At 44.7% G+C, this 59,717-nt stretch overlaps 1 protein-coding gene across 1 annotated transcript; it reads left to right on the top strand.

Moving 5' to 3' along the window:
• Nucleotides 1–18,217: 18,217 nt before the first annotated feature.
• DNASE1 (deoxyribonuclease 1) lies at nucleotides 18,218–57,790 on the top strand. The gene is made up of 9 exons (XM_029577446.1): nucleotides 18,218–18,393; nucleotides 27,432–27,579; nucleotides 30,793–30,881; nucleotides 41,195–41,278; nucleotides 45,447–45,562; nucleotides 46,707–46,819; nucleotides 51,377–51,531; nucleotides 52,355–52,451; nucleotides 55,833–57,790. Exons 2-9 carry the CDS (start codon nucleotides 27,442–27,444, stop codon nucleotides 55,884–55,886), a joined length of 846 nt encoding a protein of 281 aa, XP_029433306.1. The 5' UTR covers nucleotides 18,218–18,393; nucleotides 27,432–27,441; the 3' UTR covers nucleotides 55,887–57,790.
• Nucleotides 57,791–59,717: the final 1,927 nt, after the last annotated feature.

Genomic DNA, 59,717 nt, shown 5'->3' with positions numbered 1-59,717 from the left:
CCAAGGTTACAGACCTACCTGGAAATCACAATCTGCATTCCATCAACTGTTGCAAAACATGGGAGTGTTCAGAGAAGAAAATCTTGCAAAGTACAAAGTTTCTGTCTTATTCATATTCAGAACCAGTTTATACTTGAACATTCAGTCCTTCAAAATATGTAAACAAGTGAAGCTCTTATCCAATGCCTCACCAATTGTGTGTGCATGGGTACAAAAAAATGGATGTCATCAGCATAAACCCAAAAACCAACATTCAGACTATTTGTTGTGTTTTCTCAATAGACATGCATTGATGGTGCATAGGTAGTGTTGCGCTCGGGGGTGGACCCTTGACCTGGAGCAGTGGAGAATGGCTCCCTGGTAGGGACCAGGAAGCATCTGCCCCCAGGGGGTGGAACACTGGAGGAGACGGAGGCTAGGATGAGCTTCACCACTGGAAGCCTGAGGTCCCCCAGGGAGGAGCCCGAAGGGACCCGGGCTGCTTGGACTTAGGTGGGTCTCGCAGGGTCTCCGGGAGAGATGAGAGTCAGGTGTGCTCACAGTCAGAAGGGAGCGTGGTCAGGTTCGAGACTGGAGGTCAAGTGGAGCAAGGAGGGCCAGAACAGCGTAGGTGATGACAAGGCTAGGAACAGAGTCAGAATCTTGAGATGTGATCAAGCACGTAGAGGTCAGAATCCAGAGGTCAGTCCAAGGAGTGGTCAGCAAAGCAGGGGTCAGGTTCCGGAGGTCAGACGAGGTCACAGGCAGGCTGAGGTCAAAAGGCAGGCAGCAGGCAGGCAGGTCGAGGAACAGACTGGAGGCAGGAGGCAGGCAGCAGGCAGACAGGTCGAGAAGCAGACCTAGGTCAGTACCAGAGAGACAGTCCGAGCGTACTACCTGGGTAGACGAACAGACAAACAGGAACAGGAGGAAGCTGGAGAACTAGGATGCAGGAACAAGGCAGGAACAGAACTGGAACAGAAGGATCCTGGCACGAGACTTGGAACAAGACTGGAACAAGGTACAGATGCAGTGACAATCTAGCAAGACACTAACCCGATTGCCAAGGCAAGGAAGTACAAGCAGGGACTTCCTTATATCAGGGAATCAATCAGGGCGCGCCATGGAGCTAGGACCCACCCTTGGCCCTACAAGAGGCCGGGCGGTCTGCACACGCGCACGTAGGGGCATGGCCAACGCCAACGAGGACGCCAAGCTCCAGCGTGAGGCGCGATGCATAGTGGAAGGCCCGGCGACCACCGCCTGGGGACGCCGAGGCCTGGAAGAGCTCGCAGCTGCCGCTAGGGAGGCCGATCCGGGACCTGCCATGGAACCAGGGAGGTGAGCAGGCCTGTGTGCGGGCCAGGCACAGACGGGGTGCGTAACAGGTAGGGCTATTGAATTCTTGGTGTTATTGTTGGTATGGCATGACAGGTATTTTACATGTGCTAAGTTTATTTTTCAGGTTTTGTATTATTTTATAATGTGCCTGGCAGAAGAGGAAGTTTGTGTTGATGTTACTGAGTTGACACCAGAATCAGAATATCTTTTTCTGTATGGCGAGTTGTACAGGGAAATGTCCTAGTTCTACTCATTGCTGGGAGTCAGGGGGTTCCTGTGGATGCAGAGTATGTGTTTATATTTAGCCCTGTGACAGTCATGTGTTCAGAGTGTGACACGTGAGCATCATCTGTCAGGTGTGTCCCGACATAAAAGAGGTTGAAAACTCTAATGGACTGTGCCTGTAAGGGTGTGGCTGTCTGAGCTGCTCATATATGCAACAACTAATTGCCATGTATACTTATCCATATTGTCATATCCTTCATTCTTTAACACTAACTTTGACCTGAGAATAAGGTAAAGATGCAGTTCAAAGGTCTCAGGAAATAACAGCCTGTATGCAAAGCCTTTGATACTATTTCCTATCATTTCTTCTGCACAGGTCTAAGACCTTTTAACCCGAATCACATCAAGAGAATCTATCTAGGTATGCTAAGTTGCACGCAGATATCAAGCATTGTGATGAGCATGCCTCAGGAAGCAGGAATATAGAACCAAGAAAGAACAGGAAGTTATACCATATAAGGACAAGGAGGGAATATTGGTGTGAGATTAACAGACCTCAATATAAATTTATAAAAATGTATGTAATATAAATAGTTTTGTAGTCTTTTTACTCTAAACTGTAATATATATGAATTGTCAGGAATCCTTGTAGGAATATAGGAACATAAGAACTTAAGATGTGCTATGCTGAGGCAGTCCAAACATCTATTAAGCCAGCACTCTGGTGGCAAGATGGCCGACATATGAGAAGCAACTAAAGAGCTCTCTCTATGCTTGTGCCTTGAATTATATAATACCTTGATTATATTACCTCTTTTGAAACCAAAATGCCTCACTCGAAGCGCAAGGCTCGATTGAAAGAAAATTTAAATACTACTAAAGAAGAATCTGGACAGCAGGCAAAGATTGAGAGCTTTTTTGATCCTACCCCAAAAACACCGGGAGCGAGGACCACTGGGGGAGAGACTCAGGAGCTCGAGTCGATCCCCATGGTAGAAGAGATCTCGCTCAGCCCGGGGGCTCCTGAAACGCCGCCGCTGCCGGGAGGTCAGCATAGAACGGAGGGGGAGAAAATATCGTGAGACTCGCAGGAAGAGAGGAGCGAGCAAGCCCCCCTCAATCGGCCCGATGGAGACAGCGAGGAGATGGCGTTTAGAGGAGTTGGAGGAGCATTGGAGAGTTTGGCTACCTCCACTCCATTACCCCAGAGAACTAAGCCGGCGCAGGACAACCCAGGAGATACAGCACTTCAAGACCTGGTAACGTTACAAGCAAAACCTGTATTTTCTTTACAAAAGCCTCCCGTGATCACACTAGATACGTTATGGAAAGCTATGGTATCGATTGAATCAGCGGTCACTACGTTAACACAGACCTTTTCAGAATCAAATAAAAGAGGTATGAACACTGAGAAAATAATGAAGGTTCAGCAGGAAAAAGTGGTGAAACTGGAGGAAAAAATTATTAAGATGGAAAAGATACAAGGAACTTTAATAAAAGCCGAAGTAAATGCTGAAAGAAAATTTGAAAATATAGAAAATTCACTTCGCTACTTAAATCTTTGTTTAGTGAACTTTCCAGTGCTGAAGAGATTAAATCCTGTGGAGATGTTAAGAGAATATATGGTAGAATCTTTGAAGATACCTAAAGATATCATACCTGTTGTCACAAAAGCATTTTTTGTTTCAAAGAAAAATATGCCTGTCTCGGGAGGAGGAGAGGAAGTACAGCAATCTCTGAATACCTCGGAGTTGATTGAGGTATCTATAAATACTGAGATTAAAACAAGAGACACTCTACTGGTAACTTTTGCCTTTGAACAAGATAGGAATCTTGTTTTAAAGGCTTTCTTAGGAATAGAACTGTTCAATATTATGGTCAACTCGTGTGGATTTATCCAGATATAGTCCGCTCTACGCAAGAGAGAAGGAGAAAGCTTTTGTCAATGAGAACAGAAGCGCAAAGTTGTGGAGCTAATTTAGTGTTGAGATACCCTTGTAAATGTCTCTTAAAATATCAGGAAAATAAATATATTTTCTATGAACCAGATCAACTAAGGGGGTTTCTAGATGGTAAGAGTAGTAGTGCTGAGCTTTAAATGAGAATATAAAGGGTAGTGCTTCCCTATATCGGTATATTCCTATATTGATGTATTGTATAAGTATTTAGAGCTTCGTTTTTGCTTAAGAGTTACATCTTGCCCCCAGGATTTCCTTAGTTTAAGAGACCAGAATTTAAAGTGTATTACTTTGTTAAATTTTTCTTAGTTTATATATTGATGGATCTCTTATTACCTTGTTGAGATTTGATGTAATATATATCTGAAATGCAAAAAAAAAAAAAAGCCAGCACTCTTTCTCTGACAGTGGTCAATCTGGGTCACGAATACCCAGTAGACCCCAATGAGTAGAAGCATTTCTTATGGCTCATTCTCAAGGATAAGCAGTGGCTTTTCCAAGTCTACCTGGCTAATTATGGTTTATGGGTATTTCCTCCAGGAACATGTCCAACTCCCTTTTAAACCCAGTTATGCTACATGCCTTGACCACATCCGCCAGCAAGGAATCTCACAACTTGATTGTGCGTTGTGAAAAAAATATTTTCTCCAGTTTGTTTTAAATTTGCTACCCATTAGTTTCATGAAGTGTCCCCTAGTCTTAGTATGATTTGAATGGGTAAATAACCTTTCTCTATTTACCTGTATCACCCCATTCGTGATTTCATAAACCTCTATCATATTCCCTCTGTCACCTCTTTTCCAATCTCAAGAGCCCTAACCGGTTTAAACTTTGCTCAGAAGGGAACCTTTTCCTTCCCCTTTATTATTTTTGTTGCTTTTCTCCTTATTGCTTTATATTTTTTGAGATACAATGACTAGAAATGCACACAATACTCAAGGTGCAGTTGCACATGGATTGATACAGAGGCATTACAATATCTCAGTTTTATTCTTCACTCCTTTCTGAATTATTCCTAACATTCTGCTTGCTTTATTGACCACCGCCATACACACTGAGCTGAGGATTTCAACATATTTTAGACTCCAGGATACATTTCCTGAATGGTGACTCCTAATATGGAGCCCAGCATTGAATATTTATGTGGTCCAGGCCCTAAACCAGGTCCCATGCCACTAATAATGTCTCCATTTTGCCTTATTCTGTCATATAACCTTTGCTTTTTGCTATGTTGTGATTTCTCCATTACAAAGGAATATGGCATGGGTTTTTTACTATCTGGGAGTGTTGAATCTTTTACTTGAGTACAAAGAGATTACATATATGATTCAGCAGAAATTCATGGTGAGTCTGCTGGTTAACGCATCCCAACAAGGTCATTCCATCCAACAAGGCCATTCCATGGTAGAAGCAAGAATACCATCACTAGGCTGCTAGGTAGTGCCCAATGGCATCTATTCTAGGGGAACCTATGAAAGGATGTGAGTACTGATAAAAATTTGCTTGAAGAATGACTAAGACACTTAAAATGTTTGCTGAAAAAAGAGAAAATGTTATTTTACTTTTGCTGTGCTGTGCAGCTGATCCCTGCTGTGAAATCCTGTGATTTATCCTTTTGTTGATTTGTATTATTGTCTATTGACTATTGGTAAACCCATGTCAGGTTTCAGGGAGTGAGCCCTTAGAACCGCTGTCAGATTAGCGCAAGCACGCCAGGGCAAGCCTAGACAAGGTTCTGACAGGCGGCAGCTGATTCGTCATGGGCAGAGCCAAGGCACAAGTAGAAGCCAAAGCAGGCAGAGGTCAAGCAGAGTCATGCAGCAGGCAAAGGTCAGAGCTGGCGGAGATCAAGCAGAGTCATGGAGCAGGCAAAAGTCAGGAGCAGGGAGACTACCGAAGGAAGAGGAGAAGCAGGTCAGGCAGGGCAAGTAGGAACACAGCAGAAACGGACAAGGATTGACAGGGCAAGGTTAAGCGCAGAAAAGCAACTTGCTCCAGCCCATATTAGTGATGACAGAAGGAACTAGATCTGTTCTGCAGTGGCAGCAGAGGGAGCACATTCCACTGCCACCTCAGAAACTTGAAGTTGGACATGCACGCGGCAGTAGGTCAGAGCAGCATGGGCGGGGCATGCCAGTGCAAGGCTACCACTGGTATTGGTGCTGCTTGTGAAAGGAAAGTCTCTTGAGCCAAAGACAGGGAGAAAGGCTGCAGTTCAGCCATAAGGAGTTTTCAGGGGAAGGGTGGTGCAGGCCACGCCGAGGAAGGCATTAGTGGTACTTAGCCATGGGTTCCTCGAGGCTACTAGGGAAAGCCAAGTAATGATGGTGGTTCCTGGAGCCCCCAATCACGCTGCCATCTTTTTAGAGCTATGATGGGGGGGGGGGGGGGGGCGCGGGATGTGTACATCCTTCTCTAAGGATGCAGGCTTTGGAGGTACAGAGTGCAGAAATGATGGTAATTGTGCAAATGATGGTACTAAATAATATTGACTATTGTAACTCACTTCTACAGTTGTTACAAAATTCTGCGGCCAGTGTACCTTGTGGAGTGGGAAGGTATGAACATATAATGCCTGTACTTAAGGATATTCATTGGTTGCCAGAAGTTTTTAGAATCCGTTTTAAAGTGTTAGCAATAATACATAAGGTACTCTATCTACCCCCTCACATAAGGCAGGGCACATACTTGATTTATTAATATGTCCAAAGCATGATATACAGGCAATTAGTGACTTAAGCACAGAAGAACAATTATGATCAGACCATTTTCTAATTACTTTTATTATTGAGTGCCATAAAAAGCTTGATAAGAAAAGTTATTTTGTAAGGAAATTAGTGCGCCCCATGGTCTATGCACCAGAATTTGTTGAAAGGTGGGGTGAGATGATCCAGGATCCCGACTGGAGCATAGCTCCTGTTAATGGTTCAGTAAAATTTTGGAATACAGACTTCACTGAATTTTATGATTGTGTTGCCCCAGCATTTGAAAAGAAAGTTAGGACCAGAAGCAATTCTGCTCCTTGGTTTAAGAGCACTCTGTTTATGCAAAGACGTGCTGTGTGTAGAGCAGAAAAACATGAAGGAAATGTGCAAACGATCAGACTAAACAGGAATATGGTCTACTTTTAAGAGAGTATCATTGTGCATGCCAGACTGCTAAGTGGCATTTTTATTTTGGCATGCTAGAGAAGTCAGTGAGTCGACAGCTAGAGTTATTTGCCACTGATAAGAAATTGACAATACAAATATCTATTAACCAGGATTTTCCAAATTGCAAGGCTTTGGCGCAACATTTTTATGAAAAAATTTATGATGTCCAAAGTCAAGTTTCAGGATTGATATCTGTTGATAATACTGATTTACATATTGATCAAGCAGAGGTATGGAGTCAATTTAGACCATTAACACTAAAGGAAGTTAACTCTATAGTATTATGTTTGAAATCTACTTCTTCAAGGTTGGACCCATGGCCTTTCATACAGGCTGATACAGAAAAACCCGCGGGAGAGCCGGCGAGCACCTGCTCTCCCGACGCGCACCCAGGCCACTCTCCTGGGCACACGATTCAGTAAAAAAAAATATGTAAATGAGGACCTGCGGTAAAAGGAGGCGCTAAGGACACTAGCGCGTCCCTAGCACCTCCTTTTTGACAGAAGCGGCGGCTGTCAGCGGGTTTGACAGCATAAAGCCTGTGAGGGAGTCAGTTCGACCGTTAGGTGATCGAGGGGTTAAAGGAGCAATTAGAGAAGATAAGGCCATCGCGGAAAGATTAAATGATTTCTTTCCTTTGGTGTTTACTGAAGAGGATGTTGGGGAGGTACCCGTACTGGAGAAGGTTTTCATGGGTAATGATTCAGATGAACTGAACCAAATCACAGTGAACCTAGAAGATGTGGTAGACCTGATTGACAAACTGAAGAGTAGTAAATCACTTGGACCGGATGGTATACACCCCAGAGTTTTGAAGGAACTAAAAAATGAAATTTCAGACCTATTAGTAAAGATTTGTATCCTATCATTAAAATCATCCATTGTACCTGAAGACTGGAGGATAGCTAATGTAACCCCAATATTTAAAAAGGGCTCCAGGGGCGATCCGGGAAACTACAGTCCGGTTAGCCTGACTTCAGTGCCAGGAAAAATAGTGGAAAGTGTTCTAAACATCAAAATCACAGAACATATAGAAAGACATGGTTTAATGGAACAAAGTCAGCATGGCTTTACCCAAGGCAAGTCTTGCCTCACAAATCTGCTTCACTGTTTTGAAGGAGTTAATAAACATCTGGATAAAGGTGAACCGGTAGATGTAGTGTACTTGGATTTTCAGAAGGGGTTTGACAAAGTTCCTCATGAGAGGCTTCTAGGAAAAGTAAAAAGTCATGGGATAGGTGGCGATGTCATTTTGTGGATTACAAACTGGCTAAAAGACAGGAAACAGAGAGTAGGATTAAATGGACAATTTTCTCAGTGGAAGGGAGTGGGCAGTGGAGTGCCTCAGGGATCTGTATTGGGACCCTTACTTTTCAATATATTTATAAATGATCTGGAAAGAAATACGACGAGTGAGGTAATCAAATTTGCAGATGATACAAAATTGTTCAGAGTAGTTAAATCACAAGAAAATTGTGATAAATTGCAGGAAGACCTTGTGAGGCTGGAAAATTGGGCATCAAAATGGCAGATGAAATTTAATGTGGACAAGTGCAAGGTGATGCATATAGGGAAAAATAACCCATGCTATGGTTACACAATGTTAGGTTCCATATTAGGTGCTACTACCCAAGAAAGAGATCTAGGCGTCATAGTGGATAACACATTTAAATCGTCGGTTCAGTGTGCTGTGGCAGTCAAAAAAGCAAACAGAATGTTGGGAATTATTAGAAAGGGAATGGTGAATAAAACGGAAAATGTCATAATGCCTCTGTATCGCTCCATGGTGAGACCGCACCTTGAATACTGTGTACAATTCTGGTCGCCGCATCTCAGAAAAGATATAATTGCGATGGAGAAGGTACAGAGAAGGGCTACCAAAATGATAAGGGGAATGGAACAGCTCCCCTATGAGGAAAGACTAAAGAGGTTAGGACTTTTCAGCTTGGAGAAGAGACGGCTGAGGGGGGATATGATAGAGGTGTTTAAAATCATGAGAGGTCTAGAACGGGTAATTGTGAATCAGTTATTTACGCTTTCGGATAATAGAAAGACTAGGGGGCACTCCATGAAGTTAGCATGTGGCACATTTAAAACTAATCAGAGAAAGTTCTTTTTCACTTAACGCACAATTAAACTCTGGAATTTGTTGCCAGAGGATATGATTAGAGCAGTTAGTATAGCTGTGTTTAAAAAAGGATTGGACAAGTTCTTGGAGGAGAAGTCCATTACCTGCTATTAATTAAGTTGACTTAGAAATTAGCCACTGCTATTACTAGCAACGGTAACATGGAATAGACTTAGTTTTTGGGTAATTGCCAGGTTCTTATGGCCTGGATTGGCCACTGTTGGAAACAGGATGCTGGGCTTGATGGACCCTTGGTCTGACCCAGTATGGCATGTTCTTATGTTCTGAAGGAATCCACCTATGGGGTAATAAGATCTATTCTGAATCAATAATTGAGTGAAGGAGTTGTTCCTGAGTCTTTAAAAACTGCAGTTGTTAGTCCGATTTTAAAGGACAAGAATAAACCCAGTGGAGGACCTGATCAACCTCCAATTTGTCAACTTTGGCAAAAATAATAGAGAAAGGTTCATAATACAATTAGATGAATATGTGGAAAAGAAGAACCTTCTTGATGATAATCAATATGGTTTCCGTAGAGGACACAAAAATGAATTGTTGCTGCCCGTGATGGATACCCTATTGGAGCAGCTGGATCAGGGTAAGGTGAGTATCCTGGTACAACTTGGTGTGTCAGCTGCCTTTGACACAGTCAACCATACAATTTTGTTGTCTAGTTTGGAGGCCTTTGGGCTTTCGGGACAGGTTTTTAATTGGTTCAGATCTTTTTTATCTGGGAGAATGCAAAGGGTACAATTGGGTGAATTTAGTTCTAGCTGGTATAAAATGGATCTAGGAGTCCCACAGGGCTCTGCACTACCCTCCACTTTATTTTATCTTTACCTTGCCCCTTTGGGAACATTGTTAAAAGCGCTGGGGTACATTTTAAAACATAGCACGCACGCGAACAAAAGTACGTCGGATTTTATAAGATACACGCCTACTCGCGCGTATCTTATAAAATCCGGGGTCGGCGCGCACAAGGGGGTGCACATTTGTGCAACTTGTGTGTGCCGAGCCCTGTGCGCGCTGCCCGTTCCCTCCGAGGCCACTCCGATTTCGGAGTGGCCACAGAGGGAACTTTCCTTCCACCTCCCCCCACCTTCCCCTCCCTTCCCCTACCTAACCCACCCCCCCAGCCCTATCTAAACCCCCCCCAGCTTTGTCGCACAAGTTATGCCTGCTCGAAGCAGGCGTAACTTTGCATGCGCCAGGCCGGCTGCCTCGCGCCATGTTCCAGTCTAGGGGCAGGTCCGGAGGCCTCGGCTATGCCCGCGGAATGCCCCCGGGCCGAAAGCACCGCCTTCGGCACCGCCCCCGGATGACACGCCAACCCCGTCAAGCCCCCCGACACACCCCCCGATGAAACGCCGACCGCCTCACGCCCCCCGACACGCCCACCCCAAGAAAGCCCCGGGACTTACGCGTGTCCTGGGGCTTTGCGCGCACTGGAAGCCTATGCAATATAGGCTCGGCGTGTGCAGGGGTGTTTTAAAAGGGTTACATAAGAACATAAGAAAATGCCATACTGGGTCAGACCAAGGGTCCATCAAGCCCAGCATCCTGCTTCCAACAGTGGCCAATCCAGGCCACAAGAACCTGGCAAGTACCCAAAAACTAAATCTATTCCATGTTTCCATTGCTAATGGCAGTGGCTATTCTCTAGGTGAACTTAATAGCAGGTAATGGACTTCTCCTCCAAGAACTTATCCAATCCTTTTTTAAACACAGCTATACTAACTGCACTAACCACATCCTCTGGCAACAAATTCCAGAGTTTAATTATGCGTTGAGTAAAAAAGAACTTTCTCCGATTAGTTTTAAATGTGCCCCATGCTAACTTCATGGAGTGCCCCCTGGTCTTTCTACTATCCGAAAGAGTAAATAACCGATTCACATCTACCCGTTCTAGACCTCTCATGATTTTAAACACCTCTATCATATCCCCCCTCAGTCGTCTCTTCTCCAAGCTGAAAAGTCCTAACCTCTTTAGTCTTTCCTCATAGGGGAGTTTTTCCATTCCCCTTATCATTTTGGTAGCCCTTCTCTGTACCTTCTCCATCGCAATTATATCTTTTTTGAGATGTGGCGACCAGAATTGTACACAGTATTCAAGGTTCGGTCTCACCATGGAGCGATACAGAGGCATTATGACATTTTCCGTTTTATTCACCATTCCCTTTCTAATAATTCCCAACATTCTGTTTGCTTTTTTGACTGCCGCAGCACACTGAAGCGACGATTTCAATGTGTTATCCACTATGACACCTAGATCTCTTTCTTGGGTTGTAGCACCTAATATGGAACCCAACATTGTGTAATTATAGCATGGGTTATTTTTCCCTATATGCATCACCTTGCACTTATAGACATTAAATTTCATCTGCCATTTGGATGCCCAATTTTCCAGCGTACCTTATGCGCGTAACCCTTTTAAAATCCGGCCCATTAGGTTTAACATACTCTATCTATGCAGATGATGTGCAGTTCTACATTCCATGCGACAGAGTTGGCAAGTTCTCTGTACCATTCCTTAAAGATTGTCTTGTAAGGGTAAAAAACTGGTTGGCAAGAAATGGATTAGTCCTGAATCTGGAAAAAAACAAATTGTTATGGGTGGGCCCTCTGGCCTTGGTTTTCACCATGCCTTCTATTAAAGTCGATTGTATTGTATTGTCAGTATTAACAGAGATAAAAAATTTAATCTTTATTCTGGATTCTCAGCTTAGTTTTCATTTGCAAGTTTGACATGTGGCTCAGATTTCCTTTTTTAGGTTGAAACTGGTTAAGCCATTAAAAAAGATATTTCCAAGTTTTGGTTTTGAGGGCTTGCCCAAGAAATTATCATATGTATTGCAGCTGGTGCAAAATGCTGCAGCTCGTGTGTTGTCGGGGTTGCGACGAAGAGACCACCTTCAGCCCACATTGAAAGAACTGCATTGGTTACCAGTTTAGTTAAGATCAAAATTCAAGCTCCTTACCCTTGTTCACAAGCTTATGTTCTCTGATAGTAGATGTACTCTACGAAAAAAATTGGAATGGTATTAACCAAATCGCAGTTTGTGGTCAATAAATAAAGCATTGTCAAAGATTCCACGGAATAATGTAGCTCGTTTACAGAGAACAAGGGAGAGGGCTTTTTCATATGTGACCTCTGTCTTGTGCAGCTCTCTCCCTGATCAAATGAGAACTCTAACTGATGTAAAGGACTTCAGAAGGGAGCTAAATTCGGTCCTGTTCTGTGAGACCTTTGAGTGATGGCCATGATTGTATTGATTATTTTATGCATTGATATTTTTTTATATTTTTATTGTAATTTTAATATTGATTGTTTTAACACACACTGAACACTCTTTGAGTGAAAGGTGTAGAATATAAGCTTTTGTATAAATAAAACAAATTAATAAATATAAACATGGAAAATGGATGATTGGGATCCAGATTACAGGGGTATGTGCCGCAAAGAGAAATACGATCTGTGAATAAAGGTCTTTTAGCGACTGCCTCAGTGAAGCAAACTTGCTTGAACATGGTGCATGAACGAGCGAACAAGGAATGAACTTCACAATCTGGGTAAACAAATAAGCATGGGGGTAGCTTGTTTATTACGGTGGTTACTACCCTAAACCAATTAAGCCTGATACATCACTTTGAATGCATAAACAGCGTTGCTCTCTGCTTCAACGGCAGGAGGAAATGTGGAAAAGAGGATTTACATTAAGACAACATCCAAAAAGGCATTGATCTGTACAGTCTGGATAAACAAGCATCGGGGTAACTTGCTTGATGCGGTGGTTACTACTCTTAACCATTAAGCCTTATGCTCACCTTTGATGTAACTCCAACATTACTCTCTGCATCAATAACAGGGGGTGGCAGGAAATTCGAACCAAACAGTTACCAACAAGGGCCCTGAACTTGGTGGTTGGTGAAACAGATAAGTATGGGAAAATAAGTGTGGGAGCTTGCTGGGCAGACTGGATGGGCCGATTGGTCTTTTTCTGCCGTCATTTCCATGTTTCTATATTACAGTGGCAGGACCAGTACTCTGGAATTCAATGCTGAAGGAGTTACGGCCAATGAGAGAGCATAAGCTATTCAGGAACGTACTAAAAACCTGGCTTTTTAAGGAGCCTTATAAAGATATCTAAAGGTAAAGAGATAGGGCTGAATAGTTAAGCAGCAAAAAGATTTAGAGGGGAAGGTCAAGATTCATTTATTCATGTTATATGTTTTATATTATTTTGTACTGGTATTGTCTCTCATTTATTTTACAATTTTACTTATGTGAAAAATTTGTAAACCACCTAGATTGACGATAGGTGGTATAGAAAAAAAAAAGAGAAAATAGATAGATAGATAAATTCTCATAATATTATAACCCAGATGCCAAGTTTGTGTCTCTCCCTGGATTAGGATCATCAGAGGGGATTGATTTGCCCGTGCCACAAATCTGGCATGTTGCAAGGGATGGGGAGTGAGAGGAGGGAAAAAGTGAGAAGGGGATGAGAGAAAGGGATGAGAAAGTGGAAGGAAATGAAGAAGGAGTAAGAGCACGTGGAGTGATGTGAGTGAGAAAGAGCGCACCACACTTACAAACACTCCATCTCGCCATCCATCCATCCGCCCTCCCCTAGTGTCTTAGGCGGGCAGATATTGGGGATAGGCAGGTAGGGGGCCAAGGTTGCCGGGGGCGTGGTGGAGTTACCAACTAGAATTATTATTACTGCCACTACCTGCCACACCCCTGGGAATCCTGTCCCCTGTCTTCCCCCTTCCCCAGCAATTCAAAACAACAAAAGAGCCAGACATGGTCTCCCCCACCAAACCCTTCTCAGGAAACACCTCCAAGGGAGACTCTCCCTCCTCTCCTCCTCCCAGCTCAGCACACTTTGAGAAGGATCACCTCCCCAGCCCCCTCAATGATTTCAAATGTCCTATGTGGTCGTTCGGTTTAAAAGATTTGGGACCCTTGCTCTAGACAGGACAGGATGAACCAGCCCCTGAATGCTTCTGAATGTGCTGAAGAGCACAAAAAAATCAATTAAAAAAAAAAATGTACAGGGCACTACTTTTCAGGCTTAAGAGGCAGAGCAGCCGGGGTGTTCTGATCCAGCCCCCTCCCCTCCAGGCAGCCTTGCGGGGAAGAGAAAAAGAGGGCCTGAGCCTGGAGCACACAGAGAAGGGAACATCATTTCTGCTCCCTAATCCAGCCCCTCCCTTCCTTTCCCTTCTTCCCCCACCTCCTCTCCCCACCATACACTCACACCCCCCTCTCCTCCTGTATGGCAGGGAACAGATGGGGAAGGAGGGATACTGAAGCAGGCACTGCAGAGAAAAGAACAGAGACAAATAAGGATTTGAGTTAGCACAAGTTTGAAACTTGTGAGCAGTGGTGCCAATTGTGAAGGCTTCAACCCCGGCCTTGATGAATGGCACCTACTGCTCACAGCTTTCAAACTTGTGTTCATTCAACCCCTTTTTGTGTCCATTACCGAGGGCTTAATTTCTGGCAGAACAACCAGGAAGGGCATTCTGCCACCTTTTTTCTGGGATCCAAGAAGGCGGAGGAAAGCTGGCAGTGTACATCAGTTCTGGCTTCTCTGAGGAAACAAAATGGAGCCAGTTGCATGGATTATTTATGCCCCCCTCAGCCCTTGGAGGAAGCGGAGAAGAACAGAGAGTGTTGGAGCAGCTTGCCCTGAGACAAGGGCAGTCACGTGGCTTTGATTTTTGTGCAATTTCCCAGCACCCTTTAGGAGGCTGTCAGGGACAACAGCCAAGGTATAGAACAGATGCGGGGTGAATGCCTGTCAGCCCCACTGTTTCTGCCACTCCTGCGTGGGTTGGCTTCCTGCTTATCTCACCGTCATCCCAGGCCCTGCCGCCTCTGCTGCTGGTGGCCACATTGGTGAGGAAGAAAAGGGCCAAGAGAGTGAATGAGGAGATGTCAGGGAGGGAGGGAAGTGAGCGATGGGATCTAAGAGAGGAGAAGGAGGATGAGTGTTGGGATGTGGGAAGGTAAACGACCGAGTGAAGGGCTTGGAGAGGCTATAGGTTATGTGGGGGAGAGGGGGAAAGAGTGAGAGAGTAGACTGGAGGGATTACGAGATGTGAGTGAGAGGATCCGAGTGGGGAGGCAGTGCACACCAATCTTGTCTGTCCCGCCCCCCCAAAGCAGAGGCGAGCCAGCTGATTCTGACTTGAAGAGGAGGCCTGTACTATACTGGGAGTTACTGGAGAGGGCGATTTTCCAGGGAAAGCAGGAACTCAAAGATCACCAGAGACAGGGGGCTTTAGGACCACTGGGGACTTTATGGGGGGGGGGGGGGAGGGGCTGGAGATGGAGGATCAGGATCTCCAGGGCAGAGAGGAGGAAGGGGTTAGAGAGGGCCCCATCCTCTCTATCTGCCGCCTTCTCCTCCTTAGACCAGTGATCCTGCATCCCCCAACCTCCAGCCTTCCTTTGTCTACCAGTGTTCATCAAGCAGGTTAAGAGTGTGAAGAACGTGTCAGGGTATGTGTGAGAGAGAGAGTTGCACCCAGCTCTGGTCCCACCATCTCACTGCCCTCCACAGTTCCACTTTCTTTTTAGCTACAAATTAAGCCCTGGGTAGACATATCTATATAGATATATATTGTATATATTACTCCTGGGGGAATTCTGCGCCACTGCAGAATGCAGAATTTGCACAGAATTCCCTTCCTGTGCAGAATTTCCGGATTTTGTGTGGAATTTGCAGAGAGATGCTGCGTGCCGTGAGTGGAGCCCATCCCGCTCAGGGCAAAGATGCAGCAGGCCCGACGTGCCGCGAGCGGAGCCCTCCCCGCTCACAATGAAGATGCGGCAGGCCTGGAGTGCTGTGAGTGGAGTCCATCCCTCTCCTAACGAAGATGCAGCAGGCCCGACGTGCCGCGGGCGGAGCTCATCCCACTTGCAGCGAAGATGCAGCGGGCTCGGAGTGAAAACGAGCAGAGTCCATCCCACTCACAGTAAAGATGTGACAGGCCCAGTGAGAATGAGTGAGAGCTTGCATGTAGAGGGGTGTATGTTTGTGTGTGTGAGAGCAAGCCTGTGAAAAGGGATGTGTATGTGAGAGAGAGGTAAACAATGTGTGTGTGTGTGAGAGATGGAGTCTGTCTGCAAGAGTGTGCATATGAGGGGGGAGCCTGTGTGAGGGTGCGTGTGGATGTGTGTATCAGAGAGAGGGAACCTATGTGAGGAGATTATGAGGGAGTGTGTATATGTGTAAGAGATTGGGAGCTGGTATTTGTGAAAAGGGATTGTGTGTGGGGGTGCATGTCTGTTAGAGAGAGAGAGAGAGAGAGCCTGTGTGCAGGGGTGTGTGTGTGTGTGTGAGAGAGAGAGAGAGGTAGCCTGTGTGAAGGTGTGTGAGTATGTGCAAGAGAAAGAGAAAACCTGTGTAAGGGAGTGTATGTGAAAGAGAGAGAAGGAACCTGTTGGGAGGGGGGGTGCGAGACAGAAAGGGAGCCTGTGCAAGGGGGGTGTGTATGTGCAGGAGAGAGAGGGAACTCTTTATGAGGGAGATGTGTGTGTGAGAGAGGGATTTGAGGGAGCCTGTGTGAGGGGCAATTTTGAGAGAGGAGTCAAACACTGGGAATGGAAGGGTGCAAGGGGTTGACCCTAGAAGGGGAGGGAAGAAGGGAAGAGATAGTAGAGGGTGGAAGAGTTGGGGCCTGAGAGGGCAAAGTGAAAGGGGTCTGGCCAGGGGAGTAGGGAGAGAAGGTAGAAAGGACACTTATGGTGTACTGTACTTATAGGGAAATTCTGCTCATAATATTTAAAACTCTACATCTTTAATAACTTTTCTGTATTACATTTTTAATGTATTACCTAAAGGCTGTGATGTATGTTGTGTTATTTTGACCAATATAAAGTATGCGCAATTTTAAATGTTTGTGCTCAGAATTCCCCCAGGAGTAATATATATATAGTGATGATAAACCAAGTGTTGCTGAAAGATCTGGAGAAAGACCCCAGGACTAAAATGTACAGTTTATCAAAGGCTTTTCTCATAAGCGCATAGCTTCTGAGTAGTTTACTGACCTTCTTTTTTTTTTTTTACAAATTCAATTCTGTAGCTATTATAAGACCTTCTAATGTTTTCAGCACCTGCTGGAACTGGTTCTTTGTGTTAGTAGCTTGTGCATGAAAAAAATGTCTGTGATATGCAAATCTATCTCATGCATGTTCGTTCTGAATATCTTGGCTGGGTTTTCTTGTCCTGAGGAACGGCTTGACATTTGCTTCATAACTCACATTGGGTGATGTCACAACAAGGGCTCAGAAAGAGATGTTGGAATCTTGCGGTGCCGCATTACTTGCAGAGAGAGGAATTGCCAAATGCAACATAAGAACTGAAGAACTGGTGCAGTAGATTAGACCCCAGCTCCATCTGGCCCAGAGTCCTCCCTTCATCAGTGGCAAGGCACAGATGTTTAGAGAGAGCGTGTAAGAACAGGGCATGTGGAGAATAACCCATCTCCTTCCTTAGCCCTCTGGCTCCCAAAGTCTTGGCAAGAAATATGCTATGTTAGTCCAAGAACAAGGTTTCACCTTAATTTTATTGCTGACCTACATTTCCATGCCTCCTAGGTTCCAGCAGTCATTGTTTAGGGATGCGCCGAATCTGAGCTCATAGAACAGAAAACTCCGGCACTCATCAAAGCATTGCCCAAATTCACCTGAATGTATGCCAGGTCCCGACAAATGCGCCCATCGCTACACAACGTAACTGCGATTCTCCGCAGATACATTGGTGGGTGCAGCCCTTCAGCATCAATGTCAGAAGGAGCGTATTCAGAACATAATTGCATTCTTACCCAACGGCCATATTTAGCAACAACAGTATCGGGAGAGGCATGCAGCCCTGGGATGCCACACACATCGGTGTGGAGCAATGACTTTCAGAACAAGACAGCATACAGTTCTTGCTGGTGGCACCTGTGATGTGCACATGCCAGCTTACCTTCCTCTTATGGATATAAGTGTGCAGAATATTAAGGGCAGGTGAAGCAATTGTATCAGAGGCAAATAAAAGGGAGTTATCAGAAAAACCTTCTCCTTGCAGAAAGTGCTTGTGGCCAGGCCAAAGTAATCTGGTTACGTGGTGCCACTACCACATCAGTGCATGAGCCCCTCCCATGCACCTCGCAGCACTAAGCCAGTCCGGTTACCAAGCAGTGGGGCTCCGTCTCCTGCCTGGCACATGGCCTCAGGTACTCCTTCGCCAGTCAGGGCAGATGAGGAGCCAGTTTTTCCACTAGGAATTACATTACATTTTCCAAACAAGCATCATGAGACAGACATTTCCTCCAGACCTGTGCTGAGGTGAGGGGTGTGGCAATGGAAGCGTCTGTGTGAGTCACATTATAAAAGATGGCTGAGGAGAAGTACCATAGGCAGTTATCAGCATCCAAAGCCAGGAGAGCAGCACACACCTCCCCTTCTGAACTCCCTACACTGCCGGAAGATTTAAACTCGAACTTCTTTACAACTGGATTAGGCAAACTGCATTGTCCCAGTACCTGGAGGAGTGTACAGTGCCAGCATCCTCTAGAGGCTCGTCTAAACTTGCGCCAGCATCACTTGGTGAGATCTAAAGGCAGAGAATGCCATGTTCTATCCTTCTTGGGGGGAGGGGGAAGACACGAGGGTACCATGGAGGGTGGTAGGGAGGGTCTGAGGAACCCCTGACAAATGAAGGATGAAATATTCTAATGTTATTGTTCATGATAACTTAGAGATGTGTTACGATTTTTGTTTCATTTTTGCTGATATTGGGGGTTTTTTTTACTACTTATGATATAAACCAGAGTTTGAAGATGTTAGAGCAGGGAAATGGTGTATTGCATTGGCTGCCTCCTGACTGCAGGTTTAACAAGTTACGAAGATTTAGAACATCGCCCCGGGCCTCTCACTTATTCATTTCTTTATTTATAAACATTTGATGTTCCACTTTTTCCGAGCTAGTTTCAAAGGGGATTACAATCAAATTTATAGTTTCCTATTACTATAGCATGATGGGTTAGAGTCAACTTAGGGAACACTTTGGAGAGCATGTAGGAAGATAATTGGTGCAGGAGAATAGATTGGTCATTTAGGGTAAGAAGGAATAGTAGCCGTGCAAGCCCATTGGGTGAGGAAGGAAGAGTAGGTTGATGAATGAACCACTGTAGTTGGGGAGGCAATAGCCTAGTGTAATGGAGGAGAAAGTCATTAAGTGAGAAAGTCCAGCCGGGGATGATGTTATGGTCTTGAGATCAAGGCCCCAAAGTCAAGGGTAAAGGTGATTTTCTTTACTGGCTTTGTTACAGTTGACACAGTTTTACAGGGAGTTTAGAGGAAGGCCTGATTGGATAGCTAGGCCTTGACTCTTCTCCTGAAGGTGAGGTAGGAAATCTTTTGCCTTAAGGATAATGGAATTTTTACTAAAGCAAAAAGATAAGAAACCAATGTCAGGTGTTCCCATTGTACAAACCTTGATGGACTCCCTTTACTTTTATTTAACCTGCAGAGGTATGAAAGGATAAGACAGGGGGGGGATAGTGATAACACAGCATGATACCCCAGGGTTATGCAGCTTTGTACACCAGCAGTTACAGACAGGGCAATGGTAAAACGTTGTTTCTTCTCGACATGGAAGAGTTTGAATATTCTGGGAAGAATATGATAGTTTGTTTGTACCTCTCCAGCTCCGAGGTGATCACTTGTTTATTTCAGGAATGCCATGACTGTAAGAAATGCCAGATTCCTGGTTTGGATGACTCAGGCCTTGTATATGCAAACTTATTAATGATTTATTTACAAAATGGGGAGGAGAAGCTTGGTCTGAGTGAAAGGGCATCATCATGGAATAGATTATTCTAAGAGGTATTTCTGCTTAGCAGTGTATCAGCCAAATTTTCTAGCAAGTGCTTTATTTGCTTTCATATTTGGGCAGATGACATAGCTTCAGTGTTTGCAAACTGTCATTTTGGCAGGTGACATTCTAATTATAAGTCAGACATAGTAGCACAGTAAATGACAGCAGATGAAGACAAGTTGGCCCATCCAGTCTGAACAGTTGTCTTCCTCTCCAGTTTTCTCACACTTTGGGGGTATGAGCAATATCAATTCCCACGTTTGAGCCAGCAGCCCATCGTGCACCATTCCTTTTACCAAACCTCTTCGCCACTGCCATCAGTGATGTTGGAATAATATGCATGACATCAGGCAGGATACCCCAGCCAGCTTGAAACTCATAGGCATAGACACAGAAACATGATGGCAGAAAAAAACCAACTGACCCATCCAGTCTGCCCAGCCGCCCAATTAATTTAGCAATATAATTCTCATCACTTCCTTAGAGATCCTCTGAATTTATCCCAAGCTTTCTTGAATTCAGATACTATTTTGTCTCCACCACTTCCACTGGGAGGCTGTGTCACAGATCTATCACTCTCTCTGTAAAGAAATATTTCCTAAGATTACTCCTGAGTTTACCAGTTTCAACCTCATCTCTAGAGCCTCCTTTCCATTGAAAAAGACTCACTTCCTATGCTTGGAAATCTTTGAGATATTTTAATGTCCCTATCACATCTCCCCTATCTCATCTTTCCTCTAGTATGTACAGGTTTAGATCTTTGGGTTCATCCCAATATGCTTTAGAAGGAAGACCACTACTATTTTAGTAGCCACCTCTGGACCGAATCCATCCTGTTTATATCCTTTTGAAGGTGCGGTCTCCAGAATTGTGCACAGTATTCCAAGTGAAATCTCACCAGGATCTCTACTGGGGCAATATCCCCTCCATTTTTCTGCTGATCATTCCTCTCACTATGCAGCCAAGCATCATTCTGGCTTTTATCATCGCTGTATCTACCTGTTTGACTACCATCAGATACAATTATTCCCAGATCCCACACTTCCTTTGTGCTTTTAAGAATTTCACCTCCAATACTGTTCCTATCCCATGGGTTTTTGCATCCTAAATACATTATTCTGTATTTTTTAGCATTAAATCTTACCTGCCAGACTGCAGACCATTCTTTGAGCTTCTCTAGATCCCTCCTCATGTTTTTCACTCCTTCCTGGCTGTCCACCCTGTTACAGATTTTGGTATCATCACCAAAAGTTAAATCTTTCCCGACAACCCTTCTGTTATATCGCTCACAAAAATGTTGGAAAGAACTGGTCCAAGGACCGATCCCTGAGGCACACCACTAGTAACATCCCCCTCCTCAGGCAAAACGCCATTTACCACTACCCTTTGTCACCTCCCACTCAGCCAGTTTCTAACCCAGTCAGTCAATGTAGGATCCTACCAAGGGCACACAATTTATTTATGTCTTCTGTGTGGAACCGTGTCAAAGGCCTTACTGAAATCCAAGTACACTACATCTAGCGCTCTTCCTTGATCCAACTCTCTGATCACCCAATCAAAGTTTGTTGATCAGATTCATCTGACAAGATTCTCTGGTAAAACCGTGCTGCCTCGGATCTTGCAATCCATTGTCCTCTGCTTTAGCAGTGATTCCATTAGTTTGCTCCCCACAGAAGTCAGATTAACTGGCCTGTGGTTCTCAGCCTCCTCCTTATGTCCCCTTTTATGAAGAGGAACCACATTTGCACTTTTCCAGTCCTCTGGAACTACTCCAGATTCTAAGGAAGCGATGAAAAGCTCAGCCAGGGGAGTTGCCAGGACATCTCTAAGTTCCCTTGGTACCCTCGGATGTATCCCGTCCGGCCCCATTGCCATATCTACTTTTAAGTTTAGTTAGCTCCTCATAAACACACTGCTCTGAAAATCGATTGAGGTTTACCACACTTCCAATCTTATTTGTGTTTGTTTAGTGTGGTCCTGCTCCAGGCCCTTCCACAGTTGAACATAAATATTTGTTAGGCAATTTTGCTTTTTCCTGATCAGCCTCTACATATTCCTCCCCATCACCTCTGAGTCTCACAATGCCACTTTTGCACTTCCTTCTATCTCTAACATTTTTTTTTTTTAAGTTTTGTCCTCCAGTTTTACTGTATTTGCTATTTTTATTTCTATTTGAATGTTTGCATTCTTGACTACTCGATGTTGTGGTATCACTACTGACAGGGTTATAACCCTGACCATTCCATGCAAGTTACCTCAGGCTTCTTGTTAACTGTAATTCAACTCATACAGGCCGATGCAATACAGTGCACTCGGTCCAGTGCACAGCTTTACTTGTGCTTGGATACGCATTTTGTAGCATGTCTAAAACCCCTCATGAAATAAGGTGATTAGCGCATCCAAAACAAGCTTCCAAACCAGCGCATAGCTAATAGCACTCATCACATGTAAATTCATGTTGATGAGGCTATTAGCTATTATCCCCAATGCAAAAAACAAAATGTGCACCCGACGCGCACATTTTTACTCTCAACAATTAATGCCTATCCCGGAGCAGGCATTAATTCTTGAGAAGCCTCTAAAGTTAGTAGAAAAGCAGAAAATATAGCTTTTCTGTAGTTTCTCTGACTTAATATCGTGGCGATATTAAGTCAGAGGAACCGAAAAAAGCAGAACGGGAAAAAAATTTAAAAAAAAAATGTCGCTGGCAGTCAGGTTAGGAAAACAGACACTCAATTAACGAGCCTCCATTTTCCTAACCCATGGCTGTGCATAGGGTAGGAAAACGACGCTCACAAAATTGAGCGTCCATTTTCCTAACCTGCACTGACAGCCATCTCTCCTGCCCATACTAAGGAGGTGCTAGGGAATCACAATTTCCCCTAGTGCCTCCTTTTTACCATGATAGCCCATTTAAATATTAAATTTGGGTGCCCAGGAGATGTGGATCGGTGCACATTAAGAGAGCGGATGCTCAATCATGAGCACCCGTTTACACGTACCGATATTGCATCGGCCTGTTAGACTTGCAATAGAGTGGCCAAGGTTACAATCATAACATCTGTGGTACAATTACATTACGCTTACAAGAAGCTTGAGCTAACCTGCATGGAGCAGCCGGAGTTATAACCCTAACATCAATGAGCATGCTGGGAACAGATAGAGAGGGCAGTGGGTGAGAAACAGGGTTGAGAGGGTGAGTAAAAGACATGAGGGAGAAGCTGGTGCTAGTTTAGTATGAAGTGATAGAGAACCAGAGAGCAAGACAATTGGGTAAACTGGATGGGCCAACTAGTCTTTATCTGCTGTCATCTACTGTGTTACTATGTCTGTCTTATTACTGGAGCATCACCTACCAAAATGACAGTTTGCAATTACCTGAAATCACATCATCTGCCCAATATAAATGCAAATGAAAGCACCTGCTAGAAAAAAAAAGTAAGTTAATATGCTGCTAAGCAGGCACACCCCTTAGAATAACCTATTTCACTCTCACAAGTAACTATTACTCACCCAGACCTGGCTGCTCTCCATGTGTTCAGGTCTTGGCTGGTCTGCTGCCTCTCTTTAAGTCGGTTCATTCTGTGTTAAATAGCTCTGGGTGTATTCCTGCAAGATGGTAGGAACATTAAATGGGAATCTCTAGTACAGAGGGAATATTATACAGGGGATCTGCAACACGAAGAGAATTTTACATGGGGATAGTAACACAGAGGGAATGTTACATGTGGGTCTGTAACAAGGCGAGATTATTACACATGGATTTGTAACACGGAAAGAATGTTACATCTGTCACTTGGAAGGATTGTTCATTTCTTGTGTTACAGATCCCCATATAACATTGTATGGGGATCTGCAGCATAGAGGGATCATTTGTTATATGTGGATTTATAACACAGATACACTATACAGGAATCTGTAACATGTAAGGATGGTTAAATGGGGGTTTGTAACATGAAAATAAGGTTATACATGGGTCTGTAACACACAGAGGGAATGTGACACTGATTCAGCCCTGGTTTTACCTCATTGAATGCATGGATTTGTAATCAGAAAATTCTGCAGTGATTCTCTGGCTCATTTGCATGAATGTGCATACACATAATATTTAATATGCACAAAAACACTTTTCATTTAAAATATAGAAACATAGAAATGACGGCAGAAGAAGACCAAACGGCCCATCCAGTCTGCCCAGCAAGCTATGTACTTTTTTTTTTTTTCACATACTTGTTACTCTTGGCTTTTAGTACCTTTTAGTTCTATTTCCCTTCCACCCCACCATTAATGCAGAGAGCATTGCTGGAACTGCATCCAAGTGAATATCTAGCTTAATTAGGGGTAGTGAATATCTAGCTTAATTAGGGGTAGCCGCAATAAGCAAGCTACACCCATGCCTCTGTCCTCCCAGACTATGCAATTCGGACCTTGTTGGTTGTTGTCCATATACAGATCCTCTTTTCTCCATTCCCCTGCCGTTGTATCAAAGAGCTATGCATTGAAAGAGAAGTGTTAGACTTTCTCCCCTGCCGTTGAAGCAGAGTGCTATGCTGGATATGTATTGAAAGCAAAGTATCGGCTTATTTGGTTTTGGGGAAGTAACCGCCGTAACAAGAAAGCTACATCTCGCTTTTTTGTGAATGCAAAACCTTTTTTTCTTTTTTTTCTTCCACATTTCCTCTTGCTGTTGAAGCCCAGAGCAACGCTGGAATCTCACCAACCGTGTGCATGTACATTGAACAAGGGCATTATCTCCAGGTAGCCCTCATTCTCGCGAGCCACATTAACAATCAATGATTTACGTTTTGAAATATCTTTTATTTAAAATGCTTGGGGTCTCTGCAAGCTTTGTAGCTTTTAAAGGACCAACAAAAAGATTGTAGTATGCAAGCTGCTGCGATCTCGCAGGCCTTTCCAGATGGTCCCGTCATGGTCCAAAAACCTACAGAAACTCTAGTTTCTCTAGAACCAATATTGCTCCTAGAATTCTGAGCTTTCATAAAATGAAATATAGTATTACTATCCATGTGCATGTGTGTCTGGATAAGAGCTGTTTATAGTATTATTATTAGGGATGTGCAGGGAAAAAATGTGTTTTCAGTTAATTTTCTGGAGGGTTTTTCCCCACATGCGTGTGAAAAAAATGAGTCAAGTCAAGAAACAAGGAGAGAAAACCGAATGGCTATAAAACAATAGATGAGAAAAGAAGAGCCTTCAGTAAACTATGCTTAAGTGCACTGGTGATGGCTCAGACTGGAGGGAAAAAACTTCAGATGCCGGATCTCAGCAATGACAGCTCGCAATCAGGTGACTCAAGGCTCCATTATTAGTTTAAAAAAAACAAAAACCTCCAAAAGAGCGTTTTGCTACTATTGTTCCTCAGAATTTTTTAAACCCAAATCTTTTCACAAAAAAACATATTTGTGCTATTTCTTCTTGTGACATGTGAAACTTCCAAGTGTATACGACGCTGACTGCGTTTCATCAAGGAAATAGTCCAGGCCACACTCGATACATAGAATCAAACTCTCTAAAATGAGAAGTCTGCCTGTTTGAAACCAAAAGCTTTGGGGTTTAAACAATTCTGGGTCTAGGCCGTGTCCCCTGCTTTGCTGAGGCCCCAGCTTTGTAACTGCCAATCTGTGCAGATTCTCCCAGTGTTCTTCATTTCCACTAGGAGTCCTTCTGCTACCAATTTCCACCACCACCTCAGGAAGGGTATTCCACCTTTTTTGTGAAAAAAAAAATAAAAATTTCCTGCCATTGTTCCTGAGTCTTTCCCTGGAGCTTCAACATCAGTACCCTTGGTTCTACAACTTCCCTTCCATTGAAAGAGGTTTGCCCGTTGTACGCCCTTGATACCTTTCAGGTATTTGAATGCCTCTATCTTATCATATCCTCCCTGTCTCTCCTCTTCTATAGGGTTAAACGTATTTAGGTCGTTCAGTCTCATCTCACATGGCTTTTGGTGCAGACCCCGCATCCAGAGCTGACAGAAGGTCCATGGGGAAGCAGAAGCAATAACACCATGCCAATTAGTTCCCCACGATACTGCAACAGACAGCACATTTTGCAGCCGTGGAATCACAGGAAACAGGGGACTGACTATAGGGTCTATGCATGCAATGGGATAAAACCAGGACTGGAGCAGCCTGACCCGCAGAAACAGAGCCAGATAGCAACCGTAGCCCCACTGTGCCTCCCACAGACAAAGGATAGCCCTGCATCTTACAAGGACCTGCTGGGTGATCCGTTTTATCCCAGATGCAATAATCAAACCAGAGGAGACCCTCCAAAGGATGAGGAGCAGGGGATTTCACCATCACCTGAGGAAGGAATTCCTTAGGCAAAGAGATATTATGGGATATTTCATCACCGAAGCACCTTATTCACAAAGAATTTTCTCATGCTGGTCCTCTCATCATCGAGTATGGCCCAGCGAGTCATATCTACGTTACATAATTCTGAAAGGAAACTGGAAAACTTCAGGTGGAAAATATGTCGGGTACGATAATGTGCTTACATTTACATTTAAGGGAAAATAATTGCGATGGAGAAGGTACAGAGAAGGGCGACCAAAATGATAAGGGGAATGGAAAGACTAAAGAGGTTAGGACTTTTCAGCTTGGAGAAGAGACAGCTGAGGGGGGATATGATAGAGGTGTTTAAAATCATGAGAGGTCTAGAACGGCTAGATGTGAATCTGAATCGGTTATTTACTCTTTCGGATAATAGAAAGACTAGGGGGCACTCCATGAAGTTAGCATGTTGCACATTTAAAACTAATCGGAGAAAGTTCTTCTTCACTCAACGCACAATTAAACTCTGGAATTTGTTGCCAGAGGATGTGGTTAGTGCAGTTAGTGTAGATGGGTTTAAAAAAGGATTGGATAAGTTCTTGGAGGAGAAGTCCATTAATGGCTATTAATCAAGTTTACTTAGGGAATAGCCACTGCTATTAATTGCATCAGTGGCATGGGATCTTGTTAGTGTTTGGGTAATTGCCAGGTTCTTGTGGCCTAGTTTGGCCTCTGTTGGAAACAGGATGCTGGGCTTGATGGACCCTTGGTCTGACCCAGCATGGCAATTTCTTATGTTCGTATGTTCTTAACAGATCCAGGGCTTTAAACTGAGTACCAGAATTGGAGTTGGGAAGGAATTCTTTTCACTGCTTATTTGTTATCCACCCGATCCACTGTTTGTGGTAGGTTACAAGAGAAACATCCGTGAAAACCTCTGTCGCACACACACACACACACACTCAGGGCACAGGGCTTTTTCTGCCTTTCCCCGGATGATCTCACTGAAAGAGCTGCGAGGTGGCCAGAAGGGGGTTTGACTCAATGGACCTCTAATCTTTTTTTCCTCTTACTCAACTATTTAACCAGGACAGGATTTAAGATTTGGGAGCCCGTAGGGAGGGCTGTAAAGATGGGAGGAGGGGGAAGCCCCCTTTCCATGGATCAGAAAGTGGGGGGGGGGGGGGGGGGGAGGCAAGCCTGCTGAGGCGGTGCCCCTTTGAAGCAGTGCCAGCACATGGCCCTAAAGTAAGTGGGAGAAGGCTTCTATTTGGCCTCTTCGAAATCTGCCACCCTAAGCGGTTGCCTAGGCCTAAATCCGGGTCTGTGTGTAACTCCGCCTGGTAGGAGCCTTGCAAATAATAATGTCACAGCACTCTGCAAGTGCTGCTGCGGGGCTCCCTGAGAGAGGGGGCTGGCGGATCAGACTTTTTATCCCTGTTTCCTCTTTCTCTCTTGCCTGGCAGACGGGTCGCCATGAAGCAGCTCTTCGTTTGGATGTCCTTGACTTATCTGCTCAACACAGCAGCTGCCCTTAAAATAGCTGCCTTCAACATCAGGTCTTTTGGAGACTCCAAAATGGACAACCCCAGCACAGCTAACTTTATTGTCGAAGTAAGTATCTGTTACAAGATTGAGGCAAGCACAATTCCCCACATCAAGAGTGTGGCAGATGCAGCAATACTTGAGCATCTGAAATCTGTTTTGTTCCCGCCTTCTTTATTATAATGTGAACAGCAGCCAAATAATAAGCCTAAATGTACAATATTCAGCTATTAATAGAACTCAAGCCTAAGCAGGTCTTTTTTTTTTTTTCTGCCAGGACTTGTCAATACCTAGTACTGGCACCTTCTTTCCCCCCTGCATCAGTCCCTGAGAAATAACAGGAAGGGAGGGACTTGATCAGGGATTGATTGATTGATTGATTGATTGATTTATTTATTTAGGTTTTTTATATACCGGCATTCATGACCAGGTCACATCATGCTGGTTTACATAGAAACAAGGGGTGCATCGAACAGTAGAACAAAACTGGTGCATGGAGGGAGCAGTTACAAAAAACAGGGGTATAAAAACTGGGAGAGGAAGAAAAGATGAACGGGGAGGAATAAAAGAACTGTAAGGGGATAAAATAAATAACTTATTTTATAAAAATAAATAACTAAATTATTCACAGTACCAAATGGAAGCATTGTTATAGGAATTTGAGGCGGTTATGAGTTGTCCGGGAAGGGATCAGAGTAGCTCTTCTTTGCTCTGATCTGTCCACTCCAGTTTCACTTCCTTCCCTCCTGTTCCATGCATGCTGCTCGATTTAAACTAGTTTGACTTGAGCCGGTAGGGGGCGGCACGACACGGGGGGGGGGGGGGGGTGCGAGAACAAGGTAGAAGGTTCGCCTAGGGCGCCTAATACCCTTGCACCGGCCCCTGCAGGTATGAGCAGAGGGCACAGGGCTCATGTCCTATTGGCTTGTGTAATCTCATTCAACAGAGAACAGTCCTCTGCTCACTAATTCAGCTCTCCCCCACCTGTCATTCTTTGCTTCCCCCACAGGCTCTTATTACTTTTTGTCTGGGGACAAGAAGGGAGGGGTTGGAGTGACCTCAGCAGCAGACCCTCAGCTCTCTGTGCTCCTGGGTCTCAGGATTCAGCTGCTAGCAGAGGGTGTGAGGAGAAGGAGGCGAAGGCTGAAAGCTGAAAGGGGGTGAATAATGGAGGGAGGGAAGAGAAATAGGAAAGCACCAGTGGTACATCTCTTTCTCAACCTCCCCCCCCCCCCCCCCCCTACCCCAGCCAGGGCTTTTCTCTCTGTTCCCCCCTCCCCCCCAGGTGCTTTTCCTATGCCATGATGGCAGCAGAGGAGGCACCAGCAGGTAAAAGTACCGCTCTCTTATGCCTCCTGTTGGTAGGAGGGAGGAAATGCAAGGGAGAGGTTCATGCTGCAGCAAAGCTCTGTGGCTGGCTGCAGGAGACAGGGCTACAGTGGTAGTATAGGGCCCCCAAACGTATGGGGCCATGGACAATGGCCCCAATTCCCTTTCCCACCCACAAGGAAAGCCCTGCATCTGAGGCACTTATTTTTCTAGAGAAAAAGTACTAATCTTATTATCATAGCCAGTTGTGACCATCTGATTCCTCCCTCCTCCAATAACTTTCCACGCAATAGCAAGTCTAAAATCACTAATTTGGAAGAAAAATGGCAGCACCTTTTATTTACAATCTTGAAACAAATTCCTATGTTTCTGAATTAAGTATCCCTATAGCTACAGTGTATTTGGCTGGATAGATAACTGATAGCTTGGTTACCCGTCCCATCATGGTAAACTAGGCCGCATTCCTGACAGCCACTATGCTCCAGCTAGGTTCCTCCTCATCCGATGAGGCTGCATCCAGTTCCCACCAAAGTGGCTTACCTGAGGCACCTTAAGTGTTGCACCGAGCCGCACAACAGATGGCTTGACTCATTACCACCTCAACCATGAACCAATGCAACCCAGAGTGTCCCACAGCAAGAGAGCCCCTGCCTCTTTCATGCACAGGGAACTCCTGTCTCGGACATCGGTCTCACTTTACCTCTCCCCTAATTTGGGTAGCCTCCTCACCCTTACCCGCAACAAACATATCAAATTTGCAAAGTTTACATTCATTGTATTGCACGTCTGCAAAAACCTATTTCTAGGCATTATTGCGCTAATTACAGAAAGATATTACAGTATGAAGCGGGTGGGGATGTCGCCATTCTTTTCCCCAAAAGAGGTGCCGGCTAGTGTTGCTCCTTCACCCGCTCTTCCCAAAAGCCGCGAGATCCTGTTCTTTTTTGGCGGGAAGTTTCCCGCCTGCATGAATTGCTACAGGAAGGGAAGAGGGCTAAGCAATCAGCAGAGTATGGTGCCATGTCAATGGCCGTCTCCTGGAAACAGACGTCTCAAAGGTTAGCCAGCCTTTGCACCAGCCCTTGCAACCTGCCAACATTCGGGTGGGCTCTTTGGAAATTTCAGCAGCTAGGAATTCATCCGATATATTTGTATCTCTATAAAAAGTCAGCAGAGAAAATGACCCCTTGAAACCAACCAGCAGCAGCGTCTCCCCGTCTCCCATGCTCCCCCTTTACACTTCTGTATACGGAGCTTCCTTATGAGTTCATCTACGGTTCCCACTCAGAGACGCAATCTGTAGAGAGAAAGATTCTCTCCCTTTCCTAATCAATTGAAAACTCTCAGGCAGCTGGGAAATGAATCAGACAGCTGGAACCTTCCCAAAAGCAAAAAACCTCAGCTGGGGTGGTCACAAGGGGTCCGCAAGAAGGGTGACTGCCCTGGGTGGCTCCACATCTCCCTGTTGAGTCAGGCTTGCGGGCCCGCAGGCTCAAAAGGGAAGGGGGACTTCAGGGGAGTGTCAAAAGCAAGTCTTGCCCAGAGCACTGTTTCGTCCAGTGACTGCCCTGCGCCTGTCCTCAGCCCATCTTAGGCAACTAAAACCTCTGTGTGACTAGCCAACTCTACAGAGGTGTCACCTGGCACACATGGCATCTAATCCAAAGTGATCCTTTACCCAGAGAATGGATCCAGCCCTGCAGATATTGCCCACTGCAGGACAGCATACGTGAAACCTGACAGAACCATCACTGATGACTGGCATGCATCCCAGAGGACAGGGGAAATCCCCTGGAAAAATACTCAGTGCCAGGGACACGCAAAAACTCCGGGACACGCAAAAACCTACCCTATATGCTAATAAAAAAGGACCCTAACTGAAAGAGAATTCACATCTGAAACGAGAAGCACATCTGTCAGGCTAACACTTTCTACTTGTCTGTGTCTCTGCAGATCATTCTAAGGTACGACATGATTCTGATCCAGGAGGTCAGAGACAGCGATCTGAGTGCCGTGCAGAAGCTGATGGACCATCTTAACAAGTACTATTCCCTGAGAGAATCGTAATAATAATGTTAATGATAATTCACAACACAACTGAACAGTCAGATGAGGCAAGCGGGATCTCCATCAGTGTGGCTGGGAGGTCTTCCCATGGGGATAGGGAGAAGAAATAGCATTATAATGGTTAATATTATAAATTAGACTTCTCAGGTATCTCATCACATGAAGAGAGAGAAAAACACATTTCAAAATGATTTTCGCACATAAAATCCTGTTTTACATGTGGCAGTGGAGGTCTAGTGTGCATAAACATAAATGCAGAAGGGTTTGTGGGTGCTTTAATGCACACTGAGAGGATTTCCAGCAGGCAGGGTTGGGGATGGACTTGTGACTTATGTGCATACATTTAGAAGATAACTTTAAAACATGCATGCATGCATGCACCCATATATGCATATACAGAGGCACAAACACTCATGCACATGCATTTTATATTGTGCACGCAAATATACACTGACTATATAAAAGACACAAATCTACTCAATAATATGTTTGCATATCAAAAAGATAATGCGGCATGTATTTTCAACATAGCTGGATAAGTAGCATTTTAACACTTATTTAGCCAGATAAGTAGCAGTTCTTGAGACTTATCCGCTATGTGGCAAAACTGCCACATACCCGGATAAGCCAACATTTTTCCATATAAGTGGCACAAATTTGTTATGCGTATTTGTGCTCCTAATTTTAATTATTTCCACATATTACTCATGTATTTTTCTTAGCACTTGCTGGCTTTTATCTGTGTAAATCACCACATTTTGTAATATGCGCACGTGAAATAGAAATTACTACTTAACTGATAATTTCCTTTTTTAGTATAAACAGGTGGCGCCAGAACAAGTGGGTTATACACCTTTACCAGCAGATGGAGACAGTGCAAAGCTGACATCACAGTATATATACCCCTGCAGTGACATGTCTGCCAGTATTCTCTGCAAAAGCCAACTGTGAACAGACTAACAAAACTTGATAATTCACACCAAGCCTCAAACAGTCACCAAATCTGCACATATGCTAAGGAAGTGGAGAACTTTCTCGCTCACAGCAAGGTGGCAATCACCGCAGTAGAATATCCACACTTCAGCAAGCAAGCCCTCTCAAGGGCCGTACCATAAGACAAAATTCAAGTCAGTTCTTCATGAAAAACAGGCCTCTGCCGCAGCAGATCCCTGTGCGCCTGAAGCTGGAAGGGAGAGTCCACTAGAAGCCTTCGCAGATCTACATACCATGGTCTCCTGGGCCAATCTGATGACACCAGAATCACCATCCTCCTGTGACGCTTGATCTTCCGAATCACCCTGCCCAACATGGGCCACGGGGGAAGGACATACAGTAGCTCGCCCTCTGGCCACTCCTGCATGAGAACATTGATGCCCAAGGACTTCAGATCTCTCCTGCCACTGAAGAAAAGAGGAACTTTTGCAGTACGAGAAGTTGCTAATAGGTCCAGAAAGAGAAGGCCCCAGCGGTCCACTACCAGCTGAAATGACTCGTTTGACAATTCCCATTCTCCTGGATCTAGACTCTGTCTGCTGAGAAAGTCTGCTCTTACATTGCCTTTTCCTGCAATGTGCAAGGCTGAGATACACTTCTGCCCATTCCATAAGATAGGATATTTCCTGTGACCCTTGCTGGCTCTTGGTTTCTCTCTGCTGATTGATGTAAGCCACCGTCGTCACATTGTCCAACATTAATCAGACTGCTCAAGCCTAGAAATGATCGGCGAACCGCAAGCATGCCAACCGGACCGCATGGGCTTCCAGCTGATTGATAGTCCAGAGAGACTCTAGCAATTGGGAAGGCTGAAGACTGCTTTGGACAGGTTCATCACCCAGCCGAGCTCCTGAAACAAGGAGATCACCTTGCATGACATCAGGAGGCTCTCTTCCAGAGTCTTGGCCCGAATCAGCCAATTGTCCAAGTACGGGTGGACCAAAATATCTTCCTTTCTCAACTCTGTTGCCTACACGATCATAATCTTGGTCAAACCAAAAGGTAGTGCTCAAAACTGATAATGATGCCCCAAAACAACGAAGCGCTGAAATCGTTGATGTTCTAGCTAGATGGGGATATGCAGGTACACCTCGGAAAAATCCAAGGACATCAGAAACTCCCCCAATTGCACAGCCATTATCACTGAGCACAAAGTTTACATGTGAAAATGAGTTACCAGCAAATGTCGGTTGACCCCTTTGAGATCCAGAATGGGGTGAAAAGAACCCTCCTTATTGGTTACAATGAAATAAATGGAATATCAGCCCATATTTTCCTGAGACTTAGGAACTGGAACTATAGCCCTCAGACTGAGGAGCCTTGACAATGTACCCTCCACTGCCTACCTCTTCTGTGGGGAATGGCAGGGAGACATCATGAACACGTCCCAAGAAACACTGTGAAACTCCAGCGCATATTCATCTCCGATATGATGTGTACTTTAATGTCGGTATAGAAAAGCTGTTAAATAAATAAATAAATAAAATCTCACATCCTCCAGGACCCACTAGTCTGGCGTGATTTTGACCCACCTCTGATAAAAGAGAGAGGGATGGCCCCCTATTTCCTGTTCCCAGGGTTGTGTCAGCACACCTTCATTGGGAGGCTCAGGAGGTTCCGCTACCCGAGCCTGCACCCCATCTGGGCTGTCTGGGATGAAAGGACTGAGACCGACCCAAAGGTTGAGTCCTCTGAAAAGCTGCTCCTCTGAGGGTTGAAAATGCTTGGATCCCCTAGAACGGCCTCTCATGCTAAAAGAATGGGGCATCTGCTTCTTATCCTCCAGCAATCAAGGAACCTGGAACGCACCTCCTTTATTGGCCATTTTCTCCAACTCACTCCCAAACAAGAGCAAGCCTTTAAAGGGCAACTTCATAAGGTTAGACTTGATCGCATCGGCCAACCAATTTCTCAGTCATAACTCTCGCCTGGCCGCTACCACTGAAGCCACCCCTCTGACTGAGGTGCGGACCAAATCGCAGCCTGCATCTGCCAAAAAAGTGGATGCTGGTTCCATTAATGCCCTGGAATTCACACCAGATTCATCGACCGCCTGAGAAAGAAGTAAACAAGAGTGAGCCACCAGGGAACAACAGGAAGCTAACTGCAAAGTCATTGCCATTGCTTCAAATGCTTGCATAAGGATGGCCTCGATTCTTCTATCGTATGCATCCTTCAAGGCTGCTCCTTCATTTTTAAGAATAGTAGTTCGCTTCGTGACAGCACACACAAGCGCATCCACTTTCAGAAAGCGCAATTGCTCTCTCGCAGCTGGCTCCAGGGGTAGTACAGTCCTTCCAAGACTCGTCCCCCTTTACAATTTGCTTCAGGGGCACCCCATTCAAGATCAATCAATTCTTGAATGGCCTGCATTATAAGGAAAAAACATGAGGCTTTACACAAAGAAGTCAAAATGCGATTCAGCCCCCATGTACTCCCAGCATTTTTAATGTCTGGAAAATCAGAGCCGGCAACTCATCTCTCTGAAAGAAATGCAACACAGTTCTGTATGGTTCCAATCACGGAGTAATGTTCCCATTCTCCAGGGAGTAAGGATCAGCTTCATCATCCATGCCATCCGGATCCCTATCGGGAAGACCAGGCATCAATCTAGGCATATTCCGATGCTTACCTACCGAACCAGGCGTGTGGGATTTCCTGCAACTCTGACCTGGTAAGATTGGCCAGGGCTGAGGACTGTGCCTGAAGAAAAGACTGCAATCCTTGAAAAAATTCCACCCAAGAAAAGGCAGAGGGATCCATACCAAATCCAGGAGGCGCCTGTCCTGTGCCCGCTGAACTACCTTCCCCCACTGTCAGTTAGGGGAACTTCAAAATCAGGCGACCCATCTGGCACATCTACCCAGACCCGCATCAGGCTGGGGAGAACTGGGCTTAGTAAAATCAGACAAAGGCAATTCCCTCTAAGCCTCTAAGCAGCGCTGATACAAGTTAAAGGGAATGCCAGGCCAAGATGCTTGAATATGACAAGCAGCACAGAGGGTAAGACACTTAGGTTTCTTAACTGTAGGCGCCATCAGTCTATTAGTACACACAAACAGGCAACTGAGAAGGGTGCATCCAGCTGTATCTGTGCTGCAAAAAACTAGACATCCAAATTTTAGGAGTGCATCCTTGTGCCTTGATGATCGCCCAAAAATTGAGCGCCCACTGCTCAGCTTGTGTATATAGGTAAACGCGTGTGTGTTGCTCAGATATACGCCCTTATCAAATGGATGCCCAATCAGGCACCCAACAAAGCATCCAACTAGGCACCCAAACTGGACACACAACTGGCTGCACAGCCAGATGCGCTTACACAAACCAACGGTCCTGAAGAGGGCAGCCTAATGCGCAGGAAAAAATGTGCAAAAATGCCACCGCAGCCTACCATGTGGCGAACAAGAAAGAAGCCTGAGAGCGGGGCCTAGCCAAAAAGGCTGCTCAACCCGCTAGGCTGCCCACGTCCCCTCAGCTCCCCCAGAGGCGGAAACAAACATCGGATAAGCACGCCGAGTATGGAGACTGTAGAGAAGAGGAATGCCTTACAAAAAAGACACCCCTTCTCTGTAGTTTTTTTTTTTTTTTTGCTTTACTTGAGCTCAGCCCATCCCCACTGAGTACAGAGTCAGTCTCTGATTGTGTGGAAAGAAGGCATATACCGTCACCACTGTGCTGGGCTTCCTGCACCTGCTTGCCTTCCAGCTATCTCTTACAGCTAAGTCCATGCCGGCTACTGGACCAAAGCACTCATCTGAGGGATGGATCCAATATATCGCCTCAGGAATTCTCAAGTGAGGAAGGGACCATATGGAATCTCTGCAGGAGAATGGGGTGAATTAAATTTCTATCCTCTTTTCTCCTTCTAAAAACTATAAGTAATCCCCAGTAGGGAGATGCACTGGAGACAGAGTCTGCTGGAGACAGAGAATACTGGTGGGCTGATGTCACTGCAGGGGTGTATATACTGTGATGTCAGCTATGCTCCGTCTCCATCTGCTGGTAGAGGTGCATAATCCACTTGTTCTGGATCCACCTGTCTAAACACTAACAGGCCAATTCAGTAAAGTCCGCGGGAGAGCGGACGAACGCCCGCTCTCCCAGCGCGTGCACCGGCCACTCGCCGGTGCGCGCGATTCAGTATTTAAATTAGGTGGTGCGGTAGAAACAGGCAAAAGGAGGCGCTAGGGACACTAGCGCGTCAATAGTGCCTCCTTTTAGCCCGGAGCGGTGGCTGTCAGCGGATTTGACAGCCGACGCTCAATTTTGCCAGCGTCGGTTCTCGAGCCCGCTGACAGCCAAGGGCTTGGAAACCGGACGCTGGCAAAATTGAGCGTCCGGTTTTCAACCCGACAGCCGCCGGCCCATTTAAAAATTTTTTTTTCTTTTTTTTTTACTTTTTTTATCCTTCGGGACCTCCGACTTAATATCGCCATGATATTAAGTCGGAGAGTGCACAGAAAAGCAGTTTTTAGTTTACTGCTTTTCTGTGCACTTTCCTGGTGCCGGCAGAAACTAGCGCCTACCCAATTTCTTAAAGTAAAATGTGCGACTTGGCTGCACATTTTACTTTCTGTATCGCGCGGGAATACCTAATAGGGCCCTCAACATGCATTTGCATGTTGAGGGCACTATTAGGTGCCGTGGGTTGGACGCGCGTTTTCCGCCCCTTACTGAGTAAGGGGTAAGGGAAAATGCGCATCCAAGAGCAGGTTAACAGTGCGCTCCATCAGAGCGCACTGTACTGTATCGGGCTGAAAGAAAGGTGACACGGAGTGAGGAATCAGCTGAATGGGGAATTCCCTTAACAGAAGAAGGGCCAGACTCTTATACAGAGCTGGACAAAATCTTCCGCCTGACCAGCCACCTCCCCCTTGGGTTCAGCCCACATAATTCTGGTGACTAGCAGGGCTTTCTGGAAACAGTACGTGGCTTGCAAAGGTCTGGGCAGGTAGTGTTCAGACAAAGTCAGGATTCAAGCAGGAGATGAGGGCAGGCAGCAAACAAGCAAGGTCAAGGCCAGAAACAGTCTGAGTCAGCAACAAAATCAGTCCTAAGAATGCTGACATTGAAGGCAAGGTGAGGCAACACAAAGGAACCAAGCGGGAACCAGGGACTGGCACAGGAAATAAGAACTGGGACAAGGCAACAGAGGCAAGGCCTGGCTCTGGAAACAGGAACTGGAACTGGAGGTAAGATAAATGCGGGAGACAATGGATGGAACCGAAAGCCCACAGGGAGCAGGGACCACAGAGAGGACCAGGCAAGACAAGACAAGACAAGGCAGGACAAGCCTAGGGCTGGACAGGACCACAAGAACAGGACAAGGAAAATACAGACAAAAGCTAACAGGGAACTAAAACAAAACAAAATACATATAATACCAGTCAAGGGAGAGCCAGACAAGGAGGCCTAAGCAGGCCACAAGGGGAGGCAGAGCGAGACTTGTAGGCCCGAAGGCAGGGCAAGGAGGCCACAAGACAAGGCAGGAAGGCCAAGGAAGTCACAGATCAAGGCAGGAAGGCTGAGGAAGAAACAAGGCAAGGCGAAACAAGAAGGCCACAGGAGCCACACAATAGCAAGGCAAAGTAAGGTGGGCCAATGCAGGGAGCCGAGGGGACTCAAAGGAGATGCAGGGCTGAATATGGCTGGCCTTGCTGAGTCATGGGATCACCAAGGAGGTGGCTAGAATGGGAGAGAGTTTGGCTCCTTGAGGACCTCTGCTGGTGGGTGGGGGCTGCCTAGCAGCCAGGATCGTTACAGAAGGAAATTACCAGTTTTACCAATTAGTCCATCAGTTTGCCCATCAGGTCATCAAGATCCTCCTGGTTCTTCAGCCCGAACTCCCCCCAGTTTACCCAGACTCCTCACCCAATCATTATTTGGCTATAAAGAAATTTATTCTCAATTGCAGTTACATGAATTTGTGCAATTTGTGTACGCGCAACTCTTTGAAAATTCCCCTTAGTGGTGCCACTGGACTTCTTCTCTCCATCAATATTCCTTCTCCCTGGGAATGAAAGTTAATTCATTCCTGCCTGAGGACACAGGTGGTCCCTCAGTTCTTTCTCTGTGAAAGACACCAGCTCCTCTATTGTTACATGGATCTGAGTCCCTGGGCCCTAGGGTACTCAGTTAATATAAAGAGGAAAATTATGACTCAAAGAAAGAGAAAACAAAAGAAGAGGCAGGAATGGTGGAAGAACATCCTCCCCACTAAATGAAAGGCTTACAAAAACCATTACAGAAGGAAAAGGAAAGTACTCTGTCTCCAGTACTTGCCCAGGTCTCAATCCCTGAGACCCCAGAGTCCTTTCCTTGAAAAATAGACAAATAAGGATCAGCAAAAGGCTATGCCACCCCTACTAGGATCGACTAAGGATGGGCTTGTATAGGCTAGGAGCTCACCATTTACATCCCCCACACATGAGGAAGCTAATCCCGTTCTGAAACCAACTCTCAAATGTCCATCTCTTCTGGTGGAGATCCTTAGGTTCTCCACATCAGCGTTTCCCAACCCTCTCCTGGACGGGCACCTCTCCAGTCAGGTTTTCAGGATTGCCCCTATAAATATGAATGAATTAGACCGGGTCTCTGATACATACTAATCTACCTACAGCCACGTTATTTATTTATTTATTTATCTAAAAGTCTTCTATACCGATGTTCGTCGAAACATCACCTCGGTTTACATGGAACAAAAGCAACGGAAATTACAAGTAACAGGGGAAAGGTAAGGGGTACAAAAAACCATAAGGAGAGCAGAGAAGCATAGGAACAAACAACAAGTTATTTAATATATATCTTTTACCGCTTTGTCATTTGTTAACCGGTTTAGGCTTAATTTACTATATTTAAGCTTTAAATATAAATATTTAAAGCATTAATATAGTAAATATAAATATTTATATTTATGATGATATTCAGCTGTTATTTCCGATAGAATGTAATATTGAATCTACTTTTAAATTAATAGATATGTACTTCAAAATTATTGGTCAACTGCTTGTACAAATGAAATTGGTTTTAAACTTAGACAAATCTGTTTTTATGGTGCTTGATAGAAAAAATGTTAGTCAAGAAAAAAAAATAATCAACCTCGATGATCTAACTTGTTATAAATTAACAGATACTACTAGAAACCTAGGTCTTATCATTGACTTTGAATTCAATTTTAAAACCCACATATCCAAAAAAGTTAAGGAAGGTTTTAATAAATTAAGTCTGTTGAAATGTTTAAAACCGCTGCGCTCTCAAAATAATTTTAGATATGTTGTACAGATCTTACTGTTTTCAGGGCTTGATTATTGTAACTCGACTATGTTAGGGCTTCCAAAAACAACTATGCGACCCCTACAGGTGATTCAGAATGTTGCAGCAAGAATTCCGACAAATACAAGAAAAAGAGACCATATTACGCCAGTCCTAAAATCATTACATTGGTTACCAATTGAGTATAGAATCAAACATAAAACTTTATGTATGATTCACAAGATTATATACAGAGAAAAAACTGACTGGCTGAACTCAATTTATCAAACTTCATGTGCCCCAACGAGAACTAAGGTCAGCAAATAAAGGATTATTGTTAGTGCCTACAGTAAGATCTGCACATCTTAGCGAAGTGAGGGACCGGGCCATTTCAATCGCAGGGCCAAAACTGTGGAATAGTTTACCAGTAGATCTTAGAATGCAGGATAATCTGAAAAAATTCAAGACCTAAAAACATGGTGCTTTCAACAAGCGTACGGAATTGAAACCTGAGAGCTGTTAGCTAAGACAAAAGTTATCTGTGGATTCTCTTTATCTTTCTTAACTATACTTTATCTTGTTTTAATGTGTAGATTTTAACTATCGTACTATTTTATTTTTTATTGAATTTTTATTGTATTTATTCTTGTTTCTAACTGTTTTTTATTGAATTTTATCATGTAAACCGTAAAGATAGAATTTTTGTATTCTGTGACACGGTATATAAAAGCTGCATAAATAAATAAATACCTCATGCATATTCATCACTGGGTCTCTGATATATACAGATCTACTGGTTAGGTGTGCCTCCAGGAAAGGCTTGGGAAACACTGCTGAAAACAAGGTTTTATATCTATAGGAGTTCTTGGTACATAGGACCCTCTGCACAGGACAATCATCAGATCCCTGAAAATTGACCTCAGTGTATTTTTCTTTTTTTTTTTGGGGTTGCTATGTTCCAAAGGGCACACAAAAGAATTTATGTTTCTAGGGTGTTTTCAATACCAGTCTTTCCCCTCTTGCTCATCCCTAAGGTGTGAATTCTTTCTGTGGGGGGAAGCTGATACTTACGGCCCAGGTAGCGGTGTACTCTTCCCTTAAGTGTGCAGTTCTCTTTAGAAACTCTTGAGGTGTGATGCTGCAATGATGTAGGGACAGACAATTTGGACGCAGTACTGGGTGTTCAAATCATATTTTACTGATTGCAGGAAAAAGTTAATAAATTGTCCAATCAACAATAAACTAGAGTGTGGCAACTCTAAGGGTTGGTCACTAGATGTTCCTAGTAGCCCACAAAGCAGCTGGCAAGAATACCACATTTCAGCTCCTCCACTAGAGGCAGCTTGAGTGGGTGGACATTGCCTATAAATAGGGGCTAGAGCAATAGTGTGTGTGGCATTTGTGTTTGGATTTTGTAGAGGGAGGATCTCTCTTGTAGTTTTGTTCCAGAGTGAGGTCTACCCCCTTGCTAAGTACATATATATATATATATATATATATATAATATATATATATATATATATAATATATATATATATATGAACTATTGCGAACTCTTTATTCCTCGCCTGTTTCTATGTTACCATTTGTTTTGACCGGTGCAATCTTATTTTTTTGTAATGCCTTGTACAATTCTGTTTGATGTAATGTCTTGTGCAATAATGTTGTTACAATGTAAACTGATTTGATATGTTACTTCAACATGAAGGTCGGTATAGAAAAGTTCAAAATAAAATAAATAAATAAATAAATATATATATATATATATATATAAAAGGAAGTGGGCTATTCCTTTTGGTGTACTCCATGCCAGATTGGATACCCTTCTATTTAGAGTGAGAGACTTTATTAAGAATTTTACTGCTTTTGAAAGCTATTTCTTTCTCTGGAGGGCAGCCTGGCTCTTGAAGATGGGAGAAAAATCATTTCTAAGAACCCAAACATGGCAGATTGGATGGTCTCTGGCGATGACTGCTAACGTACGTGTGCTTTCCTACATGGCCAGTGTTGAATGAAATGTCCTTTTTTATTCTGTCCTTCCCAGTGTATCGGAGGACAGCTACTCCTATGAGATCAGTGACCCCTTGGGACGTGACAGCTACAAAGAACAGTACCTCTTCATTTACAAGTGAGTTCAACGCCTGACACAAAGGACCTGGTAGGCTGGGGGTAGGTGGTGTGAGGATATCGGCCAGACCTTCTCTAGACTTGCACTGTCTTTGGATTTTGTTCCGGGCGCATTAGGACGCCTCCATACCAAGGGCCCAGCTCTGATGCAGTGTTTTTGGGTTTTGACCTTTTGCATTAGATGCTGAATTGTTGTTCATTTATTAGGGGTGGGAGTGGGGGTGGAAGGACCATTTTCAAAGCCAATTTCCTGGTTAAATGGGAATTTATCTGAGTAAAGTTGGCCTGGCTGAAAAGCACTCTCTCCACCCCCCCCCCCCCCCCCCCCCCCCCCACCTCCCAATCCGGGTAAAACTATGTCCGAGCTTCCAGTAGTGCAGACACTCAACTGGGTCCTAAAGAAGTGGCCCTGAGGGAGGAAAACAGCGTGCGCACATGTGGTTTTCAAATACATGAGCAAGACCACCCATAGAAATAGCAGGTGCAAGATAGCACACACACTTCACGCCAACTAATGTTCAAAGAGAGGTTACCCACCCAGGTCGTTTCTCTCTGAAAATTATCTGCAAAGCCCTCTGGGGACAGGGAAATACCTACAGTACCTGAATGTGGTCCGCTTTGGAGCACCATGAAAGGTGGAATACAAATAAAAAATGATTTATTAGTAGTATTATGATGTGTAATGCCCAGGCTTTGCACCTTACACGGGCGATTCAAAATCACCCCCCTTAAAACGATGCTCTGCTGGAACTGTAGCAATAGGAGTACAGAGAGGGAGGAAAGACATGGAGCATGGACTAGAAACCTGAAATTTCTCAGCGAGAGGGAGAAAGAGATGGGTCCTCGTGAGACTGCTTTCCAGGCAGAGACCTGTCCAGCAAAAGAGTGCTAACTTATGAGCCAGGGGGCCACAGGTTCAAATTCGGCTCAAATCGATCGTGAACGAAAGTCACTGCCATCTCAACTCGTCATCTGGCGGCTTATGTGAAATGTGCTGCTGCTGGTCTCCGTCCTCACTTGTCCACACTACTAAAACCACCACTGCAGTTTATGGCACTCAATTGGCACCATTGTTGGTAGGAAAGTGGTCAGACTGAACTGGCACAGAGACTGCGTTTTTTTCTCTTACACCTAAAGCTGATTCTCCACTGAGCACGACTGAGACACATTGGTGGGGAAACGAAGGGAAGCCCATGTAGCTGTGTTTTTTCCCAGGCTGCTTCAGTGCCAGAGACGACCACATAAGTCTGTGTTCTCTCCGAGAGACTTTAACAAACTGAATTTCCAGTGGTGGAAGAGGGCAGCTCAAACATAGCAAGTAACCTGACTTTGACAGAATTGCCGACTGTTTCCCAGGAAGATCCTGCATTTACGACAAATGGCGCTCTTTAAATATCCGGCTGTGGTGGCCGCTCTGGACTTGCCTGGCTAACTGGTGGCTAAAAAGTTAGTAGGATGTCCAGACTGGGGCAGGAGTGTTCCAGGGAGGTTAGCTATCCTGTTACCTTTGCCAGATAAGCACAATATTCAGTGATTTCCAGCTAAGTTCGCCGACTAATGTCAGCAGCAGGATAGCGGCTCAGTATGGGCCTCCGAGTATCCAGTTCAAGGGCAGCACAAAAAATATACAGCAACCTCAGTTCTCGGATTGTGCAAGTGAATACAACTTCATAGACGTATCTGATACGGGGCTAAATAACTGTCCTCCTATGGTATCCAATCCAGGAAGTTAATTCTAGAAGCTGATCGCAGTGAAGCCAACCCCCAAAATTCTAGTATTAGTACCTTCTTCACCTGAGATCAGGATTGTTATTATGGCACCCCTCTGGGTTAGTCGCCAGATGGCCCTAGTATCCCATAAACCAACTAGAAGGAATGCTACAGTTCAGCCACTTCCTCCAGAGACTGCCCGAGTGGGTGGACCTTATACAATAAGTAGGGGCCAAGTGGAAGAAAGGAGAAATGAGAAGAGGATTGAAGCCCCTCCACGGGATCTTCCCCCCCGGGACACAGCCACGGGCTGGGTAGCAGGTCTCTGCTAGAAACTCAGGAAGGATTGTTTCATGCTTCAAGGGGATCCCACACAGACAAGGATTTCCCAGAGTCTGGGGCCGATATACACTCAGTGCAGGAGTGTTAGGAATCTCCCCTGGAAACCGTTAGCAGACGTACACAGAGCAAAGATACATCCAGCTGCACTTTCAGTTATTTTTCCAAGTTGGACATTGATTACATTTTGGAAACAACTTTATTTTGAACACCCAACTCTGTGTCCTGCTCTATTTTGTCCCAGACAAGCGCCACTACAGCACCAGTTCAAACAAACCTACACGCAAGGAGAAACTCCCAACAGTAAAAAAACAGACCAGGAGGCTTTCTCACCCCTCAGAGCAGAAGCATGACCAGGTCTGTTCTCGTTCAGAAGAGACCTCCTGACTCCTCCTACCTGCAGTGCACATCAGCATCATTGCAGGAGGGTTCTAGGCCACACTATCCCACCAGCTTTTGGAAAGGCTTGGTTAATAACAGAAAATATCCTAGCTTATCCCATAATTGGTATTACTGCTCGAGCTGCACCTGATCTGTGGTGGGGCAGTGTGTGTGCGTGTGAGGAAAGCTTGCCTTACTGCTGACTGTGCTCTACCTGCTCTGTGTAGGGGGCAGTGTTTGAGGGAAGGTCCTGTCAGGCGAATCTAATTGATTTCTTTGATGGGGTGACTAGAGAACTGGATCAGGGAAGAGCGCTCGATGTAATTTACTTAGATTTTAGTCAAGCTTTTGATATGGTCCCACACAGAAAACTCATCAACAAAATGAGAAACTTGGGAGTCAGCTCCAAGGTGTTGGCGTGGATTACAAACTGGTTGACAGATAGAAGACATCAAGACAATGGGTGATGGTGAATGGAACCTACTCTGAAGAGAGAATGGTGTTAAGTGGAGTGCCACAGGGATTGGTGTTGGGATCGGTTCTGTTCAACATCTTCGTGAGCGACATTGCGGAAGGGATAGTAGGTAAAGTTTGTCTATTTGCAGATGATACTAAGATCTGCAACAGAGTGGGCACGCCGGAAGGAGTACAGAGAATGAGACGGCATTTAAGGAAGCTGGAAGAGTGGTCGAAGATATGGCAGCTGGGATCCAGTGCCAAGAAATGCAGAGTCATGCATCTGGGGTGTGGTAATCCGAAAGAACTATATGCGTTTGGGAGTGAAGGGCTGATGTGCACGGAGCAGAAGAGAGACCTTGGGGTGACAGTGTCTAAAGACCTGAAATTGACGAAGCAGTGTGACACAGCCAAAGCCAGAAGAATGCTGGGCTGCATAGAGAGAGGAATATCTAGTAAGAAAAAGGATGGGATAATCCCCTTTTACAGGCCTTGATGAGGCCTCACCTGGAGTACTGTGTTCAGTTCTGGAGACCATATCTCAAAGGAGACAGAGACAGGATGGAGGAGGTCCAGAGAAGGGTGACCAAAATGGTGGGTGGTCTTCATAAAATTACTTATGAGGAGAGGTTGAAGATCCTGAATATGTATACCCTGGAGGAGAGTAGGAGCAGGGGTGATATGATATGACCTTCAGATACTTGAAAGATTTTAATGATCCATGGTCGTCAACAAACCTTTTCCATTGGAAACAATTTAGTAGAACTAGGGGTCACGATTTGAAATTCCAGGGAGGAAGACTTAAAACCAATGTCAGGAAATATTTCTTCACTGAGAGGGTGGTGGATGCCTGGAATGCCCTTCCGGAGGAAGTGGTGAAGACTAAAACTGTGAAGGATTTCAAAGGGGCATGGGATAAACACTGTGGATCCCTAAAGGCTAGAGGATGGGAATAAATAAAAAAGCTTATCTGGCACAAAGCAGCAGTTACTACCCTTAAGAGAAACATTGGGGGTAACCTGCATGGAGCAGCAGTTACTACCTTGGGAAGCTTGCTGGGCAGACTGGATGGACCATTTTGGTCTTTTTCTGCCGTCATTACTATGTTACTATGGTATTGTGAAGCTTGCACTACTGCTGTCTGTGCTGTACCTGTTCTGTGGATAAATGTGGGATGTTTGGTTTATTCTACTGTTCCTTTTCATGAATTCTAAATTAACCACTCTAACAGAAAATAAAAGGCACCAGTTTACTGAGGTAAATAAGATTCCTCTCCACCACAGGACAGAAATGATGCAGATAACAGAAAATTATCACTACCATGATAACCACGGGTACTCAGGAACAGATGTCTTCAGTCGTGAGCCCTATGTTCTGAAGGTCTACTCTCCCATCTCAGGTAAGATCTGCCATTTTCTACCTCCTTGCCATCTGGCACACATCCTGTAAGCATAGCTGCTAATTTCACAGCCCATGGAGCATCTCGCTCCAGTTCACAGTCTCAGCCCCAAACACTGCTCCATTTTCCCTTTCTTTCTGGGGTACTGTGGGTGCTGTATAATAGGGTCCTGTTTTTCTGTGTTTGCTGTCTTTCTAAGCTCTGACTTACCATGGGTGTGTTCCAAGAGTCTATGGTACTGTGGGTGCCGTGCTTTGAAGGTCTGATGAACTGCGGGTGCCGTGTTTGGAGGTTCTGTGGTACTGTGGGATCTAGGTATCGAGGCTTTGTGGTACTATGGGTACTGTATTCTGAGGGTCTGTGGCACAGCAGGTGCTGTGTTCCAAGGGTCTGTGGTATTATGGTTGCTGCATTCTGAAGGTTTGTGGCACTGTGGGTGCTGTGTTTGGAGGCTCTGTGGTACTCTGAGTGCTGTATTCTGAGGCTCTGTGGTACAGCAGGTGCTGTGTTCCAAGGGTTTGTGGTACTATGGGTGCTGCATTCTGAAGGTTTGTATTACTGTAGGTGTTGTGTTCCGAACCTCTGTGGTTCTGCGGTACTGTGGGTTCTATGTTCCGAGGTTCTGTGGTACTAAGGTTGCTGTGCTCCAAGGCTCTGTGGTACTGTGGGTGCTGTGCTCCGAGGCTCTGTGGGTGCTGTGTTCCAAGGCTCTGTGGTACTGTGAGTGCTGTCCTCCGAGGCTATGTGGTACTGAGTTTGCTGTGCTCTGTGATACTGTGGGTGCTATGCTCCGAGGCTCTGTGGTACTGAGTTTGCAGTGCCTCAAGGCTCTGTGGTACTGTGGGTGCTGTGCTCTGTGGTACTGTGGGTTTGGTGCTCCGAGGCTCTGTGGTACTGAGGGTGCTGTGGACTGTGGTACTGTGGGTGCTGTGCTCTGAGGCTCTGTGGTACTGTGGGTGCTGTGGTCTGTGGTACTGTGGGTGCTGTGCTCTGAGGCTCTGTGGTATTGAGGGTGCTGTGCTCTGTGGTACTGTGGGTGCTGTGCTCCAATGCTCTGTGGTACTGAGGTTGCTGTGCTCCGAGGCTCTGTGGTGCTGAGTTTGCTAGAATCTTAGTCTCTCCTCTGACTGTATCTGTTTTGCAGTTGTTGCTGAGTTTGCTTTGGTTCCCCTGCATGCGGCACCTAAAGATGCATTGAGAGAAGTGGATGCCCTCTATGATGTATATGAAGATGTTATAAGGAACTGGGGAACTGATGTAAGTACAGCACTCGGAGAGCTGATGCCAGCCTCAGATATACACCCACACATTCTTAGAACTGACATCACTCTCAGAGGCACCCCCCCCTCCCCCATATCACACATACCCACAAGCACATGACAGCTGGCATCACTTGTCGAGATATACTGGCACACAATAGACAGCTGACATCAGTTTTAGGTCCATATATACTATGCACTTCCCCATAGAGACAAAAAGGAAGAAAACGCTTAGCACCTCTGACTCTTAGAAAATAGGGATGAAAGGTACCTTAAGAAGTCTTCCAGTCCAGCCCCTTCCATCCCAGGCAGAAGTTTCTCGCACTCACTCTTATAAGCTGTCAGCCTTGGAGATTCCACCTCTGCAGGCAACTGGTCCCAATGCTTTCCTATCCTCATACCTCGAAAGTTCATCTTCCTATCTAACCTCAGACACCACTGACAAAACTCATTGCTTCTCACCACGTCTGTTCCTCCCTTCATTGGAGTCGGTAGGTAGAGCAGAGCCTGAGGAACCATAAAAGCAGCAGACTGTGTAGCCTGCAGTCATTGAGAATGCACTAGAGTGGTGAGAGGGTTGCGGAGAAGTGGAAGCAAGCTTCAAGCACAGGAAGGAAGGGGGCAAGCCAGGAGAAAGTGCCTATGCAGTGCTGGGGAGACTTCTGTCTGAGGTGACTGTACTGAGCTCTGAGAGAAGCAGCTGGCTCTGGAACCAGTGAGTCTCTTAGTTAATAAATCTATACAATTACAAAAAGAAAAAAATAATACAGGACAAGGAAGGTAGATTTCTGATATTGATTGGGAAAATACATGGGGGAGAGATCACCGTTTGTAATTTATATGCACCTAATGAATACAATCACAAGTTTTTCACTACACTAGTTAACATAGTATTGACCGATACAAAGGGGTTCCTGTTTATGCTAGGAGACTTCAACTGTGTGCATGTCCCCACATTAGATAAATAACCTATTCCTAAAGGGATGGGAGGGAGAAGTGAGGAAGGAATTACATACCTATGTAAATTGTTGCAATTAAGTGATATATGGTGAGTTTTACACCCTGAAGTAAAGGAATTTATCATGTGTCTAGGACAGATACCTCTCTATCCTGAATATATATATATACTAGTTTCTCAACAATTTTTTTCAAAGGTATTAAGAGCAGAAATAGGCCTACCAGTAATTTCAGACCATTCCTTGATATGGGTGGATATTAAGTTAGCAGAGGAAGGGAGAGGAGAGCGAATTTGGAAATTTCCCAGTTATTTAAGGGGAGATATAGAATTTCAAGCATTCCGTCGTCAGAAATGGACCGAGTTTGAGAATTACAACGCTCAACTTAAAGAGGACCCACAGCTTTACTGGGAAACCAGTAAAGTGGCTCTCAGGGGGAAATAATCTCCTATGTCATAGGTAGAAATTCCAGACTGAATAAAAATAATATACTGCAGCTGGAGGAGAAGCTTAAACAGCTAAAACAGCTGGGTAGCTGCCAGGTTCTTGTGGCCTGGTTTTGGCCTCTGTTGGAAACAGGATGCTGGGCTTGATGGACCCTTGGACTGACTTAGCATGGCAATTTCTTATGTTCTTAAAAAGAAAATTAGAACAGCACAATTTGAAGAGAAACAAGGAAGAATACTTGAGCGCATTAGAGAGTTTAAACACACTCTTACATCAGAAAATCCAGAAAACGTTATGGCGCACTGAGCATAACTTCTTCCGCTTTGGAAATAAGGCAGGGAACGTTTGTCTAATATGATAAAAGCATGGAGGGGGGGAAACCTGTTACGGATCTGAAGGTAGACCCTTAGTCCAAGGTAGAGTTGGCACTACCTGAGAGAGTAAACCCTCTTAGGTCCCTACCATCGGAAGGCGAGGCCAGATAAAGCCGGAGTCACTAGGTATTTCACCACTGGAGGCCCACGATCCCCCCCCGGGTGGAGCCGGTAGGGACCTGGGCCGCTTGGACTTAGGTGGGCCCCTGAGGACCGAAGAAAAAGTCTGGATGCAGGCACCTCCTGCAGGTCGTGGAATCCAGACAGTTTTTTCTGCTTTTCTGTACTTCTACCTGAGCTCAGCCTGCTCCAGGCAGGCGTTAGTAGCTGAGCGATAAATGTGCGTCTGAGACGCACATTTATTTTTTTGCATGCGGAGTGAATGAGTAATAGGTTCATTCACATGCATTTGCATGTGACAAGCGCTATTACATTCACTCTGAGTCCGACACGGGTTAAATAGGTACTAATCCCCCTATTGCATTAGGGGGTGGATTAGCACCTATTTAACCTGCATTGGAGTGTGGGTTATACAGTGCGCTCGGCTGAGCACACTGTATTGCATCGGCCCTTATATGCTTACACACTTGCAAACAGCTGCACTACTTAGCAACATAAGGCTGCCCCAAGTTCCTCAAATGGAATTTCAGGCTCTCCTGGTCCCATCCAGTGGACCCATTGCCTTTGTGAATGCAGCCTGGGCTGCTTTGTCCTGACAAACTGCTATCTGCCTTTGAATGCTTTTCTCCCTTCCTTACTCAATTTCCTTATTATTTCTAACTGGCTCCCCAGACCAGATTCCCTGAAAACTACAATTCCCAGCAAGCTTTGCTCAAGAGTGACATAATTTCCTATCTGGCTTTCCATACCTCTTCTAAAGCTCCTTCCAGTGGTCAGCTATCCAATATACAGGAAAGTCATGTTTGCTATCTTACAGAGTTCCAAGCCTGGAATTATTTCTGTTCTGTACTGTTCTGTGTTGGAAGACAGACATAGTAGGCTCACTCATCAGAAACTGATTAACAAGTATAATAATGAACTGGGGCTATCTCTTGAGGCCAGATACTGGCAGTCCATTTGGAACAAATCTTGTATACCTCTATGTCTCTAAAAAGGTTGGTGCTCTTTATTAGGTTACGTCACTGCATGTACAGATACCAGTTTTTTATTCCAGTATTTACCCTACTGCTAGTCCTCTATGTTGGAGGGCCTAAGGAAGGGTAGGTTCACAACTTCATAGATGGCGAGTTGCATTTTTGTCCAGAATTTCTGGCATTTCATGGAGTCAGTAATTTGTTCTATTATTGTTTTGTTTTGGGTTTTTTTACTGACTCTCATGGGCTAAATTTTGTTTATTGGAGCTATGGGGTGGTTCAATATCATCTTCTATCTCTAGAAATATAGTTTCTCAGTTAATTCATGTTGCTAGATTTACTGTGGCTAAGTTTTGGAACTCGGCTGTTGGAGTTCTCAGATTCAGGAAACTGCTACTGTGCAAAATGTACTTTATTATTATAAGGAGATTTGGAAAGATATAAAAAGACCTGGGGCCCCTGCTGGTCTCGCCTTTGCCTTGGATTAAATTTACTTTGTTGGTGTTGATGGTATTATTTTATGTTGTTAATTCTCTGCTTTTGTCTTTACTGTGCTTAATTGTTTGAATTACGCTTTTTCCTATTTATACTTTTATATAATTTAATTGCCATATCCAGTCCTGGTTCTGTACTGTTTTTAGTATCTTACTTTGAATAAATAGTTTACAAAAATAAAAAAGAAGATATTTAGGGTGTGCATAAGGAGAATCCACCAGGGTTGTTCCGTTAATGTCCTCCATTCTACCCTCACTCACACCTTTACATATATTTTTGTTTGCCTCGTGGCTGCTTGAAACCTCAAAATATTTACTCTTACTTGGTCCCTTGCTGCAGCCACTTAGATTTCATTAAAATTATGAGTTTCTAATCTGTCTCTTTTATTTTCTATTTCTGTCATGGCAAAATCAACCAATCCGGCTTAAACAAGCTGTGCCACATGCCAAGAAAGGAAAAAGTGGCAAAACCTTTAGCTCTCAGAAAACCCCTGGCTGCACTTTCTTATGTCAAAAGCTGCTTTTAAGGAGCAGTACTGCTTTCTCCACAGCAGATGGCGCTACTCATCATTTTTAAAAGCTCTTTGCCAGAGCCTGCATACAACTCAGCCATCTTCATACCAGATGTGCCTTTCTTTTCTAAACTTACCTCATCTACTCACCCTCTCTCTCATACATACACATACATACTCACTCATACCCATCATTCCTGTTCACACACGGCTTGGTTCCATGGAACTACTGGATCATATGCATTGCAAAGCACACATTCACTGCTGTGACTCTTGCACGCACACTCAGGACTCCATCACAAGAATACAGCATAGCACTACTATCTACATTAACCCTACTCCTACTTATTCGCACAATAAACTCATACACGTTCCCTTCAATTTAAATCCAACTCTGTGTTGAGCAAGTCTGAACTCATGTCTTCTGCACCATAGATATCACATACAATTATACCCACAATAAATTCTATTGCACAGTGGATTACTCCTATGTGTCAGGGAGTTGAAGTCATATCAGACTCTCATTTCGGGGATAAATTCCACTTTTCTCTATGGTTATATGAAAATTCCAGGGATAAAAGCCACTGCTCCCTATAGGTGTATCAAAATCTTTGCCGTATGAGCTGCTTCTTTTGAGGTACTGAAGAATTGGGAATAATTACACCTATTTCTTTCTAGAATATCCTGTTCCTTGGTGACTTTAACTGTGATTGCTCTTACCTCTCTGACAATGACTGGCCGCATGTCCGACTGCGCAACAGTGAAGAATTTGAGTGGCTGATTCCCGACTCTGCTGACACCACTGTCACCCACACAAACTGTGCTTATGACAGGTGAGAGGACTATGCAAGCGAGGAAGTCTTGTACGTTTTTTGGTCAACAATATCATTTTCCTAGATATTTGTCTTAAAATTGTTCTGTATGTATGTCCATATCAGGACATCTCCCTACTTCTCTGATCAGATTTCCTTAGCATTATTTAAATTGGCCTATAATGGCTCAGGCCAGGTTCCCTTATACCTCACCACCTCTAATAAGACCTCACTGTAGGGTCTTTGAGAATTATCGGAAATGCTTTTCAGCCCTAATTGATGAAAGTAGTTCCTTTCTGGCAGCATCATGTGCAGCCTTGGGATTATATACCTTCCCCTTTCACAACAGTTTTTACCGTTCTCCCCTTATTAGATGTGGCATCTCAACAAACTCTTGTGGCCAAGCAGGTTTGATTATAGCCCCTACAGATCTTCCTCATGTCAGATTCTCCAGTATTAACAGTTCCCAGATCTCCAGCAGAATCAGCAGATTTCCAGCTAACCACTCTGACAGCTTCCGGATGGGCTCTGCCAGCAATGTTCCCACAAAATCTTTGAGGGCAGTGTGCGCAAAAAAGTCCTCATGTGCAATACAGTGTACAGACTTGTGCACAGTGCTCTTTGAAACACCGTTCTACTTCCTTTGCTTGGTGTGCTATGTTTTCATCTGTGTGTTTGTGTTACGATCTGTGTGTGTATATACATACACACTCATACAGCTTACAGGCAATATTGTCTGCCAGTCCTTGGAAAGGATGAGAATTATATGTGTTCTCGAGCTGCCCTGTAGCTACTGTTGATGACTGTTTAGTAACCGGGCATTCCTCTCTGGGATGTCTTGCAGGATTGTGGTTAGCGGCTCTGCACTGCAACACGCAATTGTGCCTGGTTCTGCTATCGTGTATGATTTTCAGAAGGAGTACAATCTGTCGACAGAGGAGGTCAGTTACCAAATAATCTTTGCAAATTACATGTGGTGAGACGATACTGTGCATGGCGTATTTACCAAGCCCTTTAGAGGATTTCTCAAGCACGCGCTGAGAATTCTGTGTGATTCAGTGCATGGGGGTCCTGTGTCTCAATGTCTTCACCTGCCTGTGTATCAGTATATGGGGTACCTTTGTCTCTGTGTTTGGGGGTGTCTGTCTGAAGTTGTTTGTGTCTCAGTGAGTGAGGGGCCTGTGTATGGGGATGCCTGTGTCTCAGGGTATGGGGGACCTATGTCTGAGGTTTCTTGTATGTCAGTATGTGTGTGATTGTAATCAGGAGGGATGCTGTGTTATAAAACCTTTAATCAGTGGAGATTACAGTTTGGTGTTCCTGAAGGCTCTGTTTAACATCTATCTATATTTATTAGGTGGTACTGTATAATTAAAAATGCTGGATCAAACTATATTATGTATGCATATGATATCCAAATATACTGCATTTAGTTAGGAACCTAAGGCCTGGATTTATCAAAATGCGGAAAGTACCACATGCGATAGCAAAAGGGGTGTGTTTTATGCTAATATAGCATTTATCACAATTTACGCTAATTACCTGTGCGAAGAGCTAAGTTAGCGCAAATTGTGATACCCTTTTCAGATTCTGCGATAAGTGCCAACCTGTTGTATTTCCTGCATTCAACCACTGGGGGACCATTGTTGAGAGAGAGAGAGAGAAAGACTGGCCATAATGTCATGGCCCATAGGTAGGTATTTGTATCCCTATGGTAGGCCCACCTAGAAACTCGAGGTGGGGATTAGGTAAGAGTGTAGGGGGTTAGGGGCCACTTTGACATTCTACGTGACACCTACGAACAGAACAGTGGTCTCTTGTGAAAATTTGATGGCCTTCGGAGTGAGGAAACTCACTCCAAGATGAGATTTGGGCAAGGTTCTCTCAACCTAGCTTGATGTTACCCAGGTAGAGAGTCCATCAAGCTAGGTTGAGAGAACCTTGCCCAAATCTCATCTTGGAGTGAGAGAACATCAAGCTAGGTTGAGAGAACCTTGCCCAAATCTCATCTTGGAGTGAGTTTCCTCACTCCAAAGGTCATCAAATCTTCATGAGACCACTGTTCTGTTCGTAGGTGTCACGTAGAATGACAGGGATACAAATACCTACCTATGGGCCATGACATTATGGCCAGTGTCTCTGTCTCTCTCTCTCTCCCCCCAGGGTTCTGGACCCTTCAATTCACCTGAAATTGGCCTTACGGGAGACATCGCAAAGGGCGATGAAACCTTACCGCACAGTCACGGCAGCTATCGCACAGCCTAACGCAATCCAAAGAGGTGTAGTTAAAATCAGCATTAGGGCTGTGTGATAGCTCTTCACAGACAGGCTAACCCAGCCCACTCTCCACCCCTAACTCCTCCTATTTTCTGAATTTGCATCGCACCATACGATATGGTGTGATCGCATGCGTTAAACACGTTTTCGCATGCGAAAACACCTATCGCATTTTGATAAATGACCCCCTATATCTTTGTCTGTCATCAGTGCTGGTGTGGTTGAGTACTAACCAGCTTAGCCAAAACCATTTGGATTCATTGCCTGACTTTGGATTGTCATTTTCCTCAGGCGCTTATTAAAGATAGGTTAGTCACCTCAACTGAGGAAGTGTAAACTCTGCTATTTACTATAGACTTATTTTTCATGTTTCATAGCTAGATTGCTAATGCTGTAAACATTTTTTTTCTTTATTTGCAATATTAACATTACCTTCATTCTTTCCTTGATAGGGATGAGTTAGCTATTTAATCTATGTGCTGATTTTTAAATGTTGGATTGTTGTTATGCATTATCTATTTATCGGGTCATTTATCAAAATGCCCTATGGTGCGATGCAAATCTGAAAAAGAGGAGGAGTTAAGCTGGAGAGCGAGAGAGAGACAGAGACTAGCTATAATGCCCTCACCCTAGATAGGTATTTATATCTCTATGGGAGGCCCATCTATTAACTCGAGGTGAGATTTAGGTATTAGTGTAGGGGGTTAGGGGTAGAGAGTTACCCAGGTAGAGAGTCCATCGCTAGGTTGAGAGAACATTGCACAAATATCATCTTTGAGTGAGTTTCCTCACTCTGAGGGTCATCAAATCTTCACAAGAGAGCACTGTTCTGTTCGTACGTCTCACTTTGAATGTCAAAGTGGCCCCTAACCCCTACACACTCTTGTTTTTTCCTACTATATCCTCTCACTCGCTCGCTTGTCCCTCCCTACCTCAGTTTCCTTTCCCTCCTATTGATCACAGACTCTCCCCCAACATCCCCTCACTCTCGAGTTCCTTCCCCCTCTCCCACTGTGGTTACCAATGGCAGAGACTGCAGGGCCCAGGAAGCCAGTAAGATCAGCAGCAGTGGGGCCAGTAAACCAACATTCCAATAATGGCAGAAGCAACGCGCTTGACTGGCAATCACCCCATCTGTCTTTGACCTTTGCTGATTTCCCTTACAGCCTCCTCACTTGTGCTGGGAAATCTCACAACAATCAAGGTAGGGTTGCCAACTGGCTCCAGATTTTCAGGGCAGGTCAATCCAGTCCTGGTTTTACTCCCCTGCATGCAGGTACTTACACAGCCTTGCTTTTCTTAGGGAATGTAATAGGGAAATCAGAATAAATCCCAGCATGCAATGGGGGTAAAACCAGGACTGGATTGACCTGTCCTGAAAATCTGGAGCCAGCTGGTAACCCTAAATCAAGGTCATGTGCTGCCTCTGTCTCAGGGTAAGCATACAATCTACTCTGTTTCTGCTGGGGAGTCAGAACTGATTTGCAATTTCGGCTCTATTCTGCTTCCTTGGGGCCCAGACAAAGAGAGGCAGAATGCAGTTCTGGGTCATTCCACCAGAAAATAAGCTCTGGATATCTGACACAAAAAGAGGTTTCATTAGCTTTACACAAGTTTGAAACTTGTGAGCAGTAGTACCATTCATCAAGGCCATGGCTGAAGCCTTGACAATTAGCACTACTGCTCACAAGTTTCAAACTTGTGTTAATTCAGTCTCTTTTTGTGTCTGGTCTTTGCTCTGCTCTGTCTGCTTCGGGATCATCCCCCTCCCTTCCTGTTCTCTAGGGAATAGGAGAGATGGGGGAGCTGAAATAGGGAGCAGAATGGTTTTCTTGCCTGCTCCAGGTTCACCCACTCCTCTCTGCAGGCTGCCTGGGTGGGAGGGGATGAAGCAGAACGCCTGTTAAGTCTTGAAAGAAGTGGTGGAACTCCATTCTTAATTTGTTCCCCCATAAATTAAGCCCACCTGTTACCTCTCTGCTGTTTCTGCCTCATCCTGTGCACCGTGTGGTAACTGATTCGTTTCCTCTCTGTTGTTTCTACAGGCATTGGCAATCAGTGATCATTTCCCTGTAGAAGTGGAACTCAAGTGTACCTGAAGACCTGAGTAGCCTTTCTTTTTGCATTGCTGAAGCCCTCAGCAGCTGTAAAGTCCCCATTTTCCTCTCTCTGATGGATATTGAATGTGCTAGGCTTGGTTTAAGTTAAATAATGTTAATTCCCCTGAAGCAGATTACTTTTTTTTTTAGTATTTTGTCTCAGCCTGTATGCTACTACCACTACTACTTACGTTATTACTTGTGAATAGATAGTGTAATAATGGATCTCAACACTGAGCTCAATTTTTCCCCTCCCCCAGACTTTCTTCTGTCTCTTCCACCTGTACAGTGCACATTCAGTGCTGGAAGCGCTAACTCTGGAAGTCATTACTTACAGAAAATGAAGTGCAGATTAGTTCACGTTGTTATATTGCGTCTCTGGATTAAATTCAGCACAGCGGGGGTCATGTGATGCTATGAGGGAGAGCAGATACAGTACCTGAGCTCTCCTGGGACCCTCTCCTCCTCCTTTGCTTTTTTGCAGTGCTTTCTTATCACCTATGTATCTGCCTTCCACCACACCACAATCTACCTAGGGTGCCGTTCCGAGTCAGTCTACAGCTATGGCATCTAAATCTGCAAAGAAAGACAAGGACAAGATATAGGGAGGTGATTCCAAAATGGCCGACATGCCTGACACTCCTGTCGCAGTTGAACCGCCAGACCAGATGAGCTCAGATGTGGCGGCTGCCGTGCTTGCAGCTCTTGATGGCAAATTTGATCAGATATTTACTCAGCTTTCAGGGGTAAGCACTCAGCTGGCACAAATTCACCAGCAATTACAATCTGCAGAGCAGAGGATAAGACTTCCTCCATGTGCACTGACATACAGCAGCCGCACACCCTGTGTGAGTCCCTGCAGGCCAAAGCAGATGACCCAGAAAATAGGTCTTGCAGAAACAACTTGCGGCTAGTGAGGATTCCCGAATCCCTTCAAGATAGGGATCTCGGGCCGCGGTTGGAAGCTTGGCTAACTCAAATCCTAAGTCTGACAGAAACTCATTGTCCCTGAGGAGTGAGAGGGCCCATTGCCTAGAGCCTATGGTATCTGGGGACTGTGCTCCTGCAGTGATTTTTCGAGTCCTTAACTTTGCTCACAAACTTGAAATCCTAAGAGCGTTCTGCCGCCAGAAAGAACTCTGCTTTGAGGGGGACAGAGTATTGCTTTTCCAAGATTATTCTGCGGCGGTGGCCTTGCGGAGGAAAGCGTTTGTACCAGCATGTGCTCAATTAGCACAGAAGAACATCAGATCTACACTACTTTTCCCTTCCAAGTTGATCTTTCACAAAGGGAAGAATATTTTTTTTTACTTCAGCGGAGGAAGCTCAGAATTTTATTCAAGGGCTCAACTCTGACTCTGGATGAAGTTTCCCTTAATCACCCTTTTGCCATCTGATTTTATAGCTGCATGGCTTTCTTATTACAGCTTTCAGTCCTCTTCTGGACACTGATTGGAAGTGGGGGAGTCCCCACAGCTCACATGGTTTCTGCAAACTGGCTAATCTTGGCCATTTTAGCTGGCATGTGGAGTGGAGGGTTTTCTTTTTTTTAGCCCTCGCCCAATGCCTCTCTGAACTAGGGGGTCTATTCTTTTTTCTGGGTGGATTTGACTGCTGAGAAGACGTCTTAGGTTGTGTTGTTCTCTTTTGCTGCTTCATAGAATATCTCTCACCTGCATGGTATAGATATCTCATTTCTATCTCTTCTTGCTTGGGAGGGGTGGTGAGTCTGGGCTGGGGGCCCTATCACCTATTTGGAGGTAATGTTTTTCTTTCATATTGCAATATCATCCCTCATGGGTGTTTTCAGTGAGGATTAGATATTTTATGAGGGTAAGTCAGTAAGTAAGTCACAAATCTCTCTACTAAGGTAATAAAACATATCTGTAATGTTGTCATATTCCATAGATGGCAGCACCTTAGAAGTGCTTATGTACATAAATAGTTATTTAAACTGTGCATGTGCAGGGGCTGTGCACACAAGGAAAATGGCTGCTGTGTTGACAGATTGTACGGTCAAAGAACAACATGCTGTTGTCCGATTTTTATGGGCTAAGGGCTTAGGGGCAAAAGACATTCATAAAAAAATGTATCCAGTATATGGAGAGAAATGTCTCTCACGTAAAGCAATTTATAACTGGACCGATAAATTTGCACAAGGACGTGCCAACGTGAACGACGAAACCAGACTTGGTCGATCTGTAGAGATTGCGACAGAGGCAACTATGAAGCAGGTTGAAGAGATGGTTCGCGCTAAGCAGAGGGTAACAATTGACGAAGTTGCCAAAGAAATTGGGTGTTCTCACGGATTAGCATATTCCTTAGTGCACGATGCATTGAACTTTCGCAAAGTCTGTGCAAGATGGGTTCCCAAACAGCTGACCGAAGACAATAAGAACAACCGGATGGGTGTCTGTTTGGAAAATCTCTGCAGTTATGCAAACGAAGGTGAATCAATGATGGCACGTATTGTTACTGGTGACGAGTCGTGGGTGCACCACTATCAACCAGAAGCGAAATGCGATTCCATGCAGTGGAAGCATCCACTATCACCGACACAGAGAAAGTTCAAGCTTGTGCCTTCTGCAGGAAAGGTGATGTTGACTGTGTTCTGGGACCAAGATGGGATACTCTTAACCAGTTTTCAGAAGCTTGGTGAATCTGTTAATTCGGCTTCCTACTGTGCTACTCTATTAAAGCTTAAAGGAGCTATTCGTAGAAAACGCCCAGATCTGGAAAAAAGAGGAGTGCTGATTCTTCACAATAATGCCAGACCACACACTTCGAATGAGACTCATCAGACAATTGCGAACCTGCACTGGGAAGTTCTTGAACATCCACCATACTGTCCGGATTTGGCACCCAGCGATTTTCACTTGTTTGGCAAACTGAAAAGCCATCTCGGTGGTAAACATTTCACCAGCGATGAAGAAGTGGAACAAGAGGTGAAGCACTGGTTACGATGCCAGCCAAAAGACTTTTACGCAGAAGGTTTTGACGGACTTTTCAAACACTGGGACAAATGTATAAATGTTTGCGGCGATTACGTTGAAAAGTAGTTGGTTTTTCCAGAAAAACTGTTTGTGACTATATTCTGTATATTTCACAGTAAATAATTCATCTTTTGCATTTAAATAAATTTCATGAATATTAATCCCATGTATGTTTGTGACTTACTTACTGACTTACACTCGTATATGAAATGTCTGTGGGATTGGCTCAGTCACTAAACGTTATAAAATCTTACAGGCCATGCGCAGGTCTCGTGTCGACATCGCTATGCTGCAAGAAACGAAGCTTTCAGAAACTGAGCACCAGAAATTGCAGAAACAGTGGGTGGGCAAGGTTTTCTCTGCCTCCTCTACGCATCGTGGTGTGGGTGTTGCCATACTTTTTCCTAAGTCTCTGGGGTTTAACGTGCAGCACTCTGTTGGGGATCCAGAGGGCAGGTATATTTTTTTTGGTGACATTTTGGCAAACAGATCTTGTTAGGAAACATTTATGCCCCAAATGTTTACTCACAGTCCTTCTTCATTAAAATATTGAATATTCTTTTGTCATATTCACATCTACCTATTGTTTTGGGGGGAGATTTCAAGTGATTAATAGTGCTATTGACAGGCAACCTCCTAGACCCCCTTCCCAGGTTGATCTCACCCGTGACCTTCCGTTTCTGTGTAATAATCTGGAATTAGTAGATGTCTGGAGAGTTCTCCACCCCTTGGAGGAAGACTACACCTACGTATCCCGGGCTCATGGCTCCAAATCCCGGCTGGATTATCTTTCAGTGAGTAAGGCTTATTTCTCTAAGATGGTCAGTTCTGAGATTGG

The sequence above is a fragment of the Rhinatrema bivittatum genome, chromosome 14, assembly GCF_901001135.1.
Source record: "Rhinatrema bivittatum chromosome 14, aRhiBiv1.1, whole genome shotgun sequence".
NCBI lineage: Eukaryota > Metazoa > Chordata > Amphibia > Gymnophiona > Rhinatrematidae > Rhinatrema > Rhinatrema bivittatum.
Note: the sequence above shows the minus strand (reverse complement) of the source record. Positions and strands in the feature narration are given on the sequence as shown.

What these genes read in the sequence shown, in the direction of transcription:
- DNASE1 (XM_029577446.1), top strand. Translation starts at nt 27,442, where the DNA reads ATGAAGCAGCTCTTCGTTTGGATGTCCTTGACTTATCTGCTCAACACA. An exon ending in CTGATGGACCATCTTAACAA is followed by an intron (nt 30,882 to 41,194) that starts GTACTATTCCCT and finishes TGTCCTTCCCAG; the next exon opens with TGTATCGGAGGACAGCTACT. An exon ending in ACAAACTGTGCTTATGACAG is followed by an intron (nt 51,532 to 52,354) that starts GTGAGAGGACTA and finishes GATGTCTTGCAG; the next exon opens with GATTGTGGTTAGCGGCTCTG.